This window comes from Paralichthys olivaceus, chromosome 14 (genome assembly GCF_024713975.1).
Source record: "Paralichthys olivaceus isolate ysfri-2021 chromosome 14, ASM2471397v2, whole genome shotgun sequence".
In the NCBI taxonomy this organism is placed as follows: domain Eukaryota; kingdom Metazoa; phylum Chordata; class Actinopteri; order Pleuronectiformes; family Paralichthyidae; genus Paralichthys; species Paralichthys olivaceus.
Genome location: NC_091106.1, coordinates 1,097,709 through 1,158,656, shown reverse-complemented (window position 1 = coordinate 1,158,656; position 60,948 = coordinate 1,097,709). Strand labels below are relative to the sequence as shown.

The window sequence follows — 60,948 nt, the reverse complement described above, 5'->3', positions numbered from 1 at the left end:
TTATTGGAGCAAATCCCCACAATAACTTATGCTGAACAGCTAACCTGCTCCGGAGCACGTTAAGTTGGAGATAGGAGATCAAGCAGTATAAAAGTGCCGCCCACTGACTAATCAATTCCTTTGAAACATGACATCATCATTCTTGAGGATCCCTTGGCGCAAAAACAAAAAAAGGGAAAAAAGGATCCTGTGGAGCTCGGTGTGGATTGGATCTCTGAGGATCTCTGAGGACAGGGGTCTTCAGAGACTGACAAAATCCTTTTACCTACTCTGTTGAATGTCTTTTTGAAAGATATAGATTTTCATCAGAGGGAACAATAAACCTCTTTTTAAGCTGCTGAAGCCAAACATAACCAACCTGACACATCAGGCGCATCACCAGGGTACCAAATGTGCACAGTCACATTTTGTTAGAACAGGCGGTAGAGCATTCAGCTACCAGGCTCCTCTCCAGTGGAACCAGCTCCCACTCTGGGTTCAGGAGGCAGACACCATCTCTGCATTTATAGTTAAACTTAAAATGTTCCTTTTTGATAAAGCCTATAGTTAGTTCTGGATCCATCATGCACTGAGCACCTCTCCACTTCTCTCTGTCTCTCTGCCCCCCCACATTCATTCATTTATTTATTTTAATACATGTCAATGACTATTTCACCTATTACTCCCATAGTCTCTCTCTCTCTTTTTCTCTCTCATTTCAGATATCTCTGACCCCGCAACCTCAGGACAACAACTTTTAACATTATTACTATTATTAATTACAATATCTCAGTAATTAATTATGATATGAATTGTGCCTGTTATCAATAATAATTAATTGTCTTTACACAGTTGTTTACATTTTAACTAGTCAGATCTGATACCTGATGGCACTCAAGTGTCCCCGGTCTTTCTCACCCCCCCCTCTCCCCTACTTCCCCCACCCCACTATCCCTCTCTCTTCTCTCCCCTCTCTTCCACCCATCTCTCCTCTCCTTCCCCCATTTTTTTTGCTCACCCCAACCAGTCGAGGCAGATGACCGCCCCCACATTGAGTCTGGTTCTAGAGGTTTCTCCCTGTTAATATTTTCCCTCCACAGTCACCAAAGTGCTGCTCATTGTGGGAATTGTTGGGTTTCTCTATGTTAAATAAGATTTTAAGGTCCTGACCTTCTATGTAAAGTGCCTTGAGATAATGTACATTATGATTTGGCGCTATACAAATAAAACTGAATTGAATTGAATTGTTAGCCATGGGGGCCCGAACATTGGTCCATATTTGTTTATTGACTAGTAATTGTAAACACTTTCACCACAGTGTGTCCTCAGAGTCAATGCAGCTAAATTATGTGATTCAGTGAAACATTTCATGTCTCATCCAAGGGGCTTCTTCAGTTCAGTTTAACAGGTCTTATTAGTTAAGAAGAGATTCATATATATTCCTCTGCAAATGTCACCAGCTTACACATTATCTTGTTTCGAGTCGAATATGAATGTCAAGGATTGTGCACACTTGGATGACACCGCACGAGCATTATGGAGGTATGCTATGTTTTTTTATTTTATTTTATTAGGTCTGCAGCTTCAGTTAATAGTTTCCTTAATTGGATTGGATTCTGGCACAATGTTTGCCCCTGAGACTCCTTCAAACACATCACACTCCCTTCTATCGGAGTGTAGAGTAGATAATGAGTGAATTTACATTTCTGGGTGAACTATCCCTTTAAGGAGCTTAGTATTTGTGGCAGTAGACTGTGGAGGTGAAGGGGCGGAGAGAGCACCTTCACCTGCACCACTGAGGATCAATCAGCACAGGTGAGAGCTGTTAGCTGATTGATCCTCAGACTTTAAAAGGAGGCAGCAGAGCTGCCTCGAGAAAAACACACTGGGAAAGGGAACGCACTCGGGAGAACACACTGGTTTGTCTCTGGCTGTCGTGAGGGGAACCCCGTGGCGTGGTCGAACGCCACATAGACCATGCCACGGGGTTCCCACCATGACAGCCAGAGACGAACCAGTCATAACATTCGGGGCTCAGCAACATCTTTTTATTAATACAAACAGAACTGACAAAACACTTAACTTAGAGGGACCTCTAGCTTTGCCTAGTCTCTTCCCCAGTGTGTGTTCCCCTGAGGCAGCTCCGCTGCTGCCTTTTCAAGCATGAGGATCAATCAGCTAACAGCTCTCACCTGCGCTGACTGATCCTCTGTGGTGCAGGTGAAGGTGCTCTCCCAGCCCTTTCACCTCCACATACCCCCACGCGGGATGCGGCGTCTCTCTGGAGGCCTGGAAGGTGGGCGCCGCTGCACGGGCACCTTGGACCCCGGAGCAGGAGTGTGCCGCCATCCGGGGGATCTACCCATGGAAGCAGGGGCGGCAGGCATCGGCCTATCAGCCGACCGGGGACCCTGAGCTCTGAGTTCAGGGTTACAGGGCCTGCGAGCGTCAGCTTCACCGCTGACCGGGGAGCAGGAAGAGGAGCAGGACACGGAGGTGTCGGCTTCCCCGCCAACCACCAGGGCCGGAGGCGTCAGCTTCACCGCTGCCCGGGGAGCAGGAAGAGGACCCGGCCTGGGAGGTGTCGGCTTCACCGCCGACCTAGGCACCGGAGGTCTCGGCTTCCCCACCGACCTCAGCGCTGGAACCGGAGGCGCCAGCTTCCCTGCTGACCCTGGAGCTGGACCCATCGGCTTCACTGCCGATCTGGGACCCGCTCCCCGCCTTCTCCAGCTCGGTGCCGCAGGTGAGACGCGACTCATCCTCTCCGTCTGTCTCTGGAGCTCCTCCATCTGCCTTCTGCCCTCCGTCGTCTGATCTTTGTACGGGCGCAGAAGTTCCTCATCAGTCCACTTCCCGAACGGTGTTAACCAGTCCACATCTCTGGCTGTGTGAGGTCCCTGTTCAGGCGCCAGTGTGGGAATACTCGGCCCACTCCAGGTAAACAAGGGAGGAGAGAATGGCGTTTGAACACTGTCTTTATTAATGGTCGCCTCGCCTGTTAACCACACATATATATTCACGGGTTTCTCAACACACGTTCACACCCGTTCCCACACGTCCTCACGAGTCCTCAGGCTGCTCCAGTCCCAGGAACCCAGCCTACTGCAAGAGAGCAGAACCAGGTTACCAGCGTGCTCTTATTGATTGCATAATTACCTGATTCTGCCCAGCTGTCTGATCACTGGCTGAGCCACTCCTCCCTGTTGTCCAGCAGTTGGCGCCCTAACCACACCCCGCTGCCACACTATTGTAACCTTTTGTTTTGACAGTAGTTTAGTTGTTCTGTTTCTAGTTACAGTCATTTTGTTTGTTGTTTTTGGTTTAGTTCTCCCTGATGATTATTTTGTGTTTCATACTGGCAATAAAACAAATGAAAGATTTTCACCCCTGACTATTCACCCAGTTTTATGATACTCCTCTAACCCCTAGACCAGCTCAGGGACATAACAGCTGTCACATACTGGGAGAAGTCTGTGCCTTATCTTTTTTTTAGGAGGAGTGCTTTGGGATTGTTTGATAGTATACTATGGAGCCTGGACCGATATATACATGATCTTTTTTTTTTTTTTTGCAAAAGGCCACCATAAGATGATTTTTACCGCAATGGTGGACTTTGGCCAGCTCCCTGGCTGTGTGCTAGAACCACAACATCCACTTCTAGCAGAATCAAAACATGCTGGTTGAAATAAACTGGTTAGAACAACAACTACAAGACAATACTCTGATAGACATGGAAGAAAACTACACGTTAAGCTAAATGAGCCTGAATACACTGCATAGGAACCATGGCATATGAGGGAGAAAGACTGAAGCAACACCAGAGAAACGTATTTCAGCATCCCGAAATGAAACGGGTATAAACAAAAGCCAGTGGGAGAATCTGCCATCTGAGCATAGAGTAAGCTACTAAAGCTCTGTGTTGGGAGTAGCAGTGGTGAAAGTAAGCTGCTATGGTCTGGTACCCTGTACATCTAGATTGGAACGATGGGGGAAATAGCTGGCTGCTTAACCCCATAAAGTAGTGATAGGTAGATGAGGCGTCATGAAGCGTTTCAACACATTGCCAAACTGTATTGATACTGTGTTGATACTGTGTCACTGAGTGAATACTGACACCTGCTGGACCTTAAAAATCCCTACAGGCAACCTAGTTGACAGACTCAACTGACACTGATTTGATGACCTAGTATATACAATAATATAATTTAAGTAATTGTATATTATATTGTATTATTTCATATCTTCATTTAAATTTAAAATATCTTTGATATTTTTAGATATAGTCAATAAATAACGTGAAAATCTAAGTGAACGTGTTGTGAATGAGGATGCTACAAATTTTTATTCAAAAAAACAAGTTGTTCCAACGTTTTGAAATTGAGTCTGTTACGCTTTTTTGATGCAACTTCTCCAGCTGTAGAAAACACCTGCTCACACAGCACAGATGAGGCTGCAGTGCAGAGAAATTGTAAGGAAAGCCGGAAGAGGTTTGGATAGATTGTCTTTTGGTTGTCCCAGTATCTCATAGGATCCTGGGACCTGGCAATATTGTCCTCTGCCAGGTAGCTCTGCACCTCCTGGATGGCATCAGCTGTGGCACTTTTGGTCTGCCTGCCCACTTCGATGTCAAGATGTTGCCAAAGGTTATCTAAAAAACAACAAATTGGCATTTTAGTACATGATTTCCAAACAACAACAAACAAATAATGCTTGAATAACATGCCTGAAGTGGGTGCAGACAGCTGTCGTGAAGACGGTCCCGGCTGGGGCTCATTTGTGCGTCCGATTACAGACGCACATCCTGACCGCAGTCTACTGATGGCCTCATTGCACTTGGAGGAACTGCGGAACCCAAATGATTTAAATCTGGGGTCTAGAATTGTTGCTAGGGTCAAAACACTTAATGACTCCAGATTGGAAGCAGTGTCTGTGACTCGACGCTTCAGGTGTTCATGTAGGTGTATGGCTGCCTGTTTGTGCAAGGTTGAAGCATTACGCTCTCGTGCAAGATAGAGCATTTTCATCATCGGTATGATCTTTGACCCTGACACTCGCCTCTCTTCAGACAACTCCACTGTAGCTTGATGGAAAGGAGCAAGCACAAGAAGTGTTTCTCCTATGATGGTATACTCATCAGCTGTAAGTGGAGTCACATCTTTTTTTAGAGAGGCCAGAGACCCACACTGGTTCCCTCTCATCATGTAGCCTTGACAGCCTTTCATATGTGTTGTTCCAGCTTTTTGGCACCTCATTGATAAGTTTCAGGGTTGGTCGTCCCATCTGTTGCTGCACTTGGGCAAGCTTCTCCTTGGCTGTAGTACTTGAAGTATGTGCCTAGCTTTGTGTCTGATGGATGTAAGTGTGGGGATCTGATCACATGATTTTCTAACTAATAAATTAAGTCTATGTGCAATGCAAATTGAGTGCCGAATTTGGAGCTGTCTAGTGGATGCAATCATGTTTGGTGCTGCATCAGTCACAAGACACTTTACTTTATTGGTTATGGCCCAGTCCTCCATCATGCCCCTTTTGACTTGGGCCAAATTGTCAGCAGTGTGACTTTGTGGAAAGTATTGCACTCCCAACACAGATGTACACACCTGCAAATTCTCATTAATGTAGTGACAGGTAAGAGCCAAGTAAGCCTCCATGTTCACAAATGTCCACATGTCAGCTGTTATACTCACTGCCACAGCTTGCTGTACTTCCAGTTTCACTGTTCCCGTTCCTCCTCATACTTTTTGGCCACCATTTGTTTGATGGTCTGAAAATTACACCAAGTCAAACCAAAAGCAAATCAATATATTTAAATTAAAGATTAAATAAATTGGATATATCAACTACTACTTTAGATAATTTCCACACAAACCTTTCTGGTTGGCAAAACATATGAGGGCTGAAGGACCTGAACCAGTTCCCTGAACCCTTCACTCTCCACAATGCTGAGGGGCTGGCAGTCCTTCAGGATGAAATTCAGCAGAGCCTCATCCAGCATCTGCTTCCTGGAAGCTTGATGGTTAAAAATGAGGTAAAGGATAAATTAATAGGAATTAATTATCAATAAAGCAACTGTGAGTAAGTTGTAGAATGGCTGTATACCTGAGTTTATCCTGGGTGTATCTGGGACTTCTGGGTTATGCCTGGCCCTATAATGCCTCAGCATTGAGGAGGTGCTTTTGTTTAAATAGGAAAGTTCTGTCAAACAAATGCGACATTTAACCTGCAGAAAATAATATGAATAGTAAACTAAGAGTCACTTTGAAATGAATTTGAATTAAGATAGATCAAGTGGAAACTCTGGGAGGAACAGGATGAAACAACAAGGAAATTAAAACAAATACCTTATTTTCCCAGATGAGATCAAAATGGTCCCATACGGCGGAAACCTTTCTTTTGGCTTGAGGCTGCTCCATAATTCTTGATGAATTTGATGATGAACCGCAAAAGATCAGAGATTCTTTTGGCAGATGCATCCCGTTGACAGATACGCTTCCTTATAAACAGAGTTGGCGCATCAGTTCAAAACAGATCCTGTATCGGTCACGTGACTTTCTTAAAGCGATACGCGCACCGACAAGGGGTTCTGCTCTATGAGCTCAAAGCATGCGCCGACACATCGGTGTTGCCGGACCCATCACTACCATAAAGTACATCCCTGTTATGACACAACAATAAATGGCTGCCGAATTACTCCAGTGTGTATGTGCTCAGAGCCTGCCTGTGCTGTTGGAACCCTAATCTGTGCTGAAGTGAACTCCACCGCCTTGTTTTTATTACATTCCACAACATTAGCTGCAATTAGCCACTGCCAATTAGGACTCTTTAGGAGATAGCTCACTTGTTTCCTCCTGCGTTTATTGCACTCGGAAGTAATGTACATTAAAACCATTGTGACTGGGGCAGCATATAGCTTACCTGGTAGAGCTTCTACCCAATCAAGGGGTGTAGGATTTGCACCTTTTGGAGAAAGGGTAATAACACAGTCCTTTTCCCCTGTTTTTCCCCTGTTTTCGACAGATGTTGTACTAATTTAGATTAGTTTCATTAGAAGGCAATCCTCTGAGCAGTTAAGTCGTCCAAAAACCTTATAGAGCTCCTTATCATTGCAATGCCCCTTTCAAACATGTTAGTTCTTCATTACTTCCGGTGCCGTGCTAGCGGCAGCTCGTTGCAGCAGCTCCCAGAGTGCTTCTTACTATTTAACTTTTTCGTTACTTTTTTAAAAAATGTTTCTACTCGTTTTAAGATATTTCCCCTTGGTTAACAGTTTGCCATGGACTTTCATGCGGTTCTTCTGGCTCATCTGCTACTTTTTATTAGTTTTCGGAGGCAAGACTTACGCACAGTGGAGTGGGGGCTTTGTTTACACTCACGATCAGCTGATCGCGCTGAGTGAGCTGGCACTGCTGATCACAACATGGCCTGATATATCGAAAGATCTACGGCAGAAACGGCGGGGCTGCAGAACTGGGGCCAAAGTTAAAGCTAAGAGGAGGAGATACAAGCCATCTGTACCGACAACCAATGGACGAACTTGTTTTGACTGTCTACATCCCTCCCTCAGCTGATGCAGCGGCAACAGTTGATTGTGTCCACTCTGCTGTATCCAGACTACAGACACAACATCCCACCGCTTTTATTACTATCACTGGGGACTTTAACCATACTAACCTGAACTCGGTAATACCCACTTTTCATCAGTATGTTGACTGCCCCACCAGGGACAACAAAACAATAGACCTTTTGTATGCTAATGCACAGATGCATACACTGCCACTGCCCTTCCCCCTCTAGGCAAGTCTGATCACAACCTTGTCCTGTTGACCCTGAAGTATGTCCCTCTGGTGCAGAGGCAGCCTGTGGCCACCCGCTCAGTGAGGAGGAGTACACAGGATGCATGGCACTGCAGGACTGCTTTGAGTCTACTGACTGGGAGGCGCTCTGCATGCCACATGGGGATGACATCAACACCATGACAGACTGCATCACAGAATACATCAGGTTCTGTGAACACACCGTACTTCCAGCCCGGACTGTACACTGCTATCCTTAACAATAAACCATGGATCACCAGGGACTTAAAGATCCTCCTCAATAAAAAGAAAGAGGCCTTTAGGTGCGGGGACCAGGAGGAGCTGAGGATTGTACAGCAGGACCTGAAGGTGAAGCTGAAGGAGTGTAAAGACACCTACAGGAGGAAGCTGGAGTCCAAACTCCAGCAAAACAACATGAGGGAGGTGTGGTCTGGGATGAAGACCATCACTGGATTCAACATGAAGGAGAAACAGACAGAGGGCGAACGACATGAATCTGTTCTTCAATAGGTTCAGCTCACAGTCTTCAACACAGGCCCCATGGGCTGGCCCGGACGGTCTCAGCCCAAGGCTCCTGAGGGCCAGTGCCACCCAGCTGTCTGTTATCCTGCAACACCTCTTCAACCTGAGTCTACAACAGGGGATGGTCCCAGCACTGTGGAAGACATCATGCCTGGTTCCTGTCCCCAAGAGGAAGTCACCATCTGGACCAGAGGACTACCGCCCATGGCCCTGACGTCCCACGTGATGAAGGTGCTGGAGTGGCTGGTATTGGCTCACGTTAGACCACAGGTGAAATCCCTACTCGACCTGCTTCAGTTTGCATATCAGCCTAATGTGGGGGTGGATGACGCCATCATTTACCTGCTGCAACGAGCTCAGTCGCACCTGGATGAGGCTGGCTGTACTGTGAGAATCACTTTCTTTGATTTCTCCAGTGCATTCAACACCATTCAGCCACTGTTGCTGGGTGAGAAGCTGCAGGTGATGGGGGTGGACATGCCCACCATCTCCTGGATTATTGACTACCTGACAGGCAGACCACAGTTTGTGTGGCTGGGTCGTGGTCTGTCTGATGTGGTGGTCAGTGATGTAGGAGCCCCGCAGGGGACTGTGCTGTCCCCCTTCCTGTTCACCTTATACACCTCAGATTTGCAGCATGACTCTGGGTCATGCCACCTGCAGAAGTTCTCTGATGACTCTGCGGTGGTTGGGTGTATAAGGGATGGACGGGAGGAGGAGTACAGGGCAGTGGTGGCTGACTTTCTGGAGTGGGCCAGTGAGAGTCACCTGCGTCTCAATGTGGCAAAGACCAAGGAGATGGTGATAGACATCAGGTGGAAGACGACAGCTCCACGACCGCTGATTGTGTTGGGGGAGGAGACGGAGATGGTTGTGGAATAAAAATACCTGGGTGTGACCATCAACAACAGACTGGACTGGAAGTCGAACACTACTGCTGTGTATAAGAAGGGGATAAGCAGGCGCTTCTTCCTGAGGAGGCTACAATCCTTCAACGTATGCAGCAAGATGTTGGAGATGTTCTACCAGTCCGCTTCGGCCAGCGCACTGTTCTTTGCCGTTGTGTGCTGGGGGAGCAGCATTGGAGTCGGGGAAACTAACAGACTTAATAAACTAATTAAGAAGGCTGGCTCCATCATCGGCTGCAAACTGGACAACATGGAAACAGTGGTGGAGAGGAGGATGCTGAACAAACTGCTATCCATCATGGATAACCCCGACCACCCTCTCCACCAAATCCTCCAGGCTCGGAGGAGCACATTCGCACACAGACTCATTCCTGCCAACCGCCATCAGGTTCTATAATAATTCCTTGTAGCAATTGTAACAATTGAAAAGTTTAACTTTGACATAATACATAAGTCTCCTATTCCCATCTGCATTGTAAATTTAATTTATTCGCTGCTATTTATAATGACATGATTGGTATTCAATATCAGTTGATGTTATTCTCGTAGATTGTATATAGTAGCTAGTCTATTTTGCACATCACTGTATCACTTACTACCTGCACTGTTTTTATTACTTTATCGCTGTACCACATCTACTCTTGCACTGTTTTATGGTTTCATGTTTTTATGTTCTTATGCTTCTTGTTTATTGGAACATTCAGTAGTCACTAGTCTCCTCTGTTTTTAACTTAAACTTTTAACTTTGCCTCAATTGAGCTCTGTCTGAACAACTCAGTCACCATATCCTACATGTATGCTCTTTTATGTAAAAAAAATAAAAAAATGTTTGTACTTATTGCACGTCTGTACTTATTGCATATGTCTGTACTGCTGGAACAAAAGAATTTCCACTCTGGGATGAATAAAGTATGTCTGTCTATCTATCTATCTATCTATCTATCTATCTATCTATCTAAATTCAAAAACAGTAGACAAAACTGACAAAGCTCGGTTCCTTTCAAAATGTACAAACCTTTATTATGAAAATGGCTTCATTGAAGAGATAATTTTAACTGTTTGTCTTTATCAATCATCTTATACAAGTTGGGTTCTGTTGGAAGTCCAGTGAGTGCAGGGCAGTGGCCAGTGCTGCATACAGATGAGCACTGCTGAATCTTAAACAGTACACCGGGCTGCTGCCTGGCTCTGAGCTCAGCTGAAAGAACTAAACAAAAGATATGTGCCAAATGAGAAAATGTACTTAATTCACAAAGTGCATATCATTGACATTCATTTTCACTTTCAACTGTATATACCTGCAGGCATGCAGTCTGCCTTTTGTCCCACAGTCGTACAACACCATAGTACGAAGAGCCACTGGCTATCATGTAATTTCCATCAGTCTGGATGCAGTACAGAGTGCTGTCATGAGGCTCTTCCCACTCCATCACACACTTCCTGTTGGGAAAGATGGGAGAGGTTGGAGTAAGACTTGCAGGTTATTTCAAGGTTTAACTGCAGTCCAACAAAGTTGTTTCTGGGGTTAATCAACATGGAATTGTTTTGTCACTCTGGTTTTCAAGAGCTTCTGACAATCTAATATAATCCTCAATTGAATTCCTGTCAGTGTTAATGGTTCACTTTGATGATTGTCGCTTTTGTCTTTCACTATAACTACATTTAGTAGCAGGTATCAAAGTTTCGTCTCTGGAAATATACAGTGTTGTCCTGATAATGTTTCCTAGTGGAAGCATATATAATGAGAACTAATTGGGCTGAGCACAGAAACCTGTAGAACACCGTGGTTAACTTTGGTGCACATATATTACTCATAACTAATTAGCAAAAATTGAAATCGATCTGCGCCAATTCTCGTGCGAGAACAGCCTGGCTGTTCACATTGGAAGCGCGCATCAGCTGCTTGCATGAGAATTGGCGCTTCACGGCGCTTCCGCCTCCGGTGTGTACCAGCATTACACGGGCAGCGCATAATAAAGATCATAATCACTTCACTTCAGCTTAGACAGTAGGTGGTGGACATCAGTCTGTGACTGTCTTTTCTAATAAAGTTTCATGTGACAAATAAGCATCATCCTTATTTAACACATAATTGACAGATTCAGTAAAGTCTGTTTAAGATTAACGATGTGAAAACTGAATGTAGCAGACAAGATTAGTTTTCACTGTAACACATTACAACACGTATCAGGTGAAGAAAAAAAAATCTGTTCCCTCAGTTTAACAAATCGTTCCCTCAATTTAATAATCTCTGCCCTCAGTATAGCTAATGAAGTCCGTCTGCATGCAGAAGGAGGATGTCCCTATGTGCGTGCCTTGTCTGCTAACAAGTAAATACACTGTGGCTGCGATGTTTATCTGAAACCATTCTACAGAGAAGGAACTAACTCAGTCAAGTATATCCACTTAAGGTTAGAAATAATGCTATATTGTGTTGTATCACATATTTAACTGTTGTGGTGAAAACTAAGTTTCACTCGTGGTCCAAAAGTCCAAAAATTCAGTCGAATAAAAGGCAGGAGAAGTCAACTTAAAAGCAGCAGAGTTTATTGTCGACAAAAAACCCGAGAGCATTCAGTAGCGAGCCGGAGCATCACCAGAGAAGAACTCTGCCTAACAGTAGTGTGGTGTTTTCTTATAAACCCTTTAGAGACCACACCTGTCTGCATTTCATTGATTATCATTATTTCGAGGCCACACCTGTCAGCAGGTCATTGGTCTATCGTTTTATCGTGGCCACACTTGTCAACATTTCATTGGTCAATTTTCTAGCTCTGGAAATTTCCACTGAGCATGTTGGGATCTTACACTGGTTTTGCCCAGACATGCCCAGGCATGTCTATTTTACTTTTAAACAGCTTTGCTTATTCTTGACACCATTATCTTTTGTTTATCAGCTTACTAAAAGATATTGTGGTTACATTTGACACCATTATCTTTTGTTTAATCAGCTTACTATTTTAAAAAAGATATTGTTCTTACATTTGACACCATTATGTTTCAATTCGGTCAGACTGCCTTTTTAAAAAGATTAATATTTCTTCACACAAGTTATACAATCACCTAGAATATATGGTTTGATTCGTTATTTCTTTCACAAACTTATTGTAATCAGTAGTAAATCATGTTTCAATCATACCTTAGTTTGTAGTGCAGATTTTTAAAGGTATATAGGGATATTCATATGTGACATGGTTTAATGACCAAAAATTATACTACGTAACCAAGAAACGTTGTGCTTATTGTGAATTTCGCTCGAAAACAAATCTTTGTTAGATGCTAACGTTAGCTTCCCAAGTTTTCTTGTTAGCCAAATGCCTCTAGAACCATTTACAACTCGAGTGCTGTTAGTTCAAGCATCAGGCAGGATAAACACAGTATTGAGTTAACCAGTGCTCTGTCTGGTAGCCTAAATGGGACACTCGGTTTAATGTTATTTGCCCTTAATGTATGATTGATAGGCTATATAGTTCATTTATTCATGAACAGTGTTTTCATTATCCAAGTACTTAGTTGACATTTTTAGATGTGTCTCTGTTGTGATTGTTTTTTTCTTATTGTTAAATGGGCTTTAATAATCAGGGTGTGGAGGTGAGGGAGCTGGGAGAGCACCTTCACCTGCACCACAGAGGATCAATCAGCGCAGGTGAGAGCTGTTAGCTGATTGACTGTTAGCTGATTATACTCCTTTTAATAGAATGAATGAACAGTTTGAGTCATTTCTTCCAGAACAACGGATGTTAGATGAGAGTTTTATTGCCACTTTTATCGACAAAAATGTATGTAATGCCAGAAATAAACAATACACTACACAGCTTGTGTGAACTTAAAATTAAACTATAATTTTGTCTGCATGTTGTGTGGATTCAAACTTTTTTGACATCTTCAGTTGCAACTTTTCATTGACCATAAATAAATGCCCAAAAATTTGAAACCGTGAAAGTCAGCCAAGAATACTTCACTCTCATTTTTATTTTCTGCATTTTTGACAAATATAAGAATATTCTATCTATTCAATTTAAAGATGTAGACCTATATCTGATTATATGTTTTATAATGTCTTATTTATACCTAACTCCACTTATTTTTACAGATTGACTGCTATGCTGTGAATGGGATAACTGATGACCAGCTAGTTAAACATGTGCCCAAAATTGGAAACGGAATTGCTAATCGTCAAGTGGCCTCACTAGAAGGAACTCTTTTCTAAGGCCACAGAAAGCCTCATGGCAAAAATAAACCAAAGGCAGTCCTCCAAGCAAAGGCACAGGGATAATTGTTCAGAAAAACTGGTAACTCAAATGCTGCAAAAATGGGGCATGCTTTTCAAATGGGTTTTCAAAAAGGGGAGGAGGGACCAGACATTTGAAGGCACTGAAGACTGCTACAATGGCACAGCTGTTGGAAATGGGAAAATAATTATTTTAAAGACTTGGGGATGTTAGAGATTTTGAATGTACAATGCAAGATTTTACTCAAGATGAGCTGGATCCATTGGACACTCTAGGTCAGGTATATGAGAAGAAAAAGGTTAAACTATTGAGACTATCATTCATACAAAAAGAGTAAAACTAATGCAGAAGAAACAATGAATGCAGCTACTACTACTGAAACTCAAACTGCATCTACCCCAAAAAGTGTATCACCCTGTGCAACTACTGCTTTGACAATTGGCGTTGTCGTGCTGCTGCATGTTGGAACTACCAAACAACTATGTCTCATACCCTGAGTTGGCAAAATAGTTCATTAATGTCCTTGAGTTGATGGACAATATTTAGTGGTAAGTTATAAATGCAAGTTCATGTCAAAATTAAAGGGAAAATGTCTTTTAACCTTGTTAGCCAATTTCATGTTTTTTTGGGCACACATTTAACACCTGCAAAAACCCACAAAACAAAATACTTGTTTCATTACCTAACAGAGCGAAATGGCTCAAACCTGAGCCAAGAAAATTTGATGTCTCATAAATGTATAACCCTGACCACAATTAAGGCAATTAATAGTGACTAAAAACTTGAATTGGGGTGGTTTGTCTGTACATCTGTATCTGCATGTGCATTTATATCCATGTTCTACTTGTCTGTTCAAGTTGTTTTGATGCCTTTCTTGCCCAATGTTCTCTGAGGGGAAGCAATAGAAGGTTTTTTGAAGTAAGACTACCTGTAAACATAACCATTATTATATATCACACACATAATCTGCCAATCAAATCTGATTTGTCCCCCTGAAATACAGCCTGAAACATTACTAACCCCTGATGTTCTAAATAAAGACAGCCTTCCAGAGTCATATTATGTACTGAAGTAAAGGCTGCAATGTTAATATGGACACCACACAGAGCTGCTAGTTGGGGGCCTGCGCTCACTCTATTGGAATCTGTGGAATTACTGGACATTCTGGACAAAGGTGCGCTCACCTTTACCAACACAGTGAAATGCAGGAGGAGGGGGAGACATGCTGGAGCGCTTGTACGTCTCCCTAGAGAAGTATCTCTCCGACATGTGTTAACTCAGAAACAAATTGGATGAACTTCAGCTCCTGGTGGCTAGAGACAATACTGGAGTCTGCGCAGCAGCTAGAAGGCTTCCAGCAGTTCAGAGCGAACTGCGACAGCAAACTCTCTGGGGAAAAAAAGGTGGGGGTATCCATTTTTATAAAAACAGCAGCTGGTGTCATGATGTGACAATGATCCTTTCTTCATAAACTGCAAAACCTTCTACTCTCCCCCTGAGTTTGCCTGATTCATTCTGAGTCGGTGGTAACATTCCAGCACAGGCAAACATGCAGGATGCACAGCACATGCTCGTTGACCATATACTGTGTGTGGATCCCCGGACTCCGTAGTTCTTGTCCTCTGCGATTTTAACAAAGGAAACCTAAGCCATGAACTCCCAAAATTTACAAACACTTTATCAAATGTCCGGCCAGAGACACAGAGGCTGTTACTTCATACACTAAAGCAGGGATGCTCTGCTCCAGGACAAGCTCTCACAGCTTAGCGTGCCTGGCTCCCTCTGTAGGTGGAACACAGACTTCCTGTCTGATAGGAGGCAATGTGTGCAGCTTGAGAAACATGTCTCTGACCCCTGGACCATCAGCACCGGATTCCCCAAAGGCTGCATTCTTTCTTTTACCTGTACATAGCTGCACCCCTATTCACCAATCTGTCAAGCTCCTGAAATCTGCAAGCAAAACCACCCTCATCAGACTCAACTCTGACGGGGATGATTTATAAAGGTAACAATGACTTTGAATGTGCGTGTGCACAGTTTTACAAATCAGATTTTTATTTCCAAACGCTATCTTCAGCTTTTGTGCACATGTACATCTTTAGTAAGAATCCCACGTGCTGTTTTATAAATGAGATTTGTGGTCCAAAGCTTGTTGTGGTTAAAGTCTGAAACACTGTAGGTGTCATTGTTTAAAATATCCAACTTTCTCTGACACACTCAGACTGTATTGAGACCACTGCTTAAAAAAGGTTTTCTGCTGCATTCTTAAAAGTGTAATGTGAACTAATGGTACAAAGTATAGTTGATGTTCAAATTGAACCAAAGGGAGATGGTTGTGTACCGTGGGCTGAGTCGGAGGTCCCATAGTCGAATAAAGGTATCGTAGCCACAAGTAAAGAGCTGGAATGGAGACTCAAACACCATGTCTAAAACACCAGCCCCACGGCGAAACTCTGAGCCCAGACTGCAGACACACTCCAACCTGGTGGAGAAAAGAGGGACAGAGGATGAAAAGAGAAGGAGAGAGAAAATAAATTGTGTTTGTTTTTAGATGTGAACAATTGGCCTATATGTAAATTGATCGGAAGTGAAATCCTGAGAACAAACAAATAAAGGTGAAAATTATTTTTCATAAATGGGCTGAATTAAAATAAACAGTTCTTGAGATAAGTGTTCCACATACACACAAATTCTGAAATTAGTTGACAGATACACAGTTACGTTCTGCATTTTACTGTGTTTTCTACTGCATGCACAGAATGTTCTATTTTGCCATGTGCTTGATAAAACTTCATTAAATTATATGACAATACATAGGAAAGTATCAGACTGTATGATTTATTTTCATAAGTTTTTCATCAATGTGACTGTTTAAAATGTTTTTAGTTAAAAATTGTCTAAAATACCTCAATTTTGCATACAATGATATTGCGACGTCTTTGCCTCAAAATGTCAGAATGTGCACAGCAAACATGTAGCCCAAGTGGATAAGGGGCTGGGTTTGATTCCCAATGGTGGGCCCTGATTATTGATGCAGCTTCTGTATGTTTATTATTATTTGTCTTTTACTGTAGCTCAATTTGCCATGAGCTTCAACAGGCTAAAGACACAAAATTTTGCCAAATAACTGGATATTATGTGTCAAATAAATGATCCAAGTCAGTGACTTACTGATTATTTCAGTAATAGAATTTACATTTAATTTATTTGCAGCAATTATAAATACATATACAAATACACCTCATAATTATGTTGACATTTTTCAGTTAACTCTTCAGTTCTAATTATAACTGTGATGTTAAAGGTGCTGTTGAGGTGGCTCAGATGAGCACCATCAGCTGCAGCAGTGATTGGCGCTAAATTAGCTAATCCCTCCCCTGTTTAAAGGAACCTGCCCTGAAGAGCACCAAATTTTGCTGGCACATCAGGTCTAGTGATAATTTATGTATTTTAATGTTCTCGGGAACATGCATCTAAAAATGGCTCTATAGCAGTATTGCCCTAGCTCAACAGCGCAAGGACCCTATTCAAACTATGATGATTTTCCTTCTTTTTCTTCTTCTTAGAAATGAATTGCTTTTTTGGGAAATTAATCATTCTCTGAAACTCACCAAAATTTGCAGGGGCGTCAAGTCTTTTACCTATTTTAATGTGCTTAGGACCATGTGTCCAAAAATGGTTCTACAGGGCCCCATAGAAATTTTCATTGGGGTCTTCCTACCCCTTTATTTAAAATTTGCACACGTGTATCATTCTCAGATGCACATAAAATCCTATTGACACGCTTAGCCACACGCAACAAGAAGTCAGCCATTTTGATTTGAAAATGAAATCTGGCTTGATTTTTGGCATTTTCACACATGCTACAAAATCACAGTTCTCCTACAGCTTTGATCAGATCAACTTCAAATTCAATGAGTGTCATCTTAAAGGTCCAGTGTGTAAGATTTAGGTGAAACATGATGTTTTCACTACTTTCTTTTATTTAAATAGTATGAATTGTAGTTTTCTTTACCCTAGAAAAGTCCCTTTATATTTAAATACTTTATATTTACATCGAGGGGACCCTCTCTACGGAGGCCATGTTTTTTACATTAGTCCAGACTGGTAAAACTAAACACCTTTTGAGTTTTTATGTCAACTGAAGGCTACCACAGTTTCTTTTTCATGTTTGGAAGGGAGGGTGAGGTGAGGGGTGTTCAGCTGCAACATGCAATTTCAACACTAGATATCAACAAATTCTACACACTGTACCTTTAACAACAGGGAGATTAATAGTTGTTAAAAGATTCAGTTTTTGTCACACAGTCTTAAGGTAGCGTGGTGTCAAATTTTGATAACACGCCATCAAAACACAAGGTTGACAAGGTCAACATTAATTGACAGTTGTCAATTAATGTGTCAATTAATGTTGAGAGACAGTTTTAGTTCATGTTTCAAAGCAAAATGAGTCGTGAAAGAGTTTATTTTGTGTTGACAAAAGCATGGTGCCCACTGAGAGGAGCTGTCCAATCAGCACCAAAATTCAGGGCTGAACAGATACATGTTTCAATATATACTCAGGGTCATAGTGCCACCTACTGATTCACCATGAAACTCCACTGTAGATTGTCCAATCAGCACCAAACTTCGAACCTATGATCAGAGTCCCGACCTGAACAGATCTAATAGTTTATATATAGTGATAGAACCACCTACCGGCAACAGGAAGTAAGCCTCATTTTACTTTCATTTTTAGTTTAATTTGATTTAAAAGACATTTTCACCCAGTGGTCTGCACTTGATGGCGTGGACTGTAATGCATGGTTAGTGTGTGTGGTCCAGCGCCGTGTGACATTAGCGACTGCATACTCAGTGTGTAATCTTCAGTATTTTAATACAATACCAGTTCTTTATCAGGTTAAATTGTTGGATTAAATAAACTTCAAAGAGAAGCATAGAGCCTGCAAATATAATAATATTAAACCACCATATTCATAATCGTTATAAAGACCCCCCAAAGAAATTCATACATATTCATTCATAGGACTTAATAAAGGTGATGGGTTTGGAATTGACGCAGAAGAAAGTACAATTAAGTATGCTGACTTTACCTGTTAATATTTTTGTCTTCCATGTTTGTAAATTCTTTATTCAAACTTCCTGGTATGACATTTTTATTTAATCAAAACATAATATAAATGTATTCATCAATAATTTATTTATTTTGTTTGATTATTTATTTTTTCCATTTGTAGCTAATTGGTTATTTTGGCCTGTTGATAAAGTTGTGAAAATATTCATATTGGTCTGACGTGGTATTGTAAAGTGGGATTTTGGGTTAATTTTTTTTGTCTGCTCTTTGACGGGTCTGTCTCTGTTGTTATTTAAAAATAAACAGGATTGCTGTTTTAGTGACTCTTTAACAAATATACAGTGCTAAAAGAGCCAGTACACCAAATTACTTTCAGCCTATTGCCATCACCTCTATACCAGCAAGACTATAGAGAGACTCGCTGATCTCATTAATCAAATCAAAAATTAGCTGCTGGGTGTAAAATATGGCGGGTCTTTGGTGTCACCTATAATTGTCATTGTAATTTCTTTTAAACAAATATTATGTCCAGTAAAAGGTAGGCAGGGTTTCCACTACGTTCATTTTGCAGCAGTGGCTGCCTATTCAGGCAGACACATTATATGTCCGGTATCCACCTACCAGAGATCACGGATCATGTTTACAACATTCCGACACAAACACAAGCACACACAAGCACACACAAGCACACACACGCACACACACGCACACACACGCACACACACGCGCACACACACACACACACACACACTCGTGGTGATCCCCTGCAGTTCACACATCAATGTTACGGACAAAATACTAGGAGGCCAGGCGACAGGCGAGTTTTTAGAAACTGCAGAGCTTCTCATTTGTTTTCACACATGCAACTGGCCAGAGAAAATATAGTGGATCTGCTCATGTCTAAGCAGCTTAAGTCAGAGGTGCTCCCTGCGGCAACTAAAATATTTTTTCAAGTGTCATAAGTAGTCTTAACTTCACACAAGACACTAAGGGCACACTTGAGATATCAACTTCAAGAGGCCAAAAATGTTTTGAACTTGATGAACATGAACTTGATCTTTGACTAATCAGTAAATCAGCAATTCGAGGAAACATTTGAGACAAATTTGTAGATTCTCTTGAGGCATTCTTAAGATAAAGTGTAACCTTACTCTTTGAACTCCAAATTTTGAACAGGTCATCCTTTTGTCCGAGTGAATGTTTGTGCTAGATGCAATGAAATTCCCTAAGGGTGTTCCTGATATATCACATTCACAAGAACATGAGGTCATTGTGACCTTGACCTTTAAACACCCAAGTCTACACTGAGTCCAACTGAACGTTTGTATAAAATTACCTCAAAGCATTCCTGAGATGTTATGTTAACAAGACCAAATGAGAGAGAGACCAGAACCATGCAGCACCATGCTCTCGTGATCACAGCTCTTTAAAGCCTGCTCCTTGCCTTCTGATTATTCTTATTATTGCACTCAACAGGGCAGATTATTGCAAAATAACTGTCTCTTTGTTGCCATTTAATACCCTCCATGACCGTGACTCTGCTACTTTTGCATGTTTGATACGTGCCCCATAGCAACCATTAAAAGAAGTCTGCGGCTTCCCCCTCAACCCACCACCACCACCATCACCCTTCACCCTGGAGCTCAATTTGAAGATTTAGGCTAGTAATCCCCTAGCCTCTCCCCAGGGAGTCTTCTTATTGGACCAGGGTTTCCCCAGAGGGTGTCTTATTGGTTGAGAGCTCTCTTTGCCATGATCTCATGACTAAGCCTGGGCCAATGGGGAGTCTGCGGTAAGACTGATTTTGTGACTGCGTGGGGTAGTGACCCCTTATTCTCCCCTTACAACTTAAAACAAGGAGCTTGGCACATGCCATACAAACAGAAACTAATTCAAGTCAGGGGGATGAGAGCCTGTTCATTCGTAATTGACTAATGATGTCTCTATCACAAAACCATAAATTCATACCCCCAGCCCTAATACTTTAAACAAAAGGATCATAATCTAAGGGTGTCATTAATGTTACAAACACTCAAATAAATGGAGAATAAAAGTTGGATTTCCGTAAGCCGATTTGGAGAGTCATTACAATGCTACAGTCTACCCTCAAAGGGTTTAGGTGTGAGTGGTAAAAGTCACAGGTTGGTTTGTGTTTGATACTGTTGAAGTATCAACCCTTAATCATTTGAAATGTAGCATGTGGATTATGCAAAGAGTAGGTGTGCAGTTAACTACCTCAGTTTTACGGTGACAAGTGAGAACATTTTCAGAAAGAGTAAAACTAAAACAAAACACAAACAACAAAAAAAGCAGAGTAAATTGTTGTCCTAAATTTTGAAAAATGCATACATTAAATGGTGTTTCAAAAGCCCTTGATCTTGTTGTAGCATTATTATCCTCTAACATTAGCATATGGTCAATACCAATAAGTCAAGTCCTCATGCCCAGTTTGCCAGTGATGCAGCACTTCTTTTGGCCCGAATAAAAGAGATGTGAGCCTAAAGTTGCCCAGACATGGACCAAATATCCTTGAAACAAACATGTGGCTTTTTGGCAAACATGGTGCCCTAGGCAAGGTGTCAGATGTGAACTTAAAGCAGCCCATATGCTAAATAGTGAAAATGCCCTTATTATCCCAACACAAATTTGGACTGATACCGGTGTCAGTTTGTTTGTCCGACCAGGGTTTTTTCTGCATAGAGAATTACCAGGCAGCCACCTCCATCAAATTTCATGCTGCCTCCACCTCACGACAAAATTCAAGTACAATGAAAACTGCTTATAGTGATCACGTTTGTCCCGGGCCATATTAATCACTATTAGTGGTTGATTACCTTCTGGATGATAGTCCCAGAACTTGAGGGAATGGTAACCGAGCACACACACACAGACTGCTCACTTCTCTTTTTTTCTCTCTCTCTCTCTCTCTCTCTCTCTCTCTCTCAGACTCTGCTGATGTCTCTGACCCGCTACAGTTTAAAAAAAAAAATTTAAATCAATGTTTACACATTTTAAACATGTGCAAAAAATAACTATTTTACCATCCAAACGTGTGAAAAGACTCAAATGGAACACTGTAATAAAACATAGTGGAGCTGTGTATGGCTCCCTGGGTGTCTGCCTTGTTGGAGCTGTAGTCGGGGTCAGTGCCCTGGCATCATGCATGGTTCCATGGGTTTCTGCACCATTGTTCTGACTATGTGCACTGATCAGAAATGAGCTTGGCTTGATCATGTTCCAGGGGTGATTCACATGGTCTTGCTCTCTTGCTTTTGATCTAATGTATACTCTCTCTTTCACTCTCACTCAAGAATACATACTCTCTCACCCAAATGCTCTCACAGGTACTGAAATTTGGCACGATTGATTTAACGTGAATCGGTACGCGGTAGTACCAACGTGAATCGGTCAGTAGCCATAAAAGTACCAAGATCGGTAGTCAACCCTAGTGGGATGTGGGCCAATTCTAGGCCAAAACTGTTGTGCAGTGTGAGCAACAGTTCTCAATTCACATATCAATCTACTTAGGTGTTCAATGCATGCTTTGCTATACTGTCTTAGTTCACAGACTAGCTTTCCAGCCATTAATAATTTCCTGTTGTTCCCTTGTGTATGAACATAAATTGGCCAGTGATGCAATATCTCAACTCCCTTTGGAGACAGACATGAAGAACTTTATCTTTATCTTTATCAACTTCAAGGTTGAGGATCTTGATGCAGCTCCTCCCCTCACTCCCTTAAATTCCCAAGAAGAGTGCATCGAAAAGGAAGTACTACTACTAGTACTACTTCTACTACACCCCACTGATAATGTCAATGCTAACACTGCTGCTTCTGCTTATATCAGAATCAGCTTTATTTGCCATGAATGTGAACACATACTAGGAATTTGACTGCAGTGTTAATTGTGCTCAGTGAACTTAGACAAATAGACATACAGTAAAAAAAAAAATGAATCCAAAATAAGCCAACAAAATTAACATAACTACTGTTTAAAAATATAGTAAAACTGTACAAGACAGTAGTGCAACAGGACGACAAGCTTAGCAGGGGTGGAGATAAACATTCAAATGCTATGCAGATATGATGGAATTGTGACCACAGGACAATACATGTAAATTGTCCTTGGATTGTTCCTGACACTGTATGACTGGTTAAGTCTTCATCAGAGCGACAGCCCATGGAAGAAGGTGTTTTTGTGTCTTGTTGTTGTACAGTACAGTGCTCTCTAGTGCCTGCATGAGGGCAGAGGCTGGAACAGGTTGTGTCCAGGGCAAGATGTGTCTGCAATGATGTTTTCTACCCGTTTCCTGACTCTGGACATGAATTTGTCCTGGATGGAGGGCAGGGTGGCTTCAATGATTTTTTTCTGCAGTCAGTTGTCGTCTGTTCCTGTCCTGTTTAGTGGCCAAACTAAACCAGCCAGTGATGGAAGAAGAGAGGCCAAACTGGATGATTGTAGAGTAGAACTGGATGAGCAGCTCCTAAGGCATGTTGAACTTCCTGAACTGGCACAGGAAGTACATCTCTACTGGGCCTTTTTTATGAGTGTGTCTATGTTGGACATCGACTTGAGGTCCTGGGAGTTTGTGGATCCCAGAAACCTGAAGGACTCCAAAGCAGACACAGTGCTGTTAAGAATGGTATGCCTGGCCCGAAAAGTACTCCACCCATCCCAACCACCCCTTTTTCACCCTCCTGCCTTCCGGGAGGAGAATGAGGAGCCTCCGGGCGAGAACCAGCAGACTGAGAGACAGCTTCATCCACCAAGCCATCAGGATGCTGAACTCCCTCCCAGCACTCCCCCCTTCCTTCTCTGCCCTCTGCCCCCACAAACACTGGACACTGACACACACACACACCCCACCCTCTGCCCCCACAAACACTGGACAATGACACACACACACACACACACACACACACACACACACACACACACACACACACACACACACACACACACACTGTACACCAACTGTTTACAATACTGTTTGCACTGTTATACTCTTAATCCTGTTTTTATCTGCCAACCAATATTTATATTGTAATTCTGCCATATTTATATTTGTATTATATATTTATTCCACTGATAATTCTGTTTATATTTATACCGTTCATTCTGTTCATCCCGCCACATCTGCCATATTTATATTTATACTCTTTATATTATCTAGATGTGCCACTGCCTGTTTTTATCATTTAATTACTTATATTTTTTATATTTCATATTTCATGTTTAATGCTATTTACACCGGGGATTAGAGGGAAACGCTATTTCAATTCTCTGTATGTCCTGCACATATGGCATTATTGATAATTAAGTTGACTTGACTTGACTTGTACTGAGGTCCACTGTCATAGTGTTTAGCTCCAGGTTGTTCTGACCACACCAGGGGGCTAGCTGTTCAACTTCCGGTCTGTATGCAGACTTGACATCATCCCGGATGAGGCAGATGACCGTGGCGTCATATGCAAACTTCAGGAGTATAACAGCCAGGTTTCTTGAGGTGCAGTTGCCGTATTCTTGGGGATCAGGGTGATTGAGGACCATTCAATCACTGAAGCTGTGTGAAGTTTCCTCCTGCTTTGAAGATATGGGTGCACATTGGAGCTAGCTGGTTGGTACAGACTTTCAAGCCAGAGGTTGACACAGTGTCTGGGCCTGGTGCTTTCCTGATCACCTGTCTCTAGAGGAGCTGGTTCAAAACCTCCTCACAGATCCTGAGTGCAGGTGGGGAAGTCAGAGAGAACGGGTGTGGCCGTGGCAAGGGGTGAAGAGGGTTGAGTGATGTCGATGGTGCAGGTGTGGGGTGTGAGAGTGGGCTTTTCAAACAAGCAATAAAACACATTCAGATTGTCAGCCTCTGCAGTGTGGGAGGATGGTCTCCTGTAGCTGTTGAGGTCCTGCAGGCCTCTCCAAACCGAGGCGTGATTAAAAAATGTTTTTCCAGCATTTCAGTGTAGCACCTCTTTGCAACTTTGACTTCCTTCGTCAGTGTGTCTCTAGCCCTGTTGTACAGGATGCTGTCCCCACCCCTGTAGGCCTCCTCCTTGGCCTAATGAAGCTGCCTGGGTTTTGCTGTGAACCAGGCTTATTGTATTGTATGTGCAGAAGGAATTTGTTGGCACACACGTCTTCACAAAAGCTAACATAAGATGCCAGTGCATTTGAGATTCCCCCGGTCTTTATCAGCAGCCTCAAAACAATCTTATCAGTGCAGTCAAAGCAGGCCTGTAATTCCAGCTTAGCCTCATTGGTCCATCTCTTCACAGTCTTGACAACAGGCTTGACATATTTTACTTTTTAGTTCCAAGGCAGCATGGGGAACAGAGCAAAAAAACGTCATTCATTACACTGTAGAAATGGTCCAGCGTGTTTTCTTCCCTGGTGGGACACTTAATGTGCTGTCTGTATTTTGGCAGTTCATGGCTGTGGTTTGCTCTGTTAAAGTTCCCAAGAACAATGAGCAGGGAGTCTGGATGTTTGTGCTCCATGTTTATTATCTCGTAAGCCAGGTGTTGAAAGGTTTCACTTATGCAGGCCTAAGGAAGGATGTAACCAAAGACCAGCATAAACAAGAAAAACTCACACTGGGATTTAAATGAAATGAAAATGGTCTCTAGGTTTGTGCATAATTTGTTTTACACTGTGACAGTCCACCTCCCCCTGTTTTCCCTGCTAGCTCAGTTAAGTGGTCTGCACAAAAGAGATGAAAGCCTTTTAGTTGTAGTGAGCTGTATAGGATGTGATCAATCAGCCAGGTCTTAGTGAAACACAGGGCGACAAATCTAAAAAAGGCAGTTTGCTCTGTTGAGAAGCAGCAGTTCATCATCTTCTTTGCCAGTGAGCAAACATTCGCCAGGTGGATTGATGGCAGCACAGTTCAATTTCACCACTGTCTCAGTCTAACTTGCACCTGCTCGCTTACCCCGGTGTCAGCATCTCCGGAAAATCCTGTTGAGAGCTACTGCTTGTTCAAGTAAAAGTTCAGTGAAACACTCCAATACAATAAAAGACAAACAAGTTTGACAGGTGGCTGGTCTGAGGTTTAGGACTTAACCTATGCTGAGTGTGATCACAGTGGGAGACTTTTTTTCCTGGGGACTTACACCAAACCAGGTGCAACAATATTTATTGAATACAGGTAGATTGAGTTAAATTGGTTGGCCAGATCGTTGGGATCACAACAGTCAGACAGCTGGTGGCTTTGGTGATCAAATAAAGTGCAGAATTTTGAGACACTATGCTCATCAAAAATGTGAGTATGTGATGTTCTGGATGAGTCCATATTAATAATTGGTAGTTTACAGTAAAAAAATTATACATATGTGATCTGAAACAGATCTTTATTTTAACACCAAGGGTAAAACCAAGATCCAGTTTATGACCTCGATTCTAAGTTTGTCTGCACACATGCTGTTGGAAGTTAGAAGAAGTGGTAATCAACAGTGTGCACATTAGTGGCGTTATCAACATGAAACTGGACAACTCTGTCATAATTTAAAACAAGGGTGGATAAAAACTCAGGAAGTTCTGTTAAAATTTGCCAGGTGGTTTTGGGGGACGATAAATAGCAAATAAAATTGGGTTGGAAGCACCAAGTTTAAAAGTAATAGCCTCAAACAAAGAAAATGTATCGTAATGTACTTGATAACAATTGTAAGTCTTCTTAAAAACTCTCCAGACCACCAACCCGACCACTGATACTGGGTTGGTTAAAACAATCATAATGTGGGGGACACAGTTCCACAAGCCGAGTATGCTCATTAGTTTTGCCTAATCAAGATTCACTTAGTGAAAGTAGAGCTGGCCTTAGGTTTAGCTCCCAAGTTGATCCAGGGATCAGTAGCATGACTAGGGTCAGCCCTCTGAGCTTCAGTGATGAAGTAGCAGGACCATTGGGCGGCTGTGGCTGAGGAGTACAGCAGTCAACCTCCAACCAAAAGTTCAGGAGTACGGGAGTTCAATCCCAGTCTTCTCCAAAAAAACTGTACAGTAAAGTGCTTGGAGTGGTCATCAAGACTAGACAATCACTATATAAATACAAAACCATGTACCATTACCATGGAATAGTGGTGTTGTTATGTGCCAATGCTAGAGCTGAGCAGTTGTGGGAGCAGGCCGAGCTGGTCATACCAGGAAAAAAGTTGTTGGGCCAACAGTTGAGAAGTGCAGGGTCAGTTTATCATTCAGTTTGACTTCATCCTCCGGACGAGAGATATTGTTTTTCAACTTAGAAAAGGTAAGTTGGCAAGACTCACACACTTCAATGATAGTTCTTAAAACAGCTAAAATCGAGGTCCAATCAACTAGAATGAAAGTAAAAATTAAAATGACCAAAACGATTGGAATTTATGATCCGAAACCATTAATTAATAACAAAATGCATGTGATGAGTTTTTGTGAGCGACAGAGACAGGCACACATACAGGCTGCAGACAGGAGGGAAGTACTTTCCGTAGATTATCACACAACATTTTTTTTTTACTTTGTTACAGAAGAAGCAAAATCCTGTTTATCCAGGAATATAAATATTAATTCAGCAGGTTTTTATAAACATCAGTTCTAAGTGTGAGTAATTAGAAAAGAGCAAGAGCAGAGGAACAGAATCTCTTGTCGACCAGTGTAGTAATACGCCTCGATGCTGCCAAGGGGACACCAGAGAGGGCCACCCTGATACAATAAAGGCTAAATATGCAGCACACAAGTCTAAACTGAATGAATGTCAAATTAATGTGAAGTGCGCTGAACACTGACATAGACTGTTTTGGTCTGGTTTTTGAATTGAAAACCTTATTTGTAAATAACAGCACACTTGTAATAACAAAAACAGTCTAAAATACATTTAAAGGACAGATCATGAGGGTACTGAAGATGCACACGTTTAGTAGAAAATTAGTAAAAACATAATAATGTATAGAAATAAAATTCTTAATGCAATGAGATGCATCGATAATCACTTAATAAATTAAATTCCAGCCCTCTGAATTCTGGACAATCAAATTATCCTTAAAGAACAAAAAGTGCTGCTAATAGATGCACTTTATGAATGGGTGTGTGAATGGCACTGTACTGTAAAGCACTTTGAATGGTCATCAAGACCAGAAAAGCGCTATATAAATATAAACCATTTACCAAAAAAAAAAGAAAAACATTTGAACTGAAAAGTGGCTCAAAAACCGGGGTCTGGACCATGGATTTGGAGAATCCTTACACCCCTAGAATTGAGGCGGGATAAATTGCATGATTTACTTGCTCTAGATGAAGGATGTAGATCAGATGTAAAATCTAGATTGCTTACATATACAACATTACTCACAAATACTACTATTATTGACAATATTTATATTATAATTGTGATTATTGCTCCCTTCATCTCTATAAGACATTTTCTTTTGCAGAAATACTTCAAACATTGATACATCCCTCCATTTTTTAGACACTGTCTTAGTTATCAATATTCTTATTTTGTTGGTATGCTCATCTACACACTGCATCTATTGCACTTCTGTCTGCCCTGAGATCCTGCGATGTGATCCTCACATGTGGGTCTCTCTGTGGCTGCTACATTTTTCTCATAAATTTGATTGTGATTGATTGAAACTTCAGAATCCCTTGAATTGTTCACAGATGCGGCTCCTTCTTAGGTTCAGTGGTTTGCTGACATTTTAATTACTGGCTCTTCCCTCAGATGTTCAATGGTATAGGAAACAAATAGTAGTTATCTCTAATAATGAGGCAATTGTTAACATAGTTAATAAATGTCGCTCTTCTATCCCCATTATAAATACATTTTTTAGATGCCTAATATGGTATTGTGTTAAAGTTCATTCTGTGCTGCAAACCTATCTGCCCTGGGAATTAAAATAGCTCACTCCCTGTCATTATTTGAATTTCAGAAATTCTGAAACCTGAGCTCCCATGCTGCACCAAAGACTGCACTGCCCAGCCTTCAATCAACTAGAGGAAACTCTCCACTCCTGGCAGGGCTGAGTTTGGCTCAATTCAGTTGGCAGTGTGCAGTGCGAGTAGTAGAGACAGAGAGAAGCAGTAAATTACTGAAAGTCGGTAAAAACTGTACAAAAAAAATGCTACCATCCAAACATGTATGAAAAACATTATTTACTACTAATTACTACTTGATCACCATAACCGGATTACACGATTCTGCCAATTTTCAGCCAGGGAAAAACCCTGCCAATACACTCCTGTAACTTTCACCAGCAAAACAAAATTATAAATAAAAAGAAATTACTTTGATGGCGGTTATGTGGGGGTTGGCATGGTTCGGGCACTCAGCTGTGGGAGAGGGAATGTGTAAAGCTGGCTCAGAAGGAGCAGTGACAGGTGAGTTAATTGGCACAGCTGCCTGTTCTGTGTCCCGTGTGCTCCAAGCTGCCTAAACCCACAGTAATAACCGCATGTGTTACAGGTTCAAAGCTCAATCTCATGGTAGGGATCACATAAGCATGGAGTTACTGTAATATGTTTACCTTCACAGCCCTACTGTACATACACTATTAATTGGTCTCTTTATATCTTTCTTACACATACACAGATGCTTATCGTCTGTCACAGTCAGACTGGCCATCGGAAGCACCACAAGCATCTGTGGCCATTTAACACATCCATAAAGATTTTTCAGCAGGCGGGTGGGATTTAGCATAGATCAAAAAAGTAAGACTGCAACAGTCACACACATTTTCTTTAAGAAATGCAATTTTCTGATTTTTATAATTCTGTGTGCATTTATTTTTAATGAAATATTTTGTCCTACTAGGGATGGATGATACCAGTCTTAGTGCCATCTATAACTTCCATCTCCCACGCACATTCCTATCCCCATGCTTAAGGGATGGCACACTGTGGCAGAACTGGGCAGATCAACACCGATCATGCTGGACATGCATCTGATTCAACGAAATTCATTTTGATGTCACTGACCAACAAGCGCTCCTTATATTCATCTGCATTCTTTTGTAAATGGTAAATAGTGTTATAGAGGATGACCCAATCTATCCCTCTGGCAAAATTTAATCTGCATTTATGTGCGTTTTTTGTAGGTAATGGTTTTGTTTTTGGACTCTTTGTTTTTGATTATCTTCATGCAGTCTCTTTCACACTGATCAATGACTGAAACACCAGATTCCACAGATTATCCTTGTGCCACATCAGAAGCACTTTCACATTCATTCTTCAGAGTTTCATAACTTCTGGAGGATGGTCATGTCCCCTTACTGGTAGTATTACTCTCCCTGTACCTCCTTATCTTACAGCCTATATTTAGTAGCCTAATGATGATCTTATTCTATCTGACATTATTATTAAATCTCACAATCTGGTTTCTTTCTCATATTTCTGTTTTGATTATACATAGGATGAAATACCCTACACTTTAACAAAAAATAGTATTACTGTGAGATGGTATAATTTTACATAATTTATACATTTTATTGTACTTGGTTGCGCACTGTCTTCAATGTTGTTGGGCTGATTGATAATTTAATAATAACATATAATTGACTCATGCCCAAACTCCAAATCATTCAGTGTGATGAAAAAAGACATTGAAATATCAAAGATTCAATCAGGAAAAAATAGTTAGAAGGAAATAACTTTGCTGCTTGAGTACAAAGCACTTTGAGCTGCAGTGTGGCAGCTACTTTGTGAGATGGGTAGACTGGTGGTCCTAGGGGGCATTATACTTAGTGATTGTTATGAGGGAACAACTGTGACACAGTGGGTTGAAGTCCTGATTTAAGCCGGTCTGGTCTCACTGCAGGAGTCAGGTTGGCTTTAGGGGCCACACACACACACAATCAATGTGAAAGGAATAATTAATTAATTGACAATGTAGAAGAAGCTATGGGCATTATCCTTTAGTGTGGGGACTGCTAAAGAAAAGCAGTGTGTGTTTTTGTGGAGAAGTGGTTGGAGGCTCTTGTAAAGTTAAGTCTGAGCTCCAAACAGGAGCCTGGGGACACACTAAGAAACAGGCGTTCTCGTCAAAAGCCATCAGACAGGTGGAAAAAGGAGCCCTGCTGAGGTTTTAACTGGCTAAACCAAACAGAGGGGAGACATACAACCTGCTGCATGTCCACGCAGTTCTCCCTGCACTTCTGAGCTCACTGCAGGAATGTGAGCCTTCCAGGCAGACAGAGCAGAGAGGGGGGCACAGGCTGATGCAACCCATCAACAATGTCCACCTTCAAAATGTCACATATATGTGAACTCCAAAGACAATACAGCTGCAATTTGTATAACAGAGCATCCAGCCCACTGCAGACATTTAACCCTGTTCCTTTCAGGGTTAGGAATGTCAAGAATCATTCCCTGGCTATTTGATGGTGAAAAGGGAGGGTTGCCTTTCTGAAGGAACAGAAGGGAATCATGGGAGTTGGAAGTGATTGTCAGAGTCCTTTCTCTTTGAAGCTTTTTTTCCTCTCTGTGTGTAGCCATGAGCGAACACAGTGTGAAAATTTGGGGTGCTGCTCTGATGGGTCCACTTGTGTGGGATCTTCTCTCTATGACTGATCATAAGACTTCTTTGTGTGACCCAAAAGACAGAATTAATTGCTGCAGAGGGAAAAAGAGGAGGTACTGAACAAAATTAAACTCAAACCTCCAAGAGCCCCAGTCCTGTTTTTAATGCCTGGGTTTTGGTTTTAGGGTTGTTATGGGAGGGATAACTGGAAGTGGTTAGAGCTATGGTTCGTGAGAAGGGACACTGATCATTACTCAAGCACATTAATACTGAACCATGGTGACAGATGCCAAATGCTGCTCACTACCCAGCAGCTTTGTGTGTCTGAAAATAATGTGATGACCAAGACTGTTAATGCAGACACAGCATTTTATAATATCACCACTAGAGCTCACATTTGTTTTACAGTCAGAAATCTATTCATTTTCATGCTTTATTCACACGTTTTACATGTCATTGACTATTTACTGTATAAATATACTCTCCTATACAATCATTTTGTTGTGTTTAAATCTTAAGGTTGATATCATCAGAATAAGAGATGACCATGAATATAAATAACTATATACTTATAGTTATAATTGAGGAGGAATTGTTAATGGAGTCAGTTACACAGCATGTATAAAACTCCAAAGACTAATGCCACATGATCAAGAACCAATGCCCTCCCAAATTTTATAAGTCAATCTGTCCTTGATGTTCAAATAATCTTCACAAGAGAAAACCCACAAATCAAAAATAAATATGACATTATCAGATAATTAAGAAAATCATATACCATGGTATATACTAAATCTTATAGCCTCCCATTAAAACTGGGTCTCAGTTTAGAGCCAGTTATTCATAACACAGTTCAGCCAGGCCATACTGTTTTTGTGAAAAGCAGACAAGCAGATTACTGCATCTAATTAAACTTCATAGATTGGTGTAAAATCTGTCTCAGGCATTTGATCAAATATTACATTTTGTGCAATAATCACTGTGTGTGAAACAATTAATTTTTCCAGATCCCAATTGCCAGTTAGTAGAGGAGCTTGTCAGGGTTGTTCCTTTCACCATTGTTACTGTCTTTCTTTCTTTTGACACAGAAGACCAAAGGAGGGGAATAGGTGGGGAATACTCTAACCAGTCATGAAAATTTAAACTTGTCACATGCAATTTATTTCAGAGATTACATTTGGCTATACCTTAGCAATGAAACTGATGGTCTGCATCTCTAGAGATAATATTTTTGGTAAACCTTTGAATTCATGTGCATGAAGGTTCATTTTCATACATCTCATAAGTCCCAAAATTCCAATATCTTAGTGTTGCCTTATATAAAAACATTGCAGGCAGAAGCAACTAACACTGCACTTGACAGTTGCATGACTTAAAAAGTAAGTAACTAAGAAATATATGGAGACAACGGTTTAAGACAAAATTAAGAATGGTAAAAAAAAATAAAAGGTCTGTATTTATATTGTGGTTCAGTATCTTACCCAAAGACACTTTGGCATGCACATAACGAAGACTGGGATCGAACCGACGACTTTCTGGGTGAAGAACCGTTCTACCCCTCAGCCCCAGCCAGCAGTACAGAATTATAGTGCTAACATGCAAGTTCTTGTGTATAAGCAACATTTCTAAATTGTATTAAAGGTACAATATCTCTCCTTAGTATGTGTGTGCTTTCGGCGCACATGCGTTTTGAAATTATTCAACTTCAGTTTACTTTGTGGACAGGACAAGATACAATTAGTTTTCGTTGTTTGCCTTGTATTGGAGCAGGGGCAAGAGGGAGCTGGTTCAGGGGAGCAGGTTGCTGTTCTGGGGCAGGAGGGGGCTGGTCAGGGGGTGTAGGGAGCTTTTCAGGGAGAGCAGGGAGCTGTTCAGGAGGAGCAGAGTGCACTTTAGGGGCAACTGTGTGCTCATGTCATGTAAGGTGCTGTAAAAACATGGCTCTTTTTATTATAGTTCCTGTGCAGTAGGAACAATGAAAGTGTGTTGCTGTTCTGCAGCTTAAGCTACAGAAGTTATACACATTATGCTCTCATTATGAAAGGTAGATGAACATTAGAGATATACAATGGACACAGAAATAAATTATACCTCGCTGCCCTACTGAAACATGGCCTTTCAGATGGGTGTCAACCATGTAATGGGGACCCTTCTATTGGCAGAAAGGGCAGTGATAAACACCAGTGCTGTATTTCATTATTTGAGAACTCTCGCCTTCTAATAAGACACAAATGTGTCTCTATTTTTTAAAGAAAATAAGCATGAGCAGCATGCATTTAATATGTTAATAAATTCAGGGCTGACGGTTGTGTCATCAGCAAATTTGGTGATGTTGTTGGGGCTGTGGGTGGCCATGGAGTCATGCGTGAACAGGGAGTCCAGGAGAGGACTGAGAATGCAGTCCTGGGGGGCGCCGGTGTTGAGAGTCAGGGTGGAGGAGGTGGTGCTGCCTATTCGCACAGCCTGGGGTCTGCCCCTCAGGAAGATCAGGATTCAATCACAGAGGGCGGTGTTGAGCCCAAGGTCTCTGAGCTTGGTGATGTGCTTCAAGGGCACGGTGGTATTGAACGCTGAACTGTAGTCAATGAACAGCATTCTCACAGATGTGTCCCTCTGGTCCAGGTTGGAGATGGCAGTATGAAGGGTGAGGGACATGGCATCTGCAGTTGACCTATTTGGCCTGTAGGCAAACAGACGTGGGTCCGGTGAGTCAGAGAGGGAGGAGGTGATGAAGGATTTGACTACCCGGTCAAAGCACTTCATGATGGTTGAAATGGTGCTACTGGGCGGTAGTCATTCAGGCAGAGGGTTTTGAGTTTCTTGGGAACAGGGACAATTATGATCTCCTTGAAGCATGTGGGGACTACAGTGATAGGTTGAACATGTCTGTTAGCACATCTGCCAGCTGATCTACACACAATTTGAGAGCTCTGCCAGGGATTCCATCATGTCCAGGTGCCTTGCGTGTGTTTAAGCGATCTCCACACATCTGCCCTGGATATTACAGGTGGGCAGTGGTCCTCCTGGGCCTCTTTTAACTGTACAGCCAGGGAGTTGCTCTCAAAGCGAGAGTAAGTAATTCAGTTTATTTGGGAGAGAAGCAGACACCACCTCAGCACTGCTGGTCTTCCTTTTGTGGGCTTTGATGGTTTTTAGTCCAGCCCACATGTTCCTAGTGTTGGAGCCCTGGTAGTGAGACTCCACTTTGTCCCTGTACTGTCTCTTATTACTGCCAATAGCACTCCAGAGTTTATACCTGGATCTGAACCATACATTACATTTATCACTCGCCCACTGTCATAACTCATGGACAGCTTTCTGAACCCTTCCCTGTGGCAAGAAGCGTTTGCCAGGGGTTTTCACTTCTATGAATCAAGTGCCACTCTAATATGGGAACATATTTCCATTTTGAAATTATAAATACATATCCAGCCATTTTTTCTTTGGTAATTAAGGATATGTACTTCTTGTAATTGCTCAAAAATGCATTTTGGACAATTGGATCAAGCCCATTGTGCAAAATATTACCCTTCATACAGGGAGATTTTCAACACCCTCGCCCATGACAGGTTACAAGCTGTTTTAAAGGATAAAGATGAGCAGTTTATGAATGTTTGGTCAACTTACCTTGATTATTTACCTACTGACTTGAAAAAATTACTTCTGTGGGGGAAGTCCCATAGCTCCAGTTATGGGTCACACAACATGATATGTAATGGACTGAAGACAGTGTTGTTTAACTGCCTATTTGTAATTACTAATAATTATTATCATTTATCGATTTATTGTTATTATTTATTCTATTATTATTTCCATTGGTTTTGTTAGATGTGCTGTTCTGGGGTGGGGGTAAAACTGTTTGAAACTCAATGAAAAGTGCTGTGATTTCTGTGTATGCTTATGGCCCTTCAGTCTCATATCCTTCACTGGACATTGGTGGAGTGTTTATTATTTGTTAATAAGGAATAACTGGCACAAGCTTTAAACTTATGAAGACAATGGGATTCATCAATTAATGAACACGGGTGAGAACAAGTGTAAAAAGATGTTATAAACCTCGGGATTTCCTACGAACTTCCTTAATAATAAATTCAAGAAAAAACTAGATATAAAGATGTAAGTGGATGAGGCCCAATGCCATGAAGAACTGTGTATAAATCATAAATGGGATCTTTAACCATTTTTATGTCTCCAAATGATCATCAGCCATCTCACGCAATGATCAACTTGTACTCCTGTCATATAGATTAGTATTTAATTACTGATGATCCTGTATGAGTAAAGATAATACTACATTTGTAACATGTAAGTTGTGAACAAAAACTCGCTTTAATGTAATTTAAAGTTGAAATGTTTTTGTACTGTATATACATTTCATATCACTGAGCAGCAAGGATAACAAATCATCTGTCATACAGTGAGTGATATTTTGTTTAGTAGCTACAATGTACAACAATGCTGTTGCATGTCAGAGCAGCTTCCTGACTTACCGTTCAACATCCCATATACGGAGAGGGGACAAGTTCTGGCAGCATGAAGTTCCTGTTACAAAGGAGCTATAATGAAGAGAGAGAGAGAGTGAGAGAGTGAGAGAGAGAGAGTGAGAAGGGGAGGGGGTGCATGAAACTTTTTACAAAACAATTTAAACAAGTTCAATAAAAATTGTCCAATGATAAATAAATTCTGATAAATAAATAAATACTGGTGTAAAAGAGCATCGTATTGAACCTTTTAGTGAACAGTGAACTGAAAGGATCAATTTTCAACCGCTTAACATGAACCTGAGCAAGTGGAACAAAGTTTAAGAGGTTTAGGGGGACCACCGGTAAACTGAGACAAGAACAACAGCAGGTGGCAGTATACACCTAGAAGTTGTTTTAAAGTAACAGACATTAGATTAGGAGCTATTGCAGAGTTATGGACTAAAACAAAATATATTTTGACAAACCAGAGGTAAGATGTACCTCAGGTATGTTGCTCTTATTTTTTGCTCTTGCTTGGTTGCTGACTGTTGTCGTAAGTGTTTGTCGTTAAAAGATGAGCAAGATACTGTTGGGATCAGTGATGTCTGGTCCTGTGTTGTTAGCATTAAGTAGCATGTCCATTGGTACAGTTTTGTGGACATGTTTAGTTATGTTTTGTCAACAGGCTAATTCAGTTGCTTGGTGTTTGAAATGTGTTTGGTTTAGGTGAAAATGGTTGCCATGGTTGTCTTGCTAAACTTCTATCTATTCTTACAAGATATAGCATGTCCATATTGACAAACATTTTAATCAAGTATGCAATTTCCTTACTGGTTTATATAATTTGTGTCACAAGCAATCAATACTGAATAATGGCAATCAGGATTATAATTTCCGATTATAGTTAACTATAGTTTAAAGTTAAGATAAATTGTCCAGAAAAATGGATCACTCCTAGCTTAGTTTTCCTATGAAGAGGTTTTGCTGATATTTGGAGCAGACAGTTTCACTGTTGGGTTGGAAGGTGAATTTGTGATTAATTATTGTTTCTCTGTATTTGTGTGACTCTACCTTCTCTATTGGCTACTTACTGACCAACAGTGTAGGGATAGTGACATGTCCAAAGTGGAAGTAATTCACTAGTTCTTTTTTTCTTAGAGGTGTTGAGATCAGACAGTTCTGCTTTAATCCACTCTATGGTTCATCTTAGCCTGTAACGTCTGAGTTGGTGTTGTCAATGATCACTGTTTAATTGTAGGATATTTCTTGGCTACAGCTCCTGCAGTCAATTGTGTATCTTGTTGAGGTGAAATTGCTATTTTCAATGACTGAGGTAACAGTGTCCCAAGTTAAATGCTATTTAAGTTAGGCTAATGTTGCTGGAGTAGGTTTACTCACACTAACTGACTCAGGTGCAACAAGTTAAATAGATGTGAACATATTGGAAATGGTTCAAGAAAAAAACTAAAATGTGTAGTTAACAAACTTCTGTCCTTCACCTTCACCTCTTAGGTGTCATAATCAGTGTAGAATTTGTTAAAATGCCACTTCTCAAAGACTAAATTGCTAATGTACAAGGTTTGTTGAAAATGGGTGCAGACATTAACAGAGGACAGATGTCAAATATCAGTATCAGTATCACAAGCCGTTTCATGGGGTAGGCAAACCTAATACCAAGCATGTAAGTAGGAAAGAGCAGAGGAGATGAGAAGCATGACAGATGAGATACCAAAAGACAGTTACTGGAGAGGTGAATAAGAGGACAGCATCATACAGCCAGAATAGACACAGTACTGACGCAGTTGGAGCACAATGTCTAATCTCTTATATTACTTCTACTCTGAAATACTGAATTAAGATCTAAAGATTTCTGTGTTGATCTAAGCCCATTATGTTTCAAGATCCTAACAGTACCTCTGTTACCAACAATCTTCTCATGGCCTCAGACAACGGATTTCTCAACTCACCATCGATCTATACATTTTGTTAAGAGACAGGTACATGTTTTTGGGATGAGAGGAGTCACACTACTGGACTTGTCCTGTTAATTTAATTAGACAGAAAGAATGACTCTGACCTACATTCAAAACATTTCTTCACTACACTGCAATTGTTGCAAAAGTTGTTCTGAATTGAATTGAGTATGTTCACTGGAAAAGGATGGATATTCATAAACATAAATAAAAAGACAGTAGATCCAAGGCACTCTGGGACTGTAGCTCTTTTAATTTATTTTAAAAAAGTTTATCACAACAATCATTGAAGAGTTGTTCATCAAACAAAGATTGCTGTCAAGTAGCAGCACTCAATGAACCGTCTCCCTGCCTCCATCCACCACACATTGTTTTCCAGTAGAAGGGAAGAGAAGAAAACTACAACACATGCGATCCTTTGATTGGAGTGGCAGATTAGAATTAGCAGCCTAGGTATGCACAATGAATGCTCTGCATGTGGAGAGGTGTGGGCGTGGTGAAAGAAGACGGGAGGAGCACTGCGAGAAGGCTAATGGGGTCTGTTTTGCTGTTAGAAACTATGCAGAGGGTGGGGTGGTGACCAAGGGTGCTGGTGGTAGGGGGGCTACTGTTGGGCCAGGCCTGAGTCTCAGGGCTTACTGCCCTCCTACAGGGTTGATGGACAGGGGGCAGGGCCTGCCTTCTACAGAGAAGTAGTTACAGATAAAACCCATTGGCTTGAGTACTGTAGATTGAGACACAGCGAGAGATTTATGTCCGTAAACTGTAATTTCAAACAAGCTCTGTGGAACTAAAATTACAACTAAAATTATAAAAGACAGTTCGTTACCAAACCAGAGATCACATTAATGTTCACCCTACAGTTAACTTCCTGTTTCTATACCAAAGAAGGGAGGAAAGATAAGATGGTCTGGCACAGTGTAGATTCAGAAACCTGTCAGAATCTGACGTGTCTATACCTTCAATTAGCTTCTTAAACAAGACATCCATTTTGCTGTCCTTGTGTCACGCTTTCTTCTGTGTGTGGAAACTGTACCACTATCCTTGGACGTATCTGAACTTCATGAGTGTTGCAACAATAACTTGACTTGCACAATACTGAGTCCACTTTAAGATTTAAGAACTGTAAATTATGGTTAGATTAATTGTAAAACCTCACCACAGATTAAAGGAACAACAAAGTAAATTGATTTGTCACAGTTACATTGTACATACTAATTATGACAACATTTAAGTATGTGTAAAGTTTCCCCCTGAAAGGGGAAACAGTTCAGTATGTAGAATTTAGAGGTGATTTTGCATGTTGCAGCTGAATACCCCTCACCTCACCCTGCCCATTTCTGCGCGAAATCCAGGATGGGCAAAAAACTACTCCCAATTCTCAGGCAGTACCGTGAGAAAGGGAGAAGAGCCGCACTGACAGTGGATAAACAAAATGAATAGCTGATGTGTGTTAACAACAAGAAACCAAATTGTCAGACAGTGAACACAAGAAGTTAAAAACGCAGAATTTCCATCAAATATACTTTGCAACATAAAACTAAACTCAAATTTGATTAATAAAACCCAACCACTAATCCACAAACATACCATAACATACCCAAAAGGATGCTTTATCATTATTACTGGAAAAATTAATAAAATCGATCTATGCATCTATGGTCCTAACGCTGACCATAGAGCAAGCAACATTCTATCATGACTTCTTCAAAGCATTGCAAAATTTTTCAACACCATCCATAATCATAGGGGGTAACTTTAACATAGTTGTCAACCCAGCATAAGACAGTTCAACAATCTAACATCATACCAAAAACTGGCACTCAAGACAAATAATCAAACAATACACGATGGGTCTGGGTCTTAGTGATACTTCGAGGCTACAAAACCCATCAGCCAGGGAATAAACTTTTCTCCAGTACATCAATCATTTTCACGAATAGACTACCTCCTGAAAAGCAGGTCTATGATGACAGATATCTCTGACCCCACCATCCATCCAATCATCATATCAGATCATGCCCCTATCAGCTTCGTATTGCACAACAAAACAGACACTAAAACCACCAAAGATGGTGATTAAACACACATTTCATATTTCAAGAGAGAATGGACACTTTTTATGGAAACCAATGACTAAGCAGTCAGCTCACCAACACTAATTTGGGAAACAGCCAAAGCAACACATAAAAAAAGAAAGATCAAGAAGTTAAGATTAGGTTACTTTATTTGTACCCGTAGGTAGATAATTACATAATTCCTATGCAGCCACCCAAACAGAAAAAAACACTGAAAGAAATTAGAGAAGCTAAATTCCAACCTGACGCAATCATCAACAAATAGACACAATTAATTTTGAACATAATGACAAATCCGGCAAATACCTAGCAAATCAACTCAAACACAATATGGAGAAATCACTAATCTCAACAATCAAGGACTCAACAGAAAACATCACCAATGATCCAGAAGCAATAAATTACACCTTCAACTCATTTGTGACAGAATTTAACTGGAAAATCTAGATAACGAAAATAAAACTAAATAACTAAAATAACATTTAAACAATCAAAGAGGCATAGAAGCACCAAATTTACAACACTAATACTTAGCAAATCAATTACAATACCTTATCAAATAGATCCATGCAACCCATCATCACCACCCATGGCTCTACATAGAAAAAAAACACATTCTAAGTCATAGCAATCACAGATCTGCCCTTCCTCAGAGACTGTGAAACAGTTGTGGTGTTTAATTGAAACATTGCAATCGCCACAACTCAGATTGGTGGAAAGTAAAACACTACAATATCACCTACCACACAAACACCCATATGGCACAACACAGACTTTACTGCAAAAAAATCAACCTTAATAGGTACAAAATGGAAGAAAAAGGGATCACGCACCTCCACCACATTTCTGAAAATATTAATTTGTTAACATTCCAACAGCTTGACATTGAGAAACAACCGCTACATCTAATTAAAACATTCAATCGATACCTCAATCATACACCTGGAACAACCACCACTATTGGACAGCATCAATAAAATTGCAAAATAAAAACAAAGCCCTTTAAAAATATATATACTCATATCTCCCACAGACTCTACCAATATACCTCATATTCTAATTAAGAAATGGGAATTAAACCTCAACATCCACACCGATAAATATTTATTTAATAATATATTCAGTATGTCAAAGAATACATAACATAAGATTAATACAATACAAGATCATTCACAAAACTCATCGCACAGCACAAGATACACCTAACGGGATTAACCAAATCAGGCAATTTATTGCCCTTCATGCACTCAGGCTTTGCCCACTGATACAATATTTCTGGGAACAAGTAACCACTGCACAGTCTGTATTCCTTGGCTGCAACATTCTATTATCCCCTTCTTTATTTTTATTCTTTAATCTGGACACATTACAAATTCAACAAAGATCATAACACCCCTACTAGTGGCCCTAATTATTCCCAAGAAAATAATACTTCTCAACTGGAAAAGCAAGAATAAAAAACTGTACATCACAACCCCCATTCACTCACTCAGAGCAACACACACAGTGAGATCAGAGCTCATTCATGAAGCAGCCAATCAGAGACTTTGTTGAAGAACAGTGGAAACATAGTTTATCTGGTCACAGCTGCTCAGTGATCAGCTGCAGAAGCTGCAGTTGGTTTGTATCAAGGTGGAGTTTCTGTTTCCTCCTCCACTCTGAGCTGCTCTCACTTTAACTAATAAACACCCATCACTAGTTATCAGGACCTGATCTGTGAATGAAGTGACTCAGAGTTTATGAGACTGCATCATGAAAAATGACTCGTCAACATTTTGTGCTCAGTACGACACGAGACGAGGCGCTCACAGTCAGGCCTCAGTGTTAAAATGAAGCGACACTCAGACATGATCCAACACCATCGATTAATAACTAAACACATGATCATCATCTAAATAATCCCAGTAAAAAATGGAACAAATGAACGTGAACTAGTTCATTTTCATCTGTATGAACTGAACTAGTTATTTTTAATTGTGAACTGGCTCAACAGTCCTCGTCAGTCTCTGTTTACATCTTGAATCACTTCTGTGGATGCATTAATGGAATAGTCTGTTGTAGAGGAGGGTTGCAGAGACACTAGTAACTTTTGAATTATAGGCATTTTAAAGATGTTTGCATGAACCTTTAGAAAACAAAATGATTAATTTATAAAAAAGTTTTAAAAAAAAAGGTTTATTAGATTCTTTTTGGGCCCCCTGGTAGCTCAGGGCTCAAGACAATTGCCAACCTTTGTCTAATGGTTAAGTCCGCCTATGCTCTCTACACCTTAGCCCTCCGCCTCCGTTTTGCACATTTGCATGTAGGAGAATGCTGGGGGAGGGCCAAGTTTTCGGGCTGTACAGCCCTCAAAACTGCTATTTTTTTAGACCTACACTTAAAACCAAGAGCTATGAGAATTTTTTCTTATTAATTTTTCAAATTTTTTTTTACGGTTTGCATTATAATCACATATTTTCACATAGTTTCATGTTGCCATTGGACTATTATCCATTGGATGAATGGCAAATGTCACTGATTCACCTGTAATAGCATATATGTTATTAGGATATTATACTTTAGTAACAGCAAGCAATAGCATTGGTTTATTTTATAATAATAACTGTATTTGTATAGCACTTATCTAAATAATGTTACAAAGTGCTTCACAAGAAAAATAATACAATACATGGCTAGAAGAAGTATAAGTTATAATAAAAAGGTTTTCAATTCAGTAACATTTTTTGGGCCACGGAGCATTTCAGATCTCAACAATGTTCTTACAATGACATCTCTGGCAAAACTTTTTGTTGCGTTGTATCGACGACTACTGACGGAGAAGATTTAAACCACTAACACTCCATTTCAAAGGGCAAGATAACCCTCGAAAACAAAGTGTAGGTGTAGCGAAAAGAGGTGAAAAGAGATTGGTCCTAAATCTTGCACACTGAACATTTAAAGCATCACTTGCCTTTTCATTGTAGTTATTTGTTCTTTTATCACCACGGGTATTTTGACCCATAACTAATGCAAAATGTACTGATAGGTGCAATTAAAAGCACTATTTAAGGAAAAAATGTCTGCGTTGCAAAAACCTTTGGTTTTGAGTGAACAAATAGCTTGTATCCAAGCATGAAAAGCAACATTCTTCCTACCATGTGTATAGTCCTTGCATGGGGTATGCAATTGGACAGTGGCTGCTGGTGAGAAATATACTTGGTGGGGCTGTGCCATCCCACTGCGATTTAACACAAACTGGAGGATACCAGTTTTTGTGAAATGGTAGGTAATTATTTAATCAATAAACAATAATAAACATGTCAGTCATTTGTACACAAAAAAAGAAAAAGCTAACAGTTTACTGCATACTACACAAACTTAAAAAACTGAACGTAGAAAACTAAATCAAAATAATATATACAAAAAATTATAATAATCAGCGATTGATAAAATTTCAAAATTATTAATAGTTGTTGCCCTTGTGCTCAGATAGTTAGTAGTGCATCAGACTGAGTCTGATTACTAGTGTTTACTAAGTACACATTCCTGAAACATATACAGTGCTATTAACAAATACTATTAAGACAAAATAAAAGGAGGTGCCATATACTGCTGGATATCTTCTGACTCATACTCTATACATCCTGCTAGCCAAGCCTTTCTGCTGTACCAGTGACGGGAAAATCCTCGGGTGTACGTTTTATCTTCTTCGCTGGCTGATTTTAATATCAGGTTAATCTGGTCCAATTTCTTTAATTCGCAGTTTTTCAACCAAAGTTCTCCTCTCGAATGGAGGTCGGAGAAGAGATTGTACCAAATATGTCTGCTGCGATGCTGTTTCGTACGTGCCCGTGGCCGTCATTGTCGCAAGTACTGCCTGATTTCCTCCACCACGACACTGGGGATCGGGGCTTGGGGCGCTATCAGAAGAACTTTGCCATACGCGTATCTTACCCAGCAACAGCCCCTTATTGGCTACTCGTCTCTGCTTTATGGGCGACTTTTCCAGCGACCCTGAACTGACTGTGTGCTCGAACACTTGTTTCCACTGAACATATTTATTTATATGTTATACAACACAAGTTATTGTGAAATTTAAACACATAAATAGTACATACATAGCTAATGTTAGATTGTTTCTATAAATAAAATAAATAAAACACTCTCCACAAGGGAGAGCGGCGCCCTAGCACCCTCTATTGACCAACTGCCACTGCAACTGGAAACAGACTCTATTTCTTCATGCTGTGATAAAGTCGATTCAACAAGAAGCTCCTACAGCTTTGGCTATAGGAAAACTGCCCGCTGCCCTTGTGTAGAATGTGATAGAGGCTACTGATTGTGTGACATATGTTAAACACCTTCACGAAAGACGTTACGTTTTTTGTTGATTTCTCCAAGGATAATTTATGAATCTTATGGATGTGCAATTTTGTGCAGATTCAAATAAAATCAGCAACCCAATAATAATTTGTAATACGTTTGTTTTAATAAAGCATTGTTTGCAAGTGGTTAATTCTCCATGATGTGATCAACAACTTATTGAAAACAAAAAGCCCAACAAACTCATTATTTGTATGTATTGGCTTTCCCTTTCATTCCCCAAATAATATGCAAAGCAGAGTACAATATCTGTATTTGTGTAATGTCCTTCACTAACCAAAAATATCTTTTGTTGTTCAGAACTTTACTTAGATATATGACTTATTGCACAACAGTAAGAAATGGTGTCAACTCCAGTGTAAATGATTATGTAACAGTGTAAATAATTAACTTGTTTATTGTTAAATTCCTGTTAAATGTGGGACTGCAACCATAGTTTTACTGTATGTGTTTTAAAATCCACAGTGCGATGCATTTAACTTATCTCTCAGTAGCAAATGATCTGTCCGAGCAGCTCTGTTCACTCTGACATAAACTAAGTAATAAATGTAACCAACATTTTGAATGTTTATCAAACAAAATGCTTTTAGAAATCATAGTTGTATTGCTTGGCAAAGATGTAATTTGTGAGAACGAGATATGTTTTAGCTAGCTGCTAACGGCTCAAAGGAGTGTACATGACCTGTATGTGTACTAATATGGAACTCTCCTTTGTATTTGGAGCAGGAACAGACTTTTGACCACCTTACTATTAATTCTGCACAACTGTGGTTGTGTATTTGTCCCATGTGTTGCAGGTGTTTATATTGAGCTGTTGAATATTTTATTGAACTGTAACTGTGTATTTCAGATTTGTTATATGTAGTTGTCACCACAAGATAGCAACATTGCCTTTATTTCGGTGTTGACAATGCAAAAAGGGGCTTTGGCCTGTGTGGATATTCTTATTTAATGTCAGATGACTAGTAATATAATATTAGGTATTTCTGAATACTGTCAGTATAAACAATTAAATAAATGTTGATTGTAACTCTTATTATGAAACCTTTTAAGATGTTTTATTTTTGTGATTTATATTTTTGTTACCTTTTTATATTTTATTTACACCTGTATCGTTTGATCACTGTATTTTGCAGTAGCAAGCAATCGTACGCTGTGGTTCAAGCGGGAACAGACTTTTGACCAACTTACCATTAATTCTGCACAAATGTGGTTGTGTGTTTGTCCCATGTGTTGCAGAATAAATCAGTCCAACAGCTCCATACAGACTCCTGCGAAGTGCATTCAAATAGCAGCAAAGCAATATAGAGAACGTCACAATTACACCAGATATTTTGCAAGAAAAAAATGCATGTTGGCTCAACAGCAAATTTGTGTGGTGCTTCATTTGATCATTAACATTAGATTTAGCAGTAGCCTTGTTCTTGTGGTGGACTTGAAAGCATGTGCAGTTTTCCCCATTAATTATGTGGAGGATTACATAGAGGAAGATGAATCAAATTTCAGCTGATCGATCAAATACACCTGTGGTAAATGAGTGCATTCTATCTGCAGAACCTGGTTTGTGTCTTTTTTTGCCAGTCAGTCTGTGCAATAGCCACAAGATGGTCCAGAGTGCTGTCAGGTCTTTTATCCCCTCTGTCGTCCTCTCTGTTGCTGAGTCTGATTGGAGTGTGTTGATTGGGTGCTCCAACTCTACTTGCTTGTCTCTCAATTCAAAGAAGGAGTAGGGGTCTGTGGTAGGGAGTTGACACTCTAAAGCCTAGTTTCTGCTTCTGGCGTTCCGGCGTTGAGCATTCGAAGTTTTGCGTTGAGGGAACGCGTTGCTCTGCAATTCACCGACATGCCGCTAGGGGGGTGTGGCTGTGTGGTTATAGCCAAATCCTCGCTTTTAATTCCGTAAAGTAAACAACAGTAAACAATAGCGACCCAGGTGGAGCAGCTGTATTTGGAGTTGGAGCTCATCAGTATTGAAGAACAAATGCTTATATTGCAAATGTTGAAGCGCAGGCGACAGAGAAGACGTTTGCGGAGGTGGTCTGTACAACGAGGAAGAAAGACCGGAAAAAGCAACTGCCGGAACTTAAGTTCGGAGCGGACCAATCACAGCGCTTGCGTAGTTAGGGTTTTTTGGAGGTGCGCGTCAGGCTACGGTGTAGGGGTCTGTGTCGTCAGAAGCATAAACTAGGCTTAAGTGGGGTTCTTCCGTGTCTTCTGCTGAAGGTGTGATGTGCAGTTGGCCTGTGGTGTTGGTGTCCTCACCAGATTAGGCTTTCTTCTCCTGTGCCCTCTCTCTGATTCTGGAGAAGTCTTCTTTGAAGGGACTCAGGTTTGCCTGGATCGTTACTGTACCTTTCCTGTAGAGATGTACAGTGGTTTGTTCATCATCCGGGTTTATTTTCAGTGTCCACCCTCTACTAAAACCCTCTATCTTAATGAAGGGGTAGTGATCTCTTATGGCATTGTGCCATGCCTGGGGATTGTCAGTGTGGAAAATGGTTTGATTTATTTCCATTCAGACAGTCAACAAATAATACTACTACTACTAAGTACTTTGATGGCTTCTGTTTGGAGGTGTGTGGAGCCCAAGGAGGCATTAGGTACATTTGCATATGTGGAGGGGGGGTGTGGAGCTCTGCTTCCATTGTTCAGGTTCAAGTGCTTTCATGCCTCTTCTCTTCACATCTCATGGTTGCTTAAGATCACAGCCAAGTCTATAGTCCTTGAAGGCTTAGTGTCCAAGTTCCAAAGATGTAGATATTGAAGGATAACTTTGGTATTGTTTACTTTTTGTTGACTTTTTTTGGATTACAAGGTATCACAGACTAGCAGTACTCACTCAGGTTCAGCTTTAAATTTCAGGTGTCAGTTCAGCTTCATCAGTGGGTCCTTGAGGTAGATCCTTGGTGAATCCTTGGTTCAGAGTTAACTGGGGGTAGCTGTCGCTGAGGGGTAGAGCGGTCGTCCTCCAACCAGAAGGTCGGAAGTTCGATCCCCAGTCTTCCCATCTGCATGCCAAAGTGTCCTTGGGCAAGATACTGAACCCCAAACTGCCCAATAGAACAACAAAAAAGTGCTAGCTATAGAAGCACTGTATGTATGAATGTGTGTGTGTGAATGGGTGAATGGCAAACTGTAGTGTAAAGCGCTTTGAGTGGTCATCAAGACTAGAAAAGCACTATATAAATACAACCATTTAACTCTGGGTTTTGGATGTGTGGTGGAAATATGTTGGTACAATCTTCTTTAGGTTCTTGTAAAAAAAATATGGTAATAAACACTGAAAGGCCTGTTGCAACTATGGAAGAATCCAACTAAAGCTATTTAGAGAACCTCTGTCTACACTACAGTGTCTTTTTGACAATACTCTCAACAATCCAAACAGTTCTTGAAGAACATAATATGTAGAATTCAAAGGACATGGAACAGGTTGTGGATTGTTCAAGATGAGTGGCACCACCTGACACCTTCAGCCATCTTTAAGATTAAGATTCCTTTTTATCGTCCCACAATCATGCACACACAGCACTACATGCACTACATCCGTGTGAACCCAGCACACACAGAACACAATACACACAGTGACCACACGGAACAGTGGGCAGCCATGAAGGCAACCGGGGAATTGGGGGTGCCTTGCTCAAGGAGGTGAACTGGCACCTCTCCAACTACCGGTCACACCTTTCATACTAGGTCCATGCTGGACTTGAACCGGCCACCCTCCGAAGCCATATTATTGATCCAATTGATCATTAACATTAAATCAAACTGCATAATTTGTGTTCGTATGACATAACTGTTTCAATTGAAAAAGCTATAAAACAACTTCTATAACTTCTATAATATCCCAAAGTGGGGGGTCAGGATCCCAATGGTGTGTGAAGTAACTGGTTCGATTGCTCTTAATATATAAATACTGTGGTGACAGCCTTGCATAATGGACGGGTGCACTGGCACTGATAGAGGAGTGCGCGAATGAAAGGATGTGGAGGAAACGATCAATTCTTTTCCCCATGATGATGACTAACTCATCAGCTGATATAAATTCTATAGAATGGATTCTATTGAGTCCAGTATTACACAGACCAACCCGATGAACCCAACGTACAAACACAAGTACCTTGTCACCACTCTAGTTAAATAGCCGACAGGTATGTATGTGGTATGATTTACACTGTATAATATTTACCTTTCTATGTAAAGCTTTCTATATAAAGCTTAACATTTCATAGATTTGGGATATCAAAGCTGTCTCTGAATTTATTTAAAATATGTATTGGTGATATAAGCTCCCACACAGTGCGAACCGATTATTTTTTTGCCTCCACCTTTGAATTGGATTTTTTTTTTAGTCACTGTACTTTCATCACCTTCACCTCAATTCACCATAGAAACCCTTTGGTCAGCAGGATAAATTAATATTCATGAGGTGCTTTGCATTGACCAGTTATGTTTGAATAAGGCTGTGTAGAGGTTGGACTTTGAGGCAGATTAAAACACACATTTTGGAGGGTGATTTATAAAGTGAACATTGCCTTCAGGTGTGTATGTGCGCAGTTTTATAAATCCAAATCTTTTTGATGTACGCCATTTATGGCTTTTGTGCGCATGTACACTTTTAGTATGAATCTTTGAATCCACTTTATCTTTGAGTCCAAGTGACAACTGATCAAAAGTTGAAGAAATTCCCTCAAGCAACTTGAGATATACTAGTTCAGGAGGCCAAAAACATGTTTTTTAAGCCACCGGGACCTTGACCTTTGACAACCGAAATCTAATCACTTTAAGGTCCAGTGTGTAAGATTTAGGTGAAAGGGAACTATTGGCAGAAATTTATTGTAGAATAATTCTCATGATGTTTTCACTTGTTCATTTCATCTAAATTGTATGAATTGTAGTTTTCTTTACCCCAGAAAAGGCCCTTTATATTTAAATACTTTCTATTTACATAGAGGGGACCCTCTCTACGGAGGCCGCCATGTTTTTTACATTAGTCCAGACTGGACAAATTAAACACCTTTTGAGTTTTTATCACAATTAAAGGCTACCACAGGTTTTTTTTCATGTTTGGAAGGAGAGGGTGAGGTGAGGGGTGTTCAGCTGCAACATGCAATTTCAACACTGGATATAACAAAATTTAACACACTGTACCTTTAATCAATGAGTGCAAGTGATTTGTGCGTGATGTAATGAAATTACTATGGACAGTCATATTTCACATTCACAGGGAACTGAAGTTACTGTGACCTTGACCTCCAGGCACCAAAAAACTAATCAGTGCTTCTTTGAGTCCAAGTGAATGTTTGTACCAAATTTGAAGACATTCCCTTAATCTGATCTTATATCTATCTTCCATATCACGTAAAAAGAAAACATACTTAGTGAGGCCACCGTGGCATCCTTGAGATATTGTGTTCACCAGAATGGGATGGACGGACGGAGAGACAACTCAAGAACATATGCCTCTTAGCCAGCATCTGAGATTTTATTCACAAATGGTGCATAAATCGTATGAAAGTTACTTTAGCACTTTATGTGACTATCATTGTAAATGTATAAACAAAACTTATATTGTTCAAAGAAATTGCCTGATGACTGTATTGCCCTCAGTACCCTCTGAAAGGTTCTGTCATATTTTGCACGTTTTCTATCTAAATTTTCTCTCCTGGTCATTGTGCTTAATAAAACCCTGAAAGGGGACAGTAAATTCAAATAAGATTAATAACCTTTTTGGAAAGTGAGGACATTTTGGCTGGTCCTCACTTCTTCCAAGGGCTGTTTGAGGGTCTAGACTTGGTTTTAGAGAGTTAGAATTAAGTGTAAGTAAGGGCTAGGGTTAGGCATTTGGATGGTTAAGGTTAGGGTAAGGGGCTAGGGAATGCATTATGCCTCACTAGTGTGTGTGTTTGGAGTTAAAAGGGCGGTAGGACAGGACAGGCAAAGGCCCGTGTGTGTTGGGGGTGGGTGTGAGGAAGTGAGGCATAGTGGTAGCTGTCAGGCCTGTTAAGAAGCACAGCTCATTGCTAGGCCCCCAGTAATTAGTGTTGGGTAAACTCATTCATGGCCCAAATGGGCCAGGCAGGGCCAGGACCAGTATGCGTGGTGGGTGACCTCTGACCGGTAGACACAGGATACAATAGGGTTATGGTCACACCCACAATTTAGACCCCATTACTCCCCATTACTCTCCATTACTCACATTACTCACACCTCACTGGGCTGTGGTTCTGGGGGAGGGAGGATGGGGGACACCATCCATACAATAAAAGAATGATTACTCTCTCATTTTCCTAACTCCCACACTCTGAAATGCCAACTAGGCCTAATCTGGGGTTGGAGCTTGAACTGATATTATAGCTGCTAAAGTCAGAGCCTCTCTCGCTTAGTGTGGGGCAGACGTCTCCTCCTCCTATTACCTAATATGTGAACCCCCCCCACTACATGTCTCATCATTAACAGCATGCTGGACCTCTGCTGCAATTTGGATAACCTCATCATCTGGCTGTTTCATCTAAGGGTCACACAAACTAATTGAGTCCTCATTGGGAACCCAGCCGCACAAACACACTTAGGCGAAGCACAAATCAATGATCTGAACAAACACATGTACACATATTTAAAACACTCTCTCATCTGAAAACACAGTCAGAAACATAGACATGGAGAGCAATAATACTTTTAGCTTATTATTAAGTGCACTTGTAAACATTCTAAGTCCATAATAATCCTTTTAAACAACAAATAAATTCACAAGTCAATGCTTCAAGACTCAATAAGATGTACACATACACACGAATGATTTCATAGTTCATATGTCCCAATATGGGAATAGAGTCTAAATGTCTTTTAATTCAATCAGGGTCTGGTAAAAACATACAGGGGCATGTACTGGGAAAATGTGTATCTGAATGGGGAATATATATTTTTTGGAAATGTCCTACCGCCTTAGTAAGGTGGATATTGTGCTGTAGGTTCTGCGTGGTCTCATACAAAGTTCAGGACTTCATAAAAACCTGGCCTGTATAAGCACATACGACCAGAAATTCTTTACAACCATTGATTTCTTGTATAATTTTTTAACCCAAAATTTAAAAACTTAACTATAATATTGATATTTCACATTACATGGTTCCTTTAATGTAAACAAAATGTCACTCGAAAATAAATATTTACAATTTAACTGCACTTCACTGCAGTTAAACAATCCATATCTATTTTTGTCATGTGTATAGCCCCACACTGCTTATTTACCAGCTAGTTGCTGAACACATTGCAGACGCACACATCACAATGAGAAATTCATTTGCATTCAGATGAGTCCAACCATTAACATTACTACTTTACCTCTGCTGTATGGCAGTGAGGTTAATGGTTAATTACCTTATAAAACTACATATCACAAGACCTTTTATAACAATTGAGTCAATATAAGACTGTCACATGCTTCAGGCCGATGCTAAGAGGAAAAGCTAAACCATAACTCACCAAGTCGGTGATACAAGTTCTGATACCACAGGCACATGCATTCTCTTGGTAGGCATCTGCAAGTCAGTGTAAAACACATTCACATATTTGAATGGAATGTCTGTGTTACGAACAGTGTTTGCTGTACTGACCTGTGGCAGATTCTCTATCCATGCTATGGCTCATCTCAAAACAAGATTTCAACCCAAGCGAATGCATCTTTTTCATTTACATTTCATTTCTTAAATTGCAACCTGGGTAGCTACAAATAAACACTATGACCGCACAGTACTACACTTTCCCAAGACCACCACAGACACACTGCTGCTATCCGGCCTTAAGAGTACAACTTTTTATTGTCAAGGTCTGGATTGCACTGACCATATTTGAAGGCGAGTGGTCAGTGGCCAGAGGCATTATGTATTTGGGTTGTCCGTCCTTCCCATTCCCGTAAATGATATATCTCAAGAATGCCTTTATGTAATTACCTCAAATTTAGTAATAATATTCACTTGGACTCAAGGATCCATTGATCAAAGGTAAAAAGCCAAGGTCACGTGACTTAACAAAGCACATTTTTCGTCCTGTGAAGGTGATGTCTCTGGAACGCCATCAAGGCATCCTTTCACATTTTGCACAAACATTCATTTGGTCTCAAGGATGACCTGAATATAACATTGGATGACCAAAAGTCAAGGTCAGTGTGACCTCACAAAGCATATTTTTTCATTGTGAATGCAATATCTTCAAAATGACTTGAGGGAATTCTTTCACATTTGGCACAAACATTCACTTGAGCTTGGATTTCATTTTGGTAGCCCAAGGTCAAAGTCATGGTGGCCTCACAGCTCCAACACAGCCGGAATCAATCTGTGCTGCCAAGCGTCTGGAGGTGCCATGGCCCACTCCGCTGCCCCAACAGCGGCTAACTTACAAACTCAACAAACTTTGACTGTCTTTCCCAACTTCATCAAGAAGCTCACTTGGTTCTAGGCAACCCGCAAGACCCCACTCTCCTTGATATTCACCCAGTTTTGTTACCTGTAAGACATGGAGCCAGCTGGGCTTGCCAACATTCCTGCTATGGATGAAACAATGGAACTTCACCTGGCACCAAAACCGAACGCATCCTACAGTAGATTTTCTCTGCCCAGTGAGCAGCATGCTTAATATTGCAATGATGATACAGGCTTACCAGGTAGAGAAACTACAAGAGCTACATGAGGTGCTACTGGTTAGGGAAAACACAGCAGGATGAGGTCTGGAGCCTCTCACCTATTGCTAAGTCTCACAAGGCTGCCTGAAACACCGCATTCTGATTTTCTCCACTAGGCTGTTAATCGTTCGGGTCTGTTTGGACATGTGTGAGAGAAAATGAAGACCCTCTGCGATCAGAAAAAAAAAGCATACCCTGTGCTTAAGCATACCTAAGCATAATGCCAAAGTTTCATAGCTGATGTGTTGACTTGTTTATAGGGATTAATATCGATAATTGTCCACATTTACAGAATATTTGTCAGCCATTTTAGCCCGCCGGGTCATAAATTGGTACTAAATTGGCCTTCCTTAGAAGTGGGTGTCTTGTGATTAAAAGGCTGAAACCCCTGTTCACTTTAAGGTACACAATTGAAAATATGTACCTTACATCTGCTGGTGGCCATCTACATCTGCCAACATCTACTGACGATTGACAACAGCCGCAACCTGGTTATGTGGAGGAATTTGGCTCTGGTCTTCAGGGAATTGTAAATGGTCTTTATTTACTGTTTATAGCGTTTTTCTGGACCACTCAAAGCACTTTACAGTACACCGTAGTCATTCAACATTCATACACATACATTCACACAGTAGATTTATGCACAGCACTTTCTCTCTCTCACACACACACACACACACACACACACACACACACACACACACACACACACACACACACACACACACACACTACGAGAACAGCCGTCAGGAGTAATTTGGGGTTCAGTATCTTGCCCAAGGACAGTTTGGAAATGGGGGTAACTGGGATCAAACCACCTCCTGAGACACTGCTGTCCTCAGACTCCAGAGACCCCCCCACCCCCACAAAAAAAGGGTTGTCAATTAGTTGTGCATGACCCCAGGCTTTGTGTTCGACGCAAATCTAGTTTGGAAAAAGTGCTTTTATCTGCCTTCTAAATATGTCTGAGCTCAAAAGGTTGTGATGCTTTTATATTCAACAGGGAGGGAGACAATAGCAAAAGGTTGCAAGTGTTGATCCCTGACACACACAATCTCTTTTAACTACCAGGCTCTTCTCCCTATGCATAGGCAAACATTTTGCCAGGAGGCAGAGGTGGAATGAAATTATTTGTAGAACTGACATAGAGTGGCATCCCCCTATAGTGATCATGTTTGTCCTGGATCAAAATCATCGCTTTAAGTGGCTGATTACTGTAAACGAATTGCACAGCTTCTTTATGATAGTCCCAGAACTTGAGGGAAAGGTGCTCACTCATCTCACTGTCTGTCTTTCTGACTCTCTCTCTCAGACACACACACCGAGACAGCTGACGTCTCTGAACCTGGATTTGTTTGAAATAATGCCACAATATCAACACTGATCAGCACATAATCATTGATACTTGACTTATTGAGTAAAATCTTTCTTCAAAGCTATGCATTATCAGCCTGTCCCACTCACTCTTTTCCTCTCTCTCGCCTTGACACAAACACAAATATACACAAACCAACACATGCACTCACTCACTCACTCACTCATACACATGCAAAGTGTCATTGGACAAGTGTTTAAACTAAGAGTGGGTAAAAACAACAGAACTAGTTAGGCAATATATGGAAAGCAGGAGGAGATGGAGGGGCACGCTCAGTTTGGCTCAATTCGGTTGCCAGTAAGCAGCGTGAATGACTTTGTTACGGTCCAGACCAAATTTTTTAAACAGCATTTTTACAGGAAAGATTCTATCCCAAGCTTTTTGATCCATATAAACGTTTGATGACTATATCCGTGATTATTATATTTGGTTTCCACTGTATGGTAAGAGATATGGTTATACAACATGATCACTCTGAAGTCTGTAGTTTGTGGTGCTGTTTAACTATTCTCCTCAAAAAAATTAAGGTTTGTATTTACTCAATAATCTTTTTTTGATTAATTTAGATATAAATGTAATTTCAATATATATCAATATATAAAACAGCTATTTAACTTTAGTAATTTTTTTTCCCAACATTTCAGTCCTGTTGTATTATTTTTATACTGGTTGCGCATTATAAACAGAAAACGTCTAGGGAAATGTGGTTTTGTTTTAGACAGGAAACCTTTCTTGATTGGCATGCATGCACAGTTTGTTACAGTTCTTGCATTATAAAAAAAGAATTACTGCACTGTGGTTATATGCCTCTGCAAAACCAGCGCAAAAATGTTAAAAGTTAATGTTTGTGCCGGATGTAATAAAATTCCTTTGTGCGTTCCTGATATAATGCGTTCAAAACAACTTTTGGCCTTTAACAACCAAAATTAAATTAGTTTATCTTTGAGTCCAAGACAATCCCTCAAGCTGATCTTAAGATATCATGTTCAAGAAAAACATAGACATACTTTCTGAGGCCACTGTGACCTTGACCTTTGGCTAGTAAAATCTAATCTGTTCATATTTGAGTCCAAGTTAATGTTTCTGCCAAACATGAAAGGATTCTTTGACAGTGTTCAAGATATATTACATCCACGAGTTAAAAATTTTGGTTTGTGAGGTCACTGTGACCTTGACCTTTGACCACCAAAATCTAATAATTTCATCCTTGAGTCCAATTCAATATTTGTGCCAAATCCGAAGAAATTCCCTCGAGGCATTCTTGAGAATGGAACAGACAGACTCAGACCAGCTAATCTGGAGGAGCAGAATTGATAAAATTAATAGATACTAGTTACTCTGGAGGGCAAGTAGACCCTATGTTGTGAAATGTTGTGGACGTCATTGCACGCATGAGTAAGATGTCAAATATATGCCATTCCTGGAATTCAACCCAATATAGTGAGAGGATGTAATATTGGATATAATTGACATATAAACCTGGATCATCATTGAACTGTTTTGGGACGATATGGCAAACAATGTATCAAGATAAAAATTTTCATATCAGTTAATATTGAAAATAATGATCGACTTATACATTATGATCAACTTTCATTAATTACTCTTTCTTATAAGTTTATGGACATATTTTTTGGTAGGTAAAGGTTTAGCAAGGATTTGGCTTTGATTCTAGATTCATGGTCAATAAAAAGCTGTCAAAGCAAATCCCTAACAGTTGTATTAGTGGGAGCAAGTTCAAATTGTGAATTTGAAGAATGCATAATTTTTTCTCCTAAATGTCAAAGTTATATGCTAACTGCATTATAGCGTTCGCATTGTTTAACTTAACAGTAATCTACCTCAAGATTGTTGAGCATTTATTAGCAGTAATGGATTCACTTACTGATTAATTAAGGGTTCAATTAATTCAAGACTGACATTCCTACTGCTGTTATGTTTTCAACCTCTTGACTTCGAAGTCAGAGGCAAACTAGGAACATCTTAAATTCGACCTTTGACTGGTCACAGTGGATTATCCCTAATGAGAGACTCCATTTACATCTGTGGCAAAAAGAATAAAGGTCTCTTCATCTGTCACAGATGATACATAATAAAATGGTAACTATCCCTCTGAGTGGTCCCACAGTAATTATGAAATTGGCATCATGACTTTGACATTGTGGTCTTTTAAAATATAATCATAAATAGCAGAGCCATTAATATATTAAAATGGGTTTACATATTTATACATTTTGCTGCTTGCTCTTGCTTTTGCTTGCGTTTTTCTACAGATATTTTTTTATTTTTCTGCTATAAAAGAGTACAGTCAGCAGCTTCCGGAAATAACTGGGGCAATATTTATGTGGATATAAAAGCTTATTGTCATATTTCAACTTTTTTTTAGCTCCTCGATGCTGCGTAAGTGTGGCCTACCAACAGCACAAGCCTGCACTGCAGTGACTAGACACTTTATTTAGCCAAGGATAATTAGCAGCAAGATGTCACCATTCTCTTCAGATGGCTACCTTAAACCTCCACAGAAGATTGCAGTGCAATGGCACTACTTTAGCATCGACTGAAACCGTGGACAAGAACATCCCATCACACAGCTCACTAGCACCAACAACACTGCCAAGAAAAACAAGGGCTGTGTACCAGATACGAAATCTACTAGTGTCAGTCCTCCATTGAACTCTCTTGCTGAAAACCTCAGAGTAAATAATTCCCATGGAACATGAGAGGATGACTAACAGGGAGAACCCAGCACCCAGAGAATTAGGGCTGTCAAAATTGCTCCAAAATGACGTTCGAATATTCTCTCTAAAAAAGCACATAGGTTCGAACCATTCGAATATATGTGCATGCGCAATGCGCATTATGTCAATAACAGGAGGACAAACTAAAACGAGACTTGTATAGGTATTTTTATTTAAGTTTTAATATAAAACATACCTACACATTACAAAATAAGTAAATTAACTAACTGTAAAACTTATACCGTAAAAAAAGACCGCTCTGTCGCTCGCCCCCCTCTCTCTCTCTCTATGCGCGATGCGAATACTGATTTAAATAAACAATTTGTTAACAACGGTCGGTAATAACGGGTCTCTGTGGCTGATGTGAGCTGAAGGTAGTGGGAGCGTATGTTGCAAGTTTAGGGGGCACGTCAGCCAGAGCTGTAGTGAGTGTGTATGTGATCGAATTAGTGAGTGAGACTGCTGCCTGCTGAACAGAGGGTCGCAGGGAGAAGGATCAGAAGTGCCCGTGTTTCAGCTATAAAACTCCACCGAACCGATCTGAAACCAGCCCAAATTTGTATCCACCCGCAATTAACAACAACCTTTCTGAACAGATTGGCTCCTCTACTGCAGGATACTGGATCAGCATCTAATGACCTTCTCATACTCACAGACAAGGGTAAGAACTTTATTAATCTGCTGAACATGGTCAGCTGTCAGAAGAGGAGCTAAGAAATTCATATATTTTTGGCACTGAACACATGGCTTTCAATTGCATGCATTGTCCTTTTATTGACAACTTTTTCTGGGACTGCAGACATCTTTTTAAGGACGATGGATTTTCTCTCAACAAGGCATGAATAAAACCTTTTACCTATTTTTTTCCTGAATCACCTATCTGTTCCCTCTGCCAAGAACAAGAGACAGGAAGAGTCAAAACAGGAGTAAGTCAACAGAATACAGCTGATACCCTTAAGGAGAGCCACCTCATGCCCCAACAAAATGTGCTTTAATCATGGGAGATATCAGAGCAAATAAGAAGAGGATGCTACACACCCCTACCAACAACCGCCTATGGGGATTTACACTCTTTACCTTTGCAAACTCCACTCCTAGAGTTCTATGACCACATGAAAAAGCTGTTCACTGCTGGGACCCAATTTATCCCCGCCCTACTCCCATTTTTCTCCCCTAATTCCCCCACGACCCCTTTCTCTGCTTTTAGCACTCATTCCTTGTCAGACACAATTAGTCCCAAGAAATTGCCTTGCCTTTTTGAAGATGTTGTCTGCCAATCTGTGATATTTGTACTTGAAAGTGTATGATTACAATCAAACACTTGATTCAATTATTTTTTCAAGTATATTTTTGGGCTTATTTAGGTCTTTATTTGATAGGAGTTAGATGTGATGCAGGCAGAAAAAGACAAGGTGGTGAAACGCAGCAAGGGGTCTCAAGTCAAAATCGAAACTTGGGCCACTGCAGAGGCTTGAAGACTTGTTATAGGATGTACTTAATTAAATTTAAATAGGTAAATACTAATTAAATCATCTTCTGCCATTTATTATATTATATGTTGATCAAAATGAATGGGTACATAAAGATTTGTTAAAAACATCTTGGTCATGCTAAGACCATCAGGAGATGACATTTCACTTCACTGGAGTTTCTAGGTGGAATTACTCTGTTAAACAAGAAATTAATTAAAGGAGGCAGTGGAAAAATCTTTTTGAAAAACAATGCAAAAGAGAAATGAATCAGTCCACAATTTGGTGATATTTTGGTCTGAGTCTGTGAAAGGAAATTTGGCTCAACTAAATATACATAATAAGAAATGGAAATAGTCTATCAGTGTCCCTGCAGGACCAAATTAGGCCTGCAGCTTTAATAAAATCAACATATAAACAAACACTATTAGGGTTGGCTGATTTTCTGTTTCCTTAATGTCCTTAATATCTTTGGTATTTGGACTGTTGGTTTGGAGTAAACAACACACTGTACATAATGTGTCTGCAAGCAGATCTAAGCTCATGTTTAAATGTTTACTAATGTACAGTATTTGTTAAAAATTACAATAACAATGTCTGTGAAAAGTCTCCAGTTGGTTCAAAATGCTGCAGCACCAGTGCTGACAGGAACTAGAAGGAGCAATCATTTTATTCCTGTCTTAGCTTCTCTGCATTGGCTCCCTGTAAAATTCAGAATACAATTTAAGATCCTGCTCCTCACATAAAATCAAGCCCCTTCATGTATCAAAGAGCTCATAACACGGTACTGTCCAAATAGATAACTTCTGCTACCACATTTTTGCTATCTTGTGATACAGACAACCGATCAGAATCTACAAAAGCACAAAGTGAAGTCTACAAAGGTCTTGCTTTGTATGACCAAATGTCAAAATCAAAAAGAAAAGCATTTCACTTTGATAAACAGAGAAGAGCAGGAAATCCTCACATTTAGCAGTTTGATAGATAAATAAACAGTTGATTTCAAAGAATTAAATATATAATACGAGAGCAAATTTATACTAGAAAGTGGGACAGAATAAAATATATATATATTTTTTCATGTATAGTGTGTGATGTGCTGCACATGTAAAGTTCAAGATAATGGAAGAAAATCATGCATACCTATCATGTGTTATTGAACAAGTAGAAGTACATTTTTAAAAACAAGCAGACCGTTGTTTTTCAGTTTTGTTCAAACTTTGCCTGGCGTCAGGCATGTCTGGTTAACCTAAGCTCAGAGAGCTCCTGTATGAGGCCAGTATGTAATGATAGGTGTCTTTATGTGTTGCGTGTGTGTGTTTGTGCACGTGCATGTCTATCTATAGTTATAAGGGCCAATTTTGGTTCAATACCATCATTGTGAGGACATTTTGGCTAATCCTCACTAAGTCAATGGTCTGTTTGAGGGTTGAGACTTGGTTTTAGGGTTAGGGTAAAATTAGGGCTAGGTTAGGGTTAGGCATTTAGTTGTGATGGTTAAGGGTAGGGTAAGGGGCTAGGGAATGCATTATGTTTATGAGTGTCCTCACAACTATAGAGAGACCTGCGTGTGTGTGTGTGTATATGTGCGTGTGTTTTGGAAGTTTCTCTGTGGTTTTGCTTATGTGTGGGGTGTGGGGTGTGAGTGTGCAAGGTGTGTCTTTTCAAGGGAATGTCCTCCTAGAATGAATGTGTGCATGGAGCTATCTGTGTGTGTAAGGAATGTAAGGTGTGCGTGTGTGTAATGAGGGGTTCTGAGGGAGCTATGATTATTCTTGCCTCCTGTAGTGCGGGTCCTCTGGCTATGTGGGCTCCAAGCGCCCTGTATTTAGCGTGTGGGAACGCACATTCTGCCCCCTTATCACTGCATTGTTGCAGCCTTGCTCCTTTCTTCTCTTTTTTTTAACTAATTGAATTCTTGACTCCTGAACCACAGGGAAGTCTTGAGAGAGACCAAGGAGAAAGACATGAATTTCGGGGGGGTTTTAGTGGTTGACTGGGGCAGGGCAGCGGGGGTGAAATTGAAGTGTTTGAGCTTGGGTGGTGGTGGCTGTGATGGTAAAGGTGCAGTCAGTGAGGCCCAGCTGTGGCTGGGTAGCTGCTGTGGCGTTACCAGATACTTTCATACTAGAGGTCAAAGGTCATCTTGCCCCAGCAGTGGTGAGAAAGTGGCAAATTGGGGATGGTTTAGCCAACAATCATGTTCTCCTTTTTGAAACTTTCAAAAGCGCCTTTTGCTCCAGCAACATCTTTGTAGTTGTGCTTGAGTAATTCGAGACAAAACAATTCTAACCCCCTCCCTGTTCTCACCTATCTTCAGGATAGTTTCTCCCTTCACTGGCTTCTGCCCCCCTCCATTCTCTGCACTAGTGGGCAGAGTAGCATATCCCTGACCAAGCCCCACCCCTGCTCCATGCTCCACCCACAGACTAAAGCAAGAAATAAACACAGGTCAATATGCTGACATAACTGGCTCTGCAGTACTTGCATGAACAGCCATCAAAGTTAAATTAACTGCAAAATCTCTCCTTTATGACAGAAAATGTAGTCTATACAGCAAAAGATAACACATTTTAAACACATAAACATGTTGAAGAGGTGATTTAGTCACAAAAGTACTCACCCAATTTTGCAGTTCAAGAACGTGTCATGAATCTGACGTCATTTTTTTAGAAAACTCCTTAAGAACAAATTCAATTCTTAAGAAGAAGAATTAATGAGGCCCATTGCTCTTTAGAAGGTTGCACTTGCATGATTATGCTATTACATTATTAGTATATCAGTGATATAAAA

General features: G+C 40.5%; 1 protein-coding gene and 1 long non-coding RNA gene across 7 annotated transcripts; one reads left to right on the top strand and one right to left on the bottom strand.

Annotated features, from left to right (window-relative positions):
• Positions 1–943: 943 nt before the first annotated feature.
• fbxw4 (F-box and WD repeat domain containing 4) lies at positions 944–52,180 on the bottom strand. 6 transcript variants are annotated; one of them, XR_011246060.1, is made up of 8 exons: positions 46,733–46,869; positions 45,085–46,250; positions 35,508–35,573; positions 15,800–15,940; positions 10,525–10,666; positions 6,082–10,433; positions 5,852–5,991; positions 953–5,746 (listed from the first exon to the last, which is right to left on the bottom strand). XR_011246060.1 is itself a non-coding variant. In XM_069538853.1 (7 exons), exons 5-7 carry the CDS (start codon positions 15,880–15,882, stop codon positions 10,299–10,301), a joined length of 360 nt encoding a protein of 119 aa, XP_069394954.1. In that variant the 5' UTR covers positions 15,883–15,940; positions 35,508–35,573; positions 45,085–45,164; positions 46,156–46,250; positions 46,733–47,471; the 3' UTR covers positions 10,221–10,298. The 6 variants fall into 6 exon arrangements, 4 of the variants coding, with proteins under 4 accessions (XP_069394951.1, XP_069394954.1, XP_069394953.1 ...); XR_011246061.1 differs by having other exon boundaries at positions 955–5,746; positions 45,085–45,164; positions 46,733–46,868; XM_069538853.1 differs by lacking the exons at positions 953–5,746; positions 5,852–5,991 and having other exon boundaries at positions 10,221–10,433; positions 45,085–45,164; positions 46,156–46,250; positions 46,733–47,471.
• On the top strand, positions 51,944–52,371 carry LOC138413652 (uncharacterized). The gene is made up of 2 exons (XR_011246062.1): positions 51,944–52,054; positions 52,176–52,371. It is a non-coding gene; the product is annotated as an uncharacterized lncRNA (long non-coding RNA).
• The last annotated feature ends 8,577 nt before the right edge of the window (positions 52,372–60,948 follow it).

Coding starts and splice junctions, on each gene's coding strand:
- fbxw4 (XM_069538850.1), bottom strand. CDS start 2,771: ATGGAGGAGCTCCAGAGACAGACGGAGAGGATGAGTCGCGTCTCACCT.